At 41.5% G+C, this 72089-nt stretch overlaps 1 pseudogene; it reads left to right on the plus strand.

Moving 5' to 3' along the window:
• The first annotated feature begins 8364 nt into the window (after positions 1 to 8364).
• On the plus strand, positions 8365 to 45896 carry LOC137498946 (craniofacial development protein 2-like; annotated as a pseudogene).
• The last annotated feature ends 26193 nt before the right edge of the window (positions 45897 to 72089 follow it).

Genomic DNA, 72089 nt, shown 5'->3' on the forward strand with positions numbered 1-72089 from the left:
GGAGTGCAGGCCTCCTTCAACCAATCGACGGGAAATTGTTCTGGTCGATATTGGAACAGCCAGGGTGTCTTGAACATGCTGAAGAATGGCGGTTGACGTGGCGTGCGGGGCTGCCACCGCTTGGCGGCGGATGCGCCGATCCTCGCGTGCTGACGTCACTCGGGCTGCGCCTGGACCCCTCGCACGTGCCACATGTCCCTGCGCCAACCATCTTCGCCACAGGCGCTGCACCGTGGACACATCCCTATGGGTATCGGCTGCGATTTGACGAAGCGACCAACCTGCCCTTCTCAGCCCGATCACCATACCCCTCGTAAAGTCGTCTGTCTGCTGGAAATGCCTCCGTTGACGGCGGCCTGGCATTCTTAGCTATACACGTGTCCTGGCACACGACAACACGTTCTACAATGACTGTCGGCTGAGAAATCACGGTACGAAGTGGGCCATTCGCCAACGCCGTGTCCCATTTATCGTTCGCTACGTGCGCAGCACAGCGGCGCATTTCACATCATGAGCATACCTCAGTGACGTCAGTCTACCCTGCAATTGGCATAAAGTTCTGACCACTCCTTGGTGTTGCATTTGCTCTGTCAGTCAGTGTATTACTATAATGAATACAAAGTAATACGAAAAGGTGTGGAAATGTTTATTGTTATCACTGTTGGGACTGCGTGGCCTCTTCGAAAAATGGTGCCTCAATAATGACGTGGGCCTGCCGTATAGACTCGCACAAACATATACGACAAATCGACCGTCGGATGCCATGGACTCGCGCAAAATTAGGCCTGGCCCTATATTTTTAATGCAGCTATTGCTTTGTCATATATATATATACAATCTTGATTATCCATACTAATATTATAAAGTGGAAAAGTTTGTATATTTGTTTGTAACGGATAAACTCAGAAACTACTGAACCGATTTTAAAAAATTACTTCACCTATAGAAAGCTACATTGCCAGTGAGTAACATGGGCTGTATTTTATTTTCAAAACAATTCGAGGTGGGGGCAACGGGGGGTGATATAAAAATATAAAAATAATAGGCTAATATAGGCGAAATCGAATTTGCCGTACAAGGACGGGACAAAGCTCATTTTAAGCCCCTTGATGCAAAGAACAAAACTCGGTAAGCCATTCGGGCCCGAAAACCACGTTTTAAAGCCCTAAAACCAACCGTTATGGAGATTTTGGCACCACACTACCCCTGCTCTAAGAATTGGATAAAGAAATGAACTGCCGTAACCATAGCAACGTCAGTTCCAGTATTCTTCCAGCAGCAAGATTATCTACAATATATCACCAAAACCTAAGATGTTACAGACATTAAAATGGGTGTTTGGAATCTCCTTTAAAAATAAAAGAACACGAATTTTTGTTTTCAGAAAATCCACTTAAGGGATGAGGGGGTATGAGGGTGAAAAGAAGTGAGGAAGGAGTTGAATTATTTATATTTGGATACATATATCTCAGAAACAGAAGATGTTACAGACGTAAAAACTGGTACTTAGAATCTCTTTTAAAAATAAATGAACACTATTTTTTGGAAAATTCACTTACGCGGTGAAATAATAAAAACGCGGGTGAATATTAAAAATGATTACCTTCTTCTGCCGCTTTTCCCAAACCTGTGCGGTTGCGGGTGCGAACTGCGTCGCACATGTGGATTTGACCCTGTTTTACGGTTGGATGACCTCCTGACGCCAACCCCGTGTGTTGGGATGTAATTACTAATGTATATTCCTGTTGTGATTGGCAATGTGGTGTGTTCAGTGAATATGAAGAGAAGAATGTTGGGACAAAAAAAACAACCTGTCCCCGAGCCAGGTGAATTATTCACAACGCGATTAAAATCCCCGACCCAGTCCGGAATCGAACCCAAGCCTCAACGCTGTCCACTCAGCCAAAGAGTGGGGCAGTTCTTAAAATGAGTATATCTACAGTGTATCTCATAACTTAACAGTTACAGACGTGAAAATTCGTATTTGTAATCCCCTCTAAAAACGTCAACGGCCGTAGCCGTGTTGAAACACCGGATCCCGTGATATCTCCGAAGTTAAGCAACATTGGGCGTGGTCAAGATTTGGGCGGGTTTCCACACGCCGTTGGGGGGTGGGGAGGTAAGAGAATGGAGGAGCGGAAAGGAACTGGCCACCCTACCGTACGTAAACTGCGGCTCAGGCACACCCTTGCGGAGATTCGGACCTGCCTTCGGGCAGAATACACCGTTACCTTACCTTACCTTAGCTTACCTTTAAAAACAAAGAAACACGTACTTTTTTCGGATAATCAACTTAGCTGGAGATCGAAAATAAGTGAAGAAGGAGTTGAATTCTCTTCATGAGGGTACTTGTATCTCAAAAACTAAGATTTACAGACGTGAACATAGGTTGTTGTCCAGAAAGGGTATCCACCGTAAAACTGGTGTTAAATTTATATCAGATTGGGGGTGCTAGAATAACACGCACGGTATCACCCGCCTGTCGTAAGAGGCGACTAGAGGGGGCCCCAGGGGCTCTGAACTTGGGAGCGTGGGTTGGCGAACACAAGCCCCTTAGCTGAATCCTGGTATTGCTTCCACTTACTTGTGCTAGGCTCCTCACTTTCATTTAACCTATCCGACCTTCCTTGGTCAACTCTTGTTCTTTTTCGACCCCGACGGTATTAGAGCACTCGAGCCTAGGGAGTCTTTCATTTTCATTCCCTTCGTGGCCTTTGTCTTCCATTTGCCGATACCTTCGTTTTTCGAAGTGTCGGATCCCTTTCATTTTTTCTCTCTGATTAGTGTTATATAGAGGATGGCTGCCTTGTTGTACTTCCTCTTAAAATAATCACCACCATCACCATCACTAATAAATGTGGAACAAGACCAAGAAGACATTAGATGCGCGACTAACGACAGTACACACATACATACATCGATGCCCTGGTCTAAATTCACACCAGTTGACGGACACAAGTGTAGTTTCAAGGCAAACACCTTAGCACCAGAGCTACGTCCGCCAGTCTGAACAAGCTTCTTTAAATACGTGACAGATTACCAGGTTAACAGTTTATTGATGTCTTTTCTCAGTACGTCCAGCCTTAGAGAAACGGGAATGGTCACAGCACTGAATGCTTGAGCTAGCGAGTTCCAGCTGAGTTATTGCACTCATTTGTATAATAGCTCGGAACAAAGAAGTCCTTTTTACGGTACGACATGCTGCTTAATTTACAATTGTGAGTCAGTAAACAAACATGACGCTGTTTTAATGAAGAGCGTTCATCGCACCAAGGACAAGCTCGTGGAAACAACCACTTTACCTTTGAGCCGCCCATGTTTCACAGCTGCTAACTTACCATTTCAAGTTGGGACTTAATAGAAAGAGTTACTGACTGTTTATGACCCGACTCTAAGGCTCATTCTACACGAGCTGTTCAAACGCCGCAGTGTGACCGCCCTTTAAATTTGCAAACTACACGTGTCCATCGAAACGTGGCTGTTAAAGAACGATCAAAATGCTCGGCTATCGTCAAGAACAATTAACATTGTTATTCAGCAAGTTACTTTCGAAATGGACTCTGCACATATCGGATGTATTGCAGGACTTATTTTGGTTGAAGGAAGAAATTCGTAAAGAAGTATTTCGTGAAAAGAGACTTTGGCAGACTCACCGCATACTATCTAAAAGCCTTTCAACAGGCAGCTTCACGTCTAGTTCGGTAAATATAGGATGTATCCAGACAAGTTCTTTCAGTTCTATAAAATGTAAGTTTCTTCATTCGATGAACTACATGGTTTGGTGTAAATTGCAAAACATCGTAAATCCTATTGAGAAAAATATTATTTCAGAAGGAAGACTTGTGGTAAGCAGAAAATATTTATTAACACGCAGAACGCAATTTGTTAATGACTAGCAAGGTACCCGTGCTTTGCTACGATATTATACTGAAATTTATAATTGAATGCTTAACATTTTATATATAATCTGCCAAAATTCACGATCTGACGGCAAAGTTCCTCCCATTTTTCAATCCTTCTTTCCAGCAATCGATTTCGTACTTCCCGGGCTAGTTCCAAGGTATACCGCCCGGTCAGTTGGGTCGCTAAATCTTTGTAATCTTTTTCTACAAGCATTTTTAATATGGATCAAATCCCTGAGGAGATCCGGCGTGGTGTCGTCTTGGGTGCCTTGGCGGTACTAAACCCGCGGTTGGACTGCATTCATAGTCATTACCCGGCCAGGACCCGTTTCCAGCGTGGTCCGCACATTTTGACGACGGTCCAGAACATTATTATTATTATTATTATTATTATTATTATTATTATTATTATTATTATTATTATTATTATTATTATTATTATTATTATTATTATTATTATTGATGTTCTGGATCCCGCAGCAGGATGCAAGACCGCTACTTGGCGGTAAATTACACCTGTTGCCATTGTCATTGCTGACAATGTGACCAACACCATTGTCGCGCGTAGGCAAGTGCGAGGGATTTCTGGCAATACGAATGATATACTTTCATAGATAATTGACCTTATTATAGAGGTGAACAATTGCACGGTCAATGTCATTCCTATCGTTTATTCCAAATGTGTTTAAATTTTTATTTACATGCCAGAAGAATCTACTGTAATCTAACTTTAAGTTCTCCAAAGGAAAAGCTGCTTCTTGAAAACGAACCCAGGAAAGATTAAAAATGATCGGTTTATGATCAGAATCAAATACATTATGAACAGTAAAATCAATTGGTCTCAAATTCTTTTACACCCCACCGCCGTTGATTTAATTCCCCCCCCCCCAAAAAAAATAGGCGTGTTTATTTATGTTTAAAGGATCTTCTAAATACCAATTATCACGACTGTAACATCTTCTGTTTTTGAGATACGTGTCCTCATAAAAATAATTCAACTACTTTCCACCCCCCCCCCCCAAGATGATTTTCCCCCTTTTCTTTGTTTGTAAAGCATATCCAAATACCAATTTTCACGTCTGTAACAACTTTAGTTTTTATTAGATGTAAGTATCCTCATACAATTAATTCAATTAATTTTTCAATTCTTTCACCCCCTCACCTTCATTGGGTTTTCCGAAATCAAAGTAATACATGTTTCTTTACTTTTAAAGCAGATTCCAAATACCAATTTTCACGTCTGTTTTTGAGATATCAGTATCCTAATAAAAAGAATTCAACCCAATTTTCAGTCATTTTACCCCCACCCAAGTGGATTTTCCGAAAAAAAAAACATGTTTCTTTATTTTTAATAGAGATTTAAAAAAACCCGTTTTACTTCTGTAATATGCTAAGTTTTTGAGATATACTATAGACATGCTTATTTTAAAATTTCACCCCATTTTTAGTTCCCCTTAAGTGCAGTTTCCGAAAACAAATCACTTATGTTTCTTTACTTTCACAGGACATTTCAAATACCAATTTTTACGTCTGTAATATTTTACGTTTCTGAGATTTACTATAGATATAGTATTTCGGAAAATTCACCCCATTCGTCACTCCTGTTTAACCCCCATTAATTGGATTTTTCTAAAACAAAAAATACGTGTTTCTTTTTGAAAGAGATTCGAAATACCAATCTTAATGTCTGTAATATCTTCAGTTTCTGAGAAATAAGTATCCTCATTATAGGCATTCAACCACATTTTCACCCTTGTTTCACCCCTCTTAATGGAATTTTCAGAAACAAAAAATACTTGTTTCTTTATTTTTAAAGGAAATTCAAAATACCAATTTTTACATCTGTAATATTTTAAGGTTTTGAGATATAGATACACTCATTTTAAAAATTCAGCCCTCTTGTACACCAATGTGCCATCATTTCTTTTTATTTCCGTACTGGTCCTGTTTTCCTCCCTTCAAATACCAGTTCTGAAGCTAATTTATACATCATTTTATATTTCCCTTCCTTTTCTAATTTCTCGATTTCCTCACATCTTTCATCCAAGTCTTCCTTGCTTGATCTGTTTCTCTCCTTTATTCGTTGTTCAGTTTTCTGTTCATTCGTTTCCCTTTCTCTGATCCTACATTCTTCCATTTCCTTCTTTCCCCCATCTTGCTGAGCATTGCATTTGTGACCCATTCCTTCCTTATTCTTGCAGATGTCCTTTTCCCAACTACTTTTTCTGCAGAATATGTGACTTTTTCTCTCATCCTCTTCCATGTCTCATTTGCACGTCTTTATTAGAACCTGTATTCCATTTTGACAAAAATGTGTCTTCCAGCTCCTTGTCTTCACCTTTTTTCATTAGAATTTCTAATCCAAAATTTTCTCTTGGTTTACCCTTTCTCACTTTTTTCAACCGCACTTGCAAATCTCCCACCAGCAAGTTGTGGTCTGAATCTATATCTGCTCCGGGGTATGCTTTTGCATTCTTTAGACAGTTTCTGTACCTGTTCTGTATCATGATAAAATCAATTTGATGCCTCTCACTATTCAACCTGGATGTCCATGTGTAACGCCGTCTCTTGTGATGTTCGAACAAAGTGTTCCCAATCACAAGTGAATTTTCTTTGCAGAAATTAACTAACATTTCACTCCTGCTGTTTCTTGTACCCAGTACGAATTTTCCAACTACTTCTTATTTTCTTCCTTCACCAACCACTGCATTAAAATCCCCCATTGCAATAATGCAGGCACTTCTCTTCTCCTTTACCATAAGATCTTCAATCTCTTCATAGTACACTTCTACTTCCTCATCCTTGTGTTGGCTTGTTGGCATGTGAACTTCTATTATAACAACATCCTTTCTTGTCACCCTTTATTCTAATCATCATCAATCTATCATCTATATAGTCCACCTTCAATAGTTTGTTCTTCAGCCGTTTTCCTATCATAATTGCCACACCATTACTACCACCAGTTTCGTTTCCTGAATAACACAACGTGTACTCTCCACTTTCTACCTGAGCACAGCTTCTCCATTTTATTTCACACATATCTAAAGCATCCAGTCGATTTTTCTTCATCTCCTGTTTCGCATTTTCCAGCTTGCCACCTTGTAGCAGTGTTAGAATATTCCATGTTCTAATCTCTATCTTCTCTTCCTTCTTCCTAACCTGCCTTGACCTTCCTTTCTCATCTTCCTTCAAATTATCTTCGGTTTGTCTCATTGTTATCTTCTCCGGGAGATCCGATTGAGGGGAAGTTTTACTTCTGGAATCATTTACACAAAGAGCCATACCATGTGTTTCCTGGGAAATATAATGTTGTAGTATCCCGTTACATTCCTCATAGGCAAGAAGCTGCCCAACGTAATGGGTGATTATCCGAAGATCTTCACGGTTTTGGGTTGTCATTTACTCCAAACCCATCTAACTGTAGTTTACAGGCCAATATTCGGGTGGCTGACTGCAGTGGTTTCCCACTGACCGATGGGGTCGCCACATCCCTACGCCACATCCTGTAGATAATAAATAATTTAATTGTGTTCCGTCCTAAGCCTCGCAGATGTAACGCAATAGGGATTGAAAAATACACGTGTTGACCGACGACTGTCAGAAAAGGAATGAGAAAATGAAAAACCTGGCCGAAGTAAGAGTAAGTATTTCCAGACTCAGCTGAAAACCAAGCGAGTAGACTACACCGTAAGTGATGCATAGCTGTAAGGCAAGGGTAATTCGAACAACTGTTCGCAAACTAAAAGATGTTTTTTGTGGTTTCCCATTTAAATCCACGGCCGCTACCTTTCCATTCCTAGTCATTCCTTTATTCTGTTGAGGAATCTGCTGCCTATTAGCATTTCAGGAGTTTCTTTCTCTTAAAAGCTATAATCCTATCGTATAAAGTCTATCCCTGAGACTACCCTACATTCACTTTAGGATGTCCTTCAGATGACAAACTGAATATCAAATATCAGTTTCTTCTTTCTGATAATTCTCTTAACAGCATGAACCTAGTAGGCAAGCTGTCCGAGCTTAAAATACGTTATCAGGAAACAAAATTATCAGCAAAGAGAAAACTCCCAACGCTATCACGCTGGACGGAATCACCGTTGAAGTAGTGACACATTTCAAGTTCCTCCGGTGTCATCTAACTCAAAAATATGAGAAAACTAAGACCAGAATCGGCATTTCAAGAAGTGTATTCCTTACATTTCCTCCGATTCAAAACACTCCCGTGCGTCGTGAAGTGTTATATGTGACATCAGTGCTACTTTACGATGCCGAAGAATGCACTCTAACAGCTTTCTTAGTGAACTGACCGCATGCTTTTAAAATAATGGCACACCACTTCGTGTAGAGAAATCATGCGAAGTCTTAACCCTCGTAAAATGAAACATCAGCTTATTTCGGTCACATATTTAAAATAAAAATGACAGGCTGATACAACTAATCGTAGAAGGCGGTATAGAAGGGAAACATGGACGCTGGCAAAGAAGGTTATCCCGAACGTGTAGCCTCCGACGGTGGTTCGACATCAACCATCCACGACATTGCATCCCTGATACGGGAAGGTCAGAAGAGCGAAAACTACTTCATGTTGGTCACCAATCTGTCTCAGACGGTACTAGAATAAGAATCAGTTTCCTCTCCGGTCCGATATTCAACATTTGTGCCAAGTATGGTACAAGTTCTACTCTGCAGGGTGAGTGGTCATCTATATTGTACCGGGAGGTACACCTCTACGCCGCACCTTTAAATCTTGCGCCTTAAAGAATTCCTCTTCTGGAGAAATAGTGAACTTGAAACTACACCTACTTCAACCATTACTCAGAAGATGTCACTACTGTAATTGGACGTAATTTTCTTATTTTGAAGTTTCATGTGCTGTATGCAGTTCTACGTGTTTTGTTTACCAGTCATCAAGAAGTTTGGACTTTCTTCAACAGATGTCTCTGCTGAAAAACTATTATCATGCACTCTGGTGCGAAGTGAAAGAACTTTTTTGAAGAAGTTTTGTATTCATAAGTTTTTTTTTTACTAAATTTCGTTCATTAATTTTTGGGTTGGCAATATTTATCCTTTCTTTCCGCCAGTTTTGAATTTAGCAAATCACGAATTTCTGTAATTAATTTTTCGCCTATCACAGGCTTCTTCTTCGATTTTGTGTGTAACTTTAAGGTAACCAATAAAGTGAGACGGTGTGGCTTGATTATTCATGAAAGGTCTCGAACTTTCTCCGAGGGTTTATAAACTGCGGATTTCCACGTCTCTTGGCCAATTGATCGTCATCGAACTTAGTGTGTGTGTCAAGCAGGAGGCGGGAGGTGCCTCTTTCATCAGGCAGCAGTACTCCGACAAGGTATGGCCACTTAACATCTTTATTTCTTGCTATCTCTGCAGTTTAACCCGAGAGAGAGGTCCGAAACCTTAACTATGTGACCTAACTTTCTGAAAATGTAACTTCTGCGGGCTTATGTAACAACTTCATAAAATCTTTGACTGTAAATCGGGGATAGAGAGTGAGGTACCCTCTCGAGCTCCCCTTCATATTGGTTTGAGGTGACTACGTTTTGTAACTGGTTTTCTTCCTTTCCGTAATGTCTTAAACTCATTCTTATACGAGTCACCTCCATAGTTTGGGAATAGCCCCTGTCTCATCGGCCTAGTGCCCTTTAGGTTTTAGAATTCACATCTAGGAGTGCAAGTATTCGCCTCCTTTCATTTTGTGTTCGGGCCATTTATTTAACTGTTATTTCTTTTACACGAAGGCCCTATAAGTTGGGTACGAGATACCCCTGTTTCAGTTTGTAAGCTGGGCCATGGAAGGCCAGAAAGCTGTAAGATATTTTTCGTGTTGCCTTGAATTGGCTTGAAAACTGAGAGCCTGTTAGCTCTTTTTCAAAGTAAGATTTCTGAATGCCTTTTGAAGGTTTGATATTGTGAGTTGGGAGCCAGCGCTCCATGTATTAGGGGATTTCTGCCCTTGTGTAAAATTGTACTCGTTTGTAAAGTTGAGCTGAGAGCTCAAGAAATGTAAAGCGAGGGGCTGAAAGCCCTGTTTATCAAACTGTCACTAAAGTTTGGGTTTTTTTGTTTTGTCTAAACTTTGTCATGGTACCTGATACATCATTGTTATCTCACTAAGTGAGAATTTTGTTAACTTGTTGCTTTTTGAAAATATAACCTTCCATTTCAGTTTGAATTCTTTCTTGACATAGTAGTTAGACCCATTCACGCCGGCACCTTCTTTCACCTCTGCTGGTCAACGGGTATCCCCGTAACATATATAATGACCTCATTCTATACTTCAGTACAGAACAAGTCATCGTCTGTACATGTTGACACTTGCCGTCGGGATTATGGTGCTTCCGTCAAACAGACAATAGCGTGTAGAACTTGATCTGTACCAGCCACTCTCTCAATTACAATATCTTTGAATATCGAACAAGGATGTTATCAGATATCTTCTTGGTGTAAACGACTCGCATTAACATGAGGAGGTCAGGGCGACTATTACACTTAGATGATCGATAAGAGAAAACATAATTCAGCAGCAATAATCACGCAAACTGTTCATTAATTGCCTTGTTTTTTGCTGAGTTGAGTCAGAGAATTGTCACAGGTGATAAACACACCGTTGTAGTCATATTCAAAGGCTGTTCTGTTGAGCAAACCCTTGATGTTTCTCGTAATACTTTAAATTACCATAAAAATTTATTTATTATTATTATTAATCAACAAACAGTCATATCAGCGGGTGCATGCCATTTGCGCAAAACTGGCCGTGGGATACCGTGATATAACCGCAAAAATGTAGGTTACACTACCGCAAATGAATGTGACAAATTAATCACACAGTGAAAGTAAATGAAACGAAATGGTGTATGGCCTCCGGAGAGGCCTGGTGCAGGTCTTTTGATTAGACACCCGTAGGTGACCTGCGCGTCATGATGAGGACGAAATGATGGTGAAGATGGCATATACACTCAGTCCCAGTGCCAGGGAAATTAAATAATCACCGTTAAAATTCCCAGCCCTGCTGGGAATCGAACCTGGGACCCCTGTGACAAAAGGCCAGCACGCTAACCACTGACGCTAACCATGGTTTCGGACACAGTGAAAGTGGCTGCATGGCTCTAAGCTCTAACTATGGCATATAAATCCTTCGTAAAAAGGAAGATTGAGTCTATCGTAAATTTATCAAGCCGTCTTATTACTGAATGTATGAACGCGCCCATATGGGACAGGGATGACAGCACTGATTAACAGCATTACGAACACAGCCTATATGGTGCTGGTGTGGAAATACTGCTGAACAGTAGATATTGCTGGCATGGGACTTGTGAAAACAGTGACCAACCGTGGAGTGCAATGCGTAGTCTGGGATAATTTTAGCTATTTTTTGCCTTTTGTTTTACGTCGCACCGACGATGGTTTAGGAAAGGCCTAGGAATGGGAAGGAAGCGGCCGTGGCCTTAATTAAGGTATAGCCCCAGCATTTGTCTGGTGTGAAAGTGGGAAACCACAGAAAACCATCTTCAGGGATGCCGACAGTGAGATTCGAACCCACTATCTCTCGGAAGCATGCTCACAGCTGGGATAATTTTAAATACCGTAAACAACGTTTAATGAGTACTGGAAATATATCGTGGCGGCGCATTGTTAAAAACTGTGTAGCTACATTATAGACTAGAAGTTGTGTTTACAAGAGGTGAACGTACGCATGAAAGTGAAAGCGAACAGTGTATAGAAAATCAAATAATTAGAAATAGTTGTAAACGCATAGCTGCAGAGGACCTGACTACACAATAACGTACAATTATTCGTAAGGGAATTTGTCAAATGCAAATCATATTCACGAAGGAAACATTAGCAGTATTCGTATATTAATGTACAGAGAAAGAAGAAAATTACTACTAATTTTACCTCGCTCTGCTGACGAGGCATTAGTACAATAACATGAATTTTTAATGACCGAGCTCGATAGCTGCGGTCGCTTAAGTGCGGCCAGTATCCAGTATTCGGGAGATAGTTGGCAGCCCTGAAGATGGTTTTCCGTGGTTTCCCCATTTTCACACCAGACGAATGCTGCGGTTGTACATTAACTAAGGCCACGGCCGCTCCTTCCAAATCCTAACCCTTTCCTATGCCATCGTCGCCATAAGACCTACCTGTGTCGGTGCGACGTAAAGCCAATAGCAAAAAATATTTTAATTAACGGACATGGAGGCGCGCGGCTGTGAGCTTGCATCCGGGAGATAGTAGGTTCGAATCCCACTATCGGCAGCCCTGAAGATGGTTTTCCGTGGTTTCCCATTTTCACACCAGGCAAATGCTGGGGCTGTACCTTAATTAAGGCCACGGCCGCTTCCTTCCAACTCCTAGGCCTTTCCCATCCCATCGTCGCCATAAGACCTATCTGTGTCGGTGCGACGTAAAGCCCCTAGCAAAAAAAAAATTAGCGGACATGAGAAATTTTGTTACGTAGGCCTAGATCTTACGTTTGAAACAAATTTAACTTTTCATGCAATAATTCTGATACCATATTAACAGATGGCAGATTTTATGTGACCCCAAAGCATTTTTATCAGATGTATACCATTCACTCATATACAAATGCCGGACACATTCAACTTATATTTTGCTTACTTTTATCCAAAACTGTTTAAACGTATGAAAACATGTGGGACGGTATTTGCCAGTTATGTAAAAACAATTTTAACCCTGAATGTATAATGTTAGACTTTGAATTAGCAGCTCTAACTGCTGTAAGAAATGTGTTTCCGAACGCGCGTCTTAATTGTTGCAGCTTTCATTTCGGACAGGCCTGGCCCCGGAAAATTGTAAACATCGGGCTGAAACGTGAAAATATGAATAAAAGCTCAGAATTAAGACAACGTCTAAAATGTTTCTTTGGTTTGCAGTATTCCCCAAATGAATTCTTTCGTCGAGTATGTATTCGAAAACTAAATAAATGATGACGCCAAATTTCTACTTGTTCTTTAAGCGATTCCTGAACGACAAATGGGGCTGAGTCTTTCCGTAGACATTTTAATAAACAACTTCATGAATCACATCCATCTGTTCGTGTGCTGACTGCAGTGCTTAATGAATTCCAGAGCAAAATATAACCTCTATCACTTCTTTGCAGAAGAAAAAATTTAGGGAACATATCATACAGAAACACACATACAACATGGATCTCTGGAAAAGTTTTTCACCTGGTACAATACCATTAATACAGTCTACCAAAAACTTTGGGACACCGTTACCAGCCACATCGGACGATCAGTCATAGCAGTCCGATCTTCGCAATATTTCTTCAATGGTGACATGATCATGGTACGAGACATCAAGAATTCTCTGAGGGCAATATATATTCAAGTGTTTATTCACATTGTTTATAAATATTCGTGAACCGCAGGCGTACATTGCAGTAGGTAGGAAAATGCTCTTGGATATTTTTATCATTGTAACGGTACTACTGGCTGTCATTGACCAAACTGTGTGGTCTTAAACACGGCTGAAGCCAGTCTTATCGGATAACTGATATCCTTGTCTGTACCTCTAATGGTGGCAATAATACTACCAATATAAAACAACTATTCATCTTGTTCTGGAGCATGGCTATGGACTTCGTGAACCGCAGGCGTACATTGCAGTAGGTAGGTGGGTCAGTGAGCCAACAGGAGTGGAGGACAGTGGAAGGCAACGGGAAACCACCACTGTAATTTTCCCAAGAAAACCCCATGGCTTTGCTCAATTCAAAATATTCCGGAGTTTCAAGTTCCCCAATCGGATCTTCTTATCTTGGGTTCCACCAACCTCCATTAAGTTGGTATTTCTGTACTTAAGGCCGATCTTTCTGCCTTTAGTATCTAAGTAGGTTGTCATTTCTTGCAAGCACCTGCATGCACCAGTGCTGGTGATATTCGTTGTTTTAAGTGAAAGTAAAATGCAACATTAACATTAATCATTGGGAAAATGGAAGGGTTCGGGCATTTCGAAAATGAAGGTATCGGCCAAGGAGACAAGGACCAGAAGGGAATTAAAATTAAGGACTACCTCGAATGCTCTAATATCGTCGGAGTAGGAAAAAAAGAAAATAATCGGACGGAGAGGCTAATAACTTACCGCTCCCATCTTCATTCGGCTGACCTCCCCTCAATAGAAAACATTGTCAAAAGAACCGACTTGATCTTCCTCCGAAAATCTCTCGTCGGCTCCATTAACCCTGACCCGTCTCGCCGCTTTTCCTTATCCTTTTCTTCTGTCCGCACAAGCGTTAATCTTGTCCCTCCATTTGCTCGTACCACCTCCTACCAATCCGGTTACTGCGCCGCTCCACACGTCTCTGGAATGAGCTACCGCCTAAAATATAAGCTTTGCCTCTAACGCAGTTTACAAACCATGTAAAAAGATGTAAATCTCTGTGAGTACATGGACGGGACCGAAAGGGAGTGTAAGTGTTGTAGAGTGAATGGATTACTGTACGAGAGTAAAGATGTGAATAATGTAATTCTTACTGTACATATTAGCTTTGTTGGTCTGTGAGCAACTAATGTACATGGGGCTTGACCTTTTTCATTAGACCATCCATAAAATATGTATGATTTGTGGTAAATAAATTATTATTATTATTATTATTAATAATAATAATAATAATAATAATAATAATAATAATAATAAAAAGGGCCCAGGAAACGACCTGGGGGAGTCTCTACGAACATCTTGAGACTCTGGCTAGAAACGGGGCTGTGATGCGAATATATGAACTCACCAAGAGAGTTCACTTAGCCTCTCACACCTCAATTCTCCAAATCCTACCTACGCGTGGTGCCCCTGTTAAGCTGAGCAACCCAGTGGAAGGTTGGCTTTACAACCCCAGCGGGAAACTGGGTCAGTGAGCCAACAGGAGTGGAGGACAGTGGAAGGCAACGGGAAACCACCACTGTAATTTTCCCAAGAAAACCCTATGGCTTTGCTCAATTCAAAATATTCCGGAGTTTCAAGTTCCCCAGTCGGATCTCCGGGGAGAACTACGTTGAGAGAAGCCTCAAGAAATGTGCGATGCTGCAAGGAACAGTACTGTTTAGGAACTTGGAATGTAAGATCCATGTATCAAGGAAAGCTGGATATAGTCAAACGAGAAATGAAGAGACTGGACATCGATATACTGGGAATAAGGGAAGTGAGATGGATTGGTATTGGTGAATTTGCTACAGATGAGTACATGGTCTACTATTCTGGACATGAAAACCAAAGGAAAAATGGAGTTGCCCTCATAGTTAGTAACAGGGTACGTAACACAATAATGGGGTGCAATTTTGAAACTGACAGAATGATGTCTGTGCGTTTTCAAGGCCAACCTTTTAACATCACAGTCATACAAATTTACGCACCAACCACAGGAGCTGAAGAGGAAGATATTGACCAGTTCTATGAAGACTTACGAGAATTGCTACAGTTAACACCAAAGAAGGATGTCGTCTTCATTATTGGCGACGGGAATGCCAAAGTAGGAAATTAAACTGTAGATGGAGTAACGGGAAAATTTGGCCTTGGCACAACAAATGAAGCTGGACAGAGACTCCTAGAATTCTGTCAAGACAACTCACTGATCATTACCAACACACTGTTTCAATTGCCCAAACGACGCCTATACATCTGGACCTCGCCAGATGGTAAATGTCGGAATCAGATCGACTACATACTCTGTAGTCAGAGGTGGAGGAGCGCTGTACAGTCATCCAAAACAAGGCCTGGGGATGATTGTGGATCAGATCACGAGCTCTTAATTTCCAAATGCCGGTTCAAATTAAAAAGGATTGACAGAGCCAAACCATCAAGCAGATATGACCTAAATGGTATACCTCTTGAATATACAGTAGAGGTTAGAAACAGATTTAATGGATTAGATTTAAGAGATAGAGTTCCAGAAGAGCTATGGTCAGAAGTACGCTGTGTTGTTAAGGAGACAGCGGAAAAGCATATTCCCAAGAAAAAGAACAAGAAGAAGGCCAAATGGTTATCGGCTGAAGCGCTACAAATAGCAGAAGAAAGAAGGAATGCAAAAAATCAAAGGGGAAAGATCGAAGATGTCTAAATTAAATGCAGAGTTTCAGAAACTAGCTAGAAGACATAATAATGCCTTTTTGAATGAACAGTGCAAGGAAGTTGAGGAAAATAACAGACTGGGTAAGACAAGAGATCTTTACATAAGAACTGGAGACATCAGGGGGAAATTCCAGGCAAAGATTGGAATGATAAAAGATAAAAATGGAAAAGATCTTACTAAAGCAGAAGAGATTAAAGAAAGGTGGAGGGAATATGTAGGCAATTTGTATAGGAAAGATCGGAATACTCCTGAGGATGAAGTTACTCTGTTGTCAGAGCCAGAACCAGATATCCTAGAAAGTGAGGTCAAGTGGGCCCTAGAAAGTATTGCAAACAATAAGGCAAGTGGTTATGATGGAATCCCAGCAGAACTGTTCAAAATCCTAGGAGAGGATGCTGTGAAAGCGCTACATTCAATATGTCAGCAAATATGGAAAACCCAGCAGTGGCCAAAAGATTGGAAAAACTCAGTGTTCATCCCAATTCCAAAGAAGGGCAGCGGTAAAGAATGTTCAAACTACCGAACAATCGCACTTATACCGCATGCTAGTAAGGTTATGCTCAAGATCCTGCAAAATAGGCTTCGGCAGTATGTAGATCTAGAACTACCTGAAGAACAAGCCGGTTTTCGTAAAGGCAGAGGAACCAGAGATCAAACTGCTAATATTCTCTGGATTATGGAGAAAGCAAGAGAATTCCAGAAAGACCTATACTTATGCTTTATTGACTATGCTCAAGCCTTTTTACTGTGTTGATCACAATAAATTGTGACAAGTACTCAAGACTATGGGAGTACCAGATCATCTTATTTGCCTTATGAGAAATCTCTACTCTGATCAGGAAGCTATGGTGAGAACCCTAAATGGAACAACTGAATGGGTCAAGATTGAGAAAGGTGTACGTCAAGGCTGCATATTGTCACCTTACTTATTCAACTTATATGCAGAGTTGGTGATGAGGAATGCCAAATTAGATGAAACAGAAACTGGATATAAAATTGGTGGGATAAATATAAATAACCTTAGATATGCTGATGACACCACCCTGTTGGCAGAAAGTGAAGAACAACTTAAGTATCTACTAATGAAGGTGAAAGAAGAAAGTGCAAAAGCTGGACTGAGGTTGAATGTCAAGAAAACAAAGATCATGGCAACTAAACCTATCACCTCCTGGCATATAAATGGTGAAACAATGGAGGTTGTTCCTAGTTTCATCTACTTGGGCTCCAAAATAACTGCTGACTGCGATTGCAGCCATGAAATTAAGAGACGCTTGCTCCTTGGGAGGAAGGCAATGGCCAATCTTGATAACATTTTCAAGAGTAGAGACGTAACTTAAAGAACGAAGATTCGTATAGTGAAGGCTATGGTCTTCCCAGTAGCAATGTACGGAAGCGAAACCTGGACAGTAAGAAAGGCTGAGAGTCGAAGAATAGACGTATTTGAACTATGGTGTTTGAGAAAACTCCTTAGAGTTCCGTGGACTGCGAAGAGATCTAATAAGTCCATATTACAGGAAATCAACCCAGGCTGTTCACTGGAAGGTCAAATACTCAGACAAAAACTAAAGTACTTCGGTCATATTATGAGAAAACATGATTCACTGGAAAAGACCTTAATGCTGGGGAAGACTGATGGTAACAGGAGAAGAGGGCGACAACGAATGAGGTGGATTGATGGCATCAATTTAGAAAGACTACGGAAAATAGTATACGACAGGGAGAAATGGCGCACTTTGGTCTATGGGGTCACGGAGAGTTGAAAGCGACTAAACGACTAACAACAACAACAATAATAATAAAAAAGTAATGAAATGGACCAATGTCATGAACGAAGATATTATGCGCATCTACTACAAAGTTGCGAATTTTGGAGTAAATGTAACTGGATACAGGCAGAAACGTTACAGAGAATTCACCCAAATATCCTGACATCTTAGTGAAAGAACAGCGAGTAGCTAACCAATACAGAGTGATCTTAAAAAACAATCTGATCCCTCAGACCAGACTCAAAATGGTTGTTCGAGAAACAAAGCAGGAAATGAAACCTGAATCGACTGATGATAATTCAGCCACAAGTATTAAAGAGACAAATTTGATCACCTTTTCTTACACTCGTGAACTAATGGAGGACAACAGACAACAGCCAAATGGTTAGAATGGTCAAAGGTAAATTGTATGAAGAAGATTATTTTGAGCTGAGAGATGGGCGATCAATTGTAACGATGATTTCGAACGATCCTTACAAGTACTTGGGTATCAAGCAAACATGGCCCCCTCGTGTGTGCTGCTACAATTGTAGGGGACTAACCTTGGTTACCCTCTTCAATTGAAGATCCTCTTCGTGGTGAGGGGGACTAGTAGCTCCTTTCTTGCGATGCCGAATGGAGCCCTATTGGGTAACCGTTGGCATACAAGGAGGAGGAAGCTAAAGCACCGCCCAACCCTAAGGTGTAATGCGACCCGTGCCGATGGGGTGCATGGCACATGGGAGATGTGTCTTGAACGGAGCCTTCAAGATACTTGGCGCCCTCTCGAAGTAAGTAGCCTTACCCGGGTATGCGGGGCTCTGCCTGGGCGGACATATATTTCCCTAGCTACTCGTGGGACTTGAATGAATACGGTAGCCATCCATAAACCGGATAGCTCTTCTGGGGCCTCCGAGAGAAACACTACAACAACAACCGAAGGGGACTCTTCGGAGATACCCTCGGATAGTTCATCTTCGACAGTTAGAGGGCTCACTCAAGAGGTGGGCAATCTACAGGTCCAGAAGAATAAAAAGGAACAGCGCTCTGGCGCTGAAAAGAGGAGATACAAGAAGGCCTTAAAGGCCCGGGAGCAGGCCAAAGAGGGCCTAACTCCTGGGGCTGAGGGGACTTCTACTACCACAACAGCGACAACAGTGGAGGGATCCAATGGGCACAAGAGGCGGGACCCTGAAAAGGATTCTGCTTCTAGGGCACAGAGGACCCCACCCACTAAGATGCCAGCGGGGAAACGACTTCTGTCGAGGGCAACCCCAGAAGAAGATCGGCAGACCCGCAAGAGACCCAAGGTGGAGTACGCCAGGATAGCCAATGCTGGGATCAGGATGGCCATAGTACCTGTGGGATATCCTGACCAGCAGCTATCCGAGAAACAGGTGGAAGCTGTGGAAGAGGCTATCACCAATCTGATAGACGAGCTTCCGGAGCAGGGGCCAATTAAGCCTCAGTTCCTGGACTGCTATCTGTCAAGGGGTGCGGCCGTGCGAACAATTGTGGGCATGGACAAACTCCTTTCCTACAAGAGAGTCATGGTCTGGATACCAGGACAACCAAAGGACAATAGTGTCCTTTTGGGAAGAATGGCACGCCAGAACCATGGCTTAAATCCCACCAGCTGGAGGGTCTACGACCGCAAGGAGGAGAAGAGAGGTGTCCGTCTTGTGGTCAGCATGGACTCCAGGGCTGTGGAGAAAGTGGTGGGGAAGAAGATCTTCTGCGGTGTGCATGTGGCTACCTTCACCTTGGTGGAAGGCAAACGTGCCAAGCAGAGGACCAACCCCACCACAGATAAAACCGAGACCAGCAGGGGCAAAGAGCTGGAGCCCCGACAGGAACCGGGGCCAGCCAAGCCCCAGGATCCATCGAGGGAGACGGAGCTGCAAGTTCCGGAGACCGCATAAGGTAAAGTATTCTATGAAAGTAAAGAATGATTACTTTCATACAAGCAAATATACAACATTGTATAGCGGTCTCTAGGGTACTTAATAGAAGTATCCAGAAAGGCGGGTTTTCGGTCGCCCTGATACAGGAACCCTGGCTTAGACAGGGGCATATCATGGGACTAAAATGTGCAGGTTTCACTCTATTCAGTGGAATAGCAGAGGAGAAGCCTAGAGCATGTATACTAATTAAGGATCATAACGCTTGGGCTACACCGGGTTTCATTACTAGAGACTTGGTAGCAGTCCTAATGAGATATGAAGAGGGCGGACAGCCAAGAGACTTAGTTGTCTGTTCTGCATATTTCCCAGGAGACTCTGAATCTCCACCCCCGCCGGAGGAGTTCAAGAGACTGGTGATATACTGTAGGAAACAAGGATTTAACCTCGTAGTAGGATGTGATGCCAATGGTCATCATAGCATTTGGGGAAGTAAAAATACAAACCGAAGGGGAGAGCACCTCATAGAATTTCTATGTACAACTGATCTTGAGATCATGAATATTGGTGATACCCCTACCTTCATTAATAATAGGAGCGAAGGGATCATAGATCTTACCCTGGGTTCCATGGGAATCATGCAGGAATTTAAAGACTGGAAGGTCTCTTTGGAGCCTTCCTTGTCAGATCATAGACACATTGTGTTTTATATAGAGGGCTCCATCGTGATCCCGTCTTACAGAAACCCTAGACGAACCGATTGGATATATTTTAGGGAGGACGTGAGGAGGGGACTGGAGGGAGGACCCTCAAACATAATTAAAAACAAGAGCTGGAGCTCAGTGTGAGTTTTCTCACACGGACGCTGGTTACCTCTTATGAATTAAACTGCCCTATTGTTAAGGCAAAAAGAGTAACAGGAAGCTTCAAGTGGAATAGTTATCTTGAACACCTGAAGAGAAATACACGAAGGCTCTGGAATAAATACAGGGAACTTCAGGATCAAGAAAGCCTAGATTCTTACAAAGAATCACAAAGAAGGTACAAGTCAGAAGTCAAAAAAGCTTCTAGGAAATCTTGGAGACAATTTTGTGACTCCATTGAAAGTCAACATGAAGCGGCAAGGCTTCATAAAATTTTAACCTTGGATAGAAGGGCAAGGCTGGGCTCACTGGAGACTCCTTCTGGTGGATACACATCCACAGAGGGGGAGACCCTGAGCTTATTGCTTGATGCCCACTTTCCAGGTTCGGTAATCACGAATAGTGAGGTAGAATCGAGCGGATCCTTCAGACCCGATAAAAGTGGCTGGAGGGAAGCCGCAGAGATTGTCATCCCAAGAAGGGTTAATTGGGCATTAGAATCCTTTGCCCCTTAGAAAAGCCCAGGTGTGGATGGGATCTTCCCGGCGCTTCTTCAGGAGGCGGGGGGGGGGTCCTTATACCATACCTGGTTAGAATCTTTAGAGCCTGTCTCACTATGGGGTACGTATACTCCTTGTGGCGTCAGGCGAAGGTGGTATTTATACCTAAACACGGAAGGTCTTCATATACTAGACCTAAGGATTATAGACCCATTAGTCTAACGTCTTTTCTACTTAAGACCTTGGAAAGACTGGTGGATAGACATACCAGGGAGAAAGTATTGAACCCTTTAATTTGCGACCTTTTCCGATCCCTCTGTCTTATGTTGTTGCGCCACGTCGGGCGAACAAATTTTACTGCACCCTACGGGTCAGGGTAACCACAGTAATTCCCAACTAGCCAGTTAAATATATCTCAGGGTATCCATGCCTCCAGAAAAATGGTTAATTTTTCTATGTCTAGTTTAACGTGTGTTCGAAGAGAAATAACGGTATCATACGCGGTTCGGAATTACATAACCCAACGCTCAGTAGTAGTTTTTGTGAACGTAAACTTCAGTCAACCTTAAAAAATAATATATGTTCGCACAACGAGAACCTTACTCACTAAGTACAACTATTGATTACCAGTATAAATGAAAACTCATTTCATTATATAAAAAACTAATCAAGAAACACATTTATTAAATTGTCAAGATTCGCAAAAGAAATGGTTACTATCAAGTATGGCTCGTAAGCTTTCAATTATCAATCTAATAAATAAATATTTTAATAACTGAGTCAAATATTTAAGGTCAGCGCTGCCTAATTCCTAAACTAAGTTTACATCTTAATATTCTAGGTCACGTATTCCTGAAATGAATTATCTTCCCATTAAAATTACATTTTGCCACTTAAGTATATTACATCACAGTCTTCAGACCACGGTCAAAGTTCGGTATATTAATAAATTATTTCATCACTCCCGGTGTTAATTATATACCTTCATCGAAAAATACAACCATAACATTGTTCAAGTTTCCGCAGAAATGACCTGAATTTGAATAATGTATCCTGAATATAAATATCAGTGACCTAAGTTACATTGAAAATGATTTGAGTTCGTTGGTGCAGACTACAACGTAGAAAATGAAATATTGAATGACGCACTAAGTTTCTCGGTCCGATTTCCACTTAAATTACGGCTCCTAACTAAGTATTCGCTCTAATAATATTTTAAATTAACAAAACATCGATGATATCCTACGTAAATGTCAAATGATTTCCCTATTCTAGCTAAATAATTTCTTATGTATCGTATTCCAGCTCGATATACATGCAGCCAATAAGCATTTATCATATATAGGTGTGCTAATGCCTATACAAGGATATTTCAACACTACATTATCATACTACTTGCATACAAGCTTGTTCTTCCATGCAATATCCATTCATTCAGAATATGATATAATCATGTATTCATTTACCCATCACCGGTTGTTATTATTGTCAAACCACTTTCACACTTCATTAAAATATACGTATTATTATTGTCCATACCTTGCTATGGTTCCTCCCTGGGGCATACTTATATTCTGTAATCGCATTACATGTGCTCCAACATCGCACATAAAATATATCATATACGCTTTACTTCCTGTTAATCTGCGCAATATATCAATTAAAATACTATACACTCTTCCATTATCTCACTATTAACCTTCAATTCAACCCATATTTAATTCTTTTAACATTCACAATTACCGCGTTTAACCTCCAATATTAATTAAACACAACGATATGTATATCGTCAATAGCGCAGAATTCGTTCCTCAAAACGCATTTTATCATACAATTCCGTATATAACTCCAAATTCAGTGTCTTTTCTTTCAATAAAGTCACACAGCAAAGAGTATGGTATCTTAATTTAACCAATTCAACATGTGTCCCTCTGTGACGTAACTGGGTTTGACTAGTACTACATCACTCATGGATCTTTCTAACTAACCGGGATTCTTTGAAAACAGCTGTTACACTATGTCGTATTTTTAAATCGTATTCCTTCATCCTTGGATAAAATAATGTAGTAAACAGGTTATCAATCCGTAACAAGATTTCATCTTAAGTATTTCACACTGCACTTTTTTTTATATTCACAGCACACTTAATTATCTCACGCTTAGGCTATTCAGATCTATTGTATATACTGGTAATACTCTACATAAGAAATTATACTACTTAATACTATTACTTAGCTCACCATTCAATATCTCGGGCCTTAGTTGCTCCTCGGTGTGGTCGTAGTCCTTGGATCGGGAACTGGTCAGGATGTCCACCACTGGTATTTCAGGTAGTGTGACCTCCTCCACACGGGTCGGGTTGTTTTAACGGCCAGGATGACATCTCCCTCCAGGTTGGTCTATGCCGATTTAGCAAGCCATCATCTGTTCAGCAACACAGTAGACAATATACGTTGATTTTGAAAAATATAAATTCGTCATGGTTCTGCGTAGAATATATATTTTATGGTGATTGCTTATTATTTTAGGTTGTCCTTGTGACTATTTTTACTAAATGTGGCTCAATCTCGAGCTCTCACGTCTCAATCAAGTTCTGGTTTTCAAACGACTTTGCGTCTAAGTATCTCGACGTATTTTTCAAAGCTTCAGGATTTTATTCCTTTTTTATAGTATTTCGACGTTTATCTATTCGATTCGCTCAATATTTCCTTCTTCTCAGCTTAATACTTCACGCTAAATATTGCCAATCTCGCTTATTTCTGAGAGTAATGTTCGGAACGTCTTGTCTTCACCACGTCAATTTTTTAAGTCAGTTTTTATAATAATCTGTTTTATCCTTCTTATTTTTTTAAAAACAATTCTATCGATTCTACACCATTGTACACCGCCTTCATAGTGGTAGGTTTAAGTTAGTCATGGCCTCCTAGCATACATCAATATCGATATCCGACTATAGATTTCTTTGCCTTGGCTGGCCTCTACCTTCCGTAGGCGCCATTTTTAATACGTCCAAGTAAATGCATCGGGTACAGTATTAAGAGACTTTCCCCTCCATTCTTATCAACATGCATATCAACCAGGGAAGTCGGTTGAGACGGCACTACACCAGCTGGTTTCTAGGCTGGAGAGTGCCTTGGATCAGCAACAACTTGCTATGGTTGTATTCCTAGATATAGAAGGGGCCTTTAACTATACATCTTTGGGCTCCATAGAACGTAGTCTAGAGAGAAGAGGAGTGAGCAGTATGCTCATAAAATGGATTATGGCCTCACTGCAGGGCCGTCAAGTTCTGTTTACCCTCAACGCTGTAATGTTGAGAGCTAATATAGACAGGGGGTGTCCACAGGGAGGAGTATTACCACCAACATTATGGTGTCTGGTAGTGGATGAACTACTTACCAGGTTAAATGTTGGAGGAATATACGCCCAAGGCTATGCAGACGACATAAGCCTGATGGCGGTAGGAAATTTCCCCAGTACGGTTTCCGAACTCGTACAGAGCTCTCTACGTAGGGTGGAAAGATGGTGCCACGAGACAGACTTGTCGGTTAATCCCGATAAGACGGAGCTCGTGGTATTTACCAAGAGGAGGAGGCTAGACGGACTGTCAGAGCCTTTCCTATTTGGGAAAAAATTAGTTAAGACAACCTCGGTTAAGTACCTAGGGGTAATCCTTGAGGCAAGACTGAGTTGGAAGAAACATATAGATCATAAGGTGGATAAGGCTCGCAAGATTATGTGGGCCTGTCGCAGGGCCGTCGGGAAGACTTGGGGCCTAAGACCTAAGGTGGTCCAGTGGCTCTATATCTCCATTGTACGGCCCACGATCACCTATGCATCTATAGTCTGGTGACCAGGCTCAGAGAGTAAAACTGTGAGCACCAAGTTAAACAGTGTCCGAAGACTTGCATGTCTATGAATAACAGGGGCACTGGATGCTACACCATTACGTGCAATGGAGGCCATCCTAGGTTCCCCCCCCCCCTTACATTTATATGTTAAGGTAATAGCGGGAATGAGTGCCTATCGCCTTTGGTCACTCGGAGGATGGTCCTTCAAAAACCCGAATAGAGGTCATGCCTCTATTCTTACAAGGCTTCACCAGACTTGCCCTATGACAATGATGATCGGGGATCTGATGAAGCCTAGCTTTAATTTGAATTATAAATTTACAGTGGTGATACCCACAAGGGAGGAGTGGGCCGCGGACGCTGGGGCCCGTCTTAAGTCTGGGGGCTGTACATGGTACACAGATAGCTCGCGGACGGAGACGGGCACAGGCGCCGGGGTCTGGGGGCCTAAGACAAGGCTCTCACTTCCTATGGGTAAATATGCTACTGTTTTTCAGGCTGAAGTATACGCAATACTAGCCTGTGCTGTAAATATATGGAATATGCCTGTACACAGAAGACACATCACTATTTGTAGTGATAGCCAGGGAGCGCTAAAAGCACTATGTGCAGTTAAAACAACATCAAAACTGGTATGGGAATGCCAAAGGATGTTAGATCAGCTGTGTGAGCTTAGCTCAGTTACCCTATTATGGGTTCCTGGGCACACAGGTACCAGTAGAAATGAAGAAGCTGACAAACTAGCGAAACAGGGCTCAATGGGTTCCTTCACAGGACCAGAGCCCTTCCTGGGAGTGTCACTCCGAAGTGTGAGACTGACAATATCCCAATGGATAAACCAGTCTCACCTAGATATTTGGAAGAGGTTAACCATAGCAAGACAGGCACGTGAACTTATCAAAGGGCCTAGTCAAAGCTATAAAAAGGTCCTAATGAATTTGAATAGGACCAGAATGAGAATGGTAGTTGGACTGTTAACAGGCCACAATACCTTACAGAGCCACCAACACATAATGAAAATCACCCAGGATCCGATGTGTAGAAGATGCGGTAAGGAGGAGGAGACCTCCGCGCATGTGTTATGTCAGTGCGAGGCTTTTGCAAGCACTAGACATCGATACCTGAGCTCACATTTTGTGAGCCTGGAGGACATCAGGAATGCCAAAATCCGGACACTGGTATCCTTTATAGGAGCACTAGGGCTGGACTAGGCAAACCCGTTCAAGGGGCACAAAGGGTCTTCATAGACCTACGTGTGGAGCTCTGCGAAAACAGGGCTCACCCATTTCTTATCTATCTATCTATCTAGCTAAGCAAACATAGCGCACAGAACACACAGTGATGGTGATGATGTTTGTTGTTTAAAGGGGCGTAACAGCTAGGTCATCGGTCCCCTGAGAACACACAGTGGTTAAGTATGAGTTGGTTGAGGAATTTGTTAGACGGACCCGGGTAATCCTAAAATCAGGCCTGAACAGCAAAAATATGATTAAAGCATTCAACACCTATGCGATACCAGTTCTTAGCTACTCCTTCGGAGTTATCAAGTGGAGTTAATCAACACCTGTGCGATACCTGTTCTTAGCTACTCCTTCGGAGTTATCAAGTGGAGTTAATCAACACCTATGCGATACCAGTTCTTAGCTACTCCTTCGGAGTTATCAAGTGGAGTTAATCAACACCTATGCGATACCAGTTCTTAGCTACTCCTTCGGAGTTACCAAGTGGAGTTAACACCTATGCGATACCAGTTCTTAGCTACTCCTTCGGAGTTACCAAGTGGAGTTAACACCTATGCGATACCAGTTCTTAGCTACTCCTTCGGAGTTATCAAGTGGAACAAGACTGACGTCTAAAATTTTGAAAAGAAACTGCGTTGCCTGAATGAAAACACTACCGAAAGTCAGCAGTTGGTTGCCAAACGCAGGAAACAGTCCACCATGGTACTTCCGGATGCTCACACTTCTCAGGAGGGGTGTATAAGGAACTTCACGACTCGGTTGCTAAGACCTTGCACCAAGAATTTGCTATTAAATACAGACTGGTTGATGAAAATGTTCCTATTTTAAGTACAGCCCTCAAATTGTACTCGAAAATGACGAGATTAAAATGTACTGGGGCTGAACAGTTATCATGAGTAGGACGACCATCCACAACAGGCCGGTTATAATAGTGAAGAGAAGGGAATAAAACGTGCCGTTCTGATGGACATAGCTGTCCCGAACACTGGGAACCTCCATGAAAAGTATACCGATAAAATCAACATGTATACACCACTGAAAGAACATATTCAGATTATGGCACTATGAAGATGTAATCATTGTACCAATCACCTCTTCGAGTACAGCTGCTATACCTAAAACTCTGGTAGAAGGACAGAAGAAGTTGGATGTCAACACCAACATCTACAAGACCATCCAGAAGAAGGTGGGCATTGCCACGACTGGAAATGTTCGTAAATTTATGGGTTCAAATTCTGCGTAGGAATTTAGTGTACCTTAAGGTTTATTGTGCTTTGATTTCCTAAAATCTGCACAATTGCTTGAATATCATCGCCACGAAAGTGTGGAAAATAAATAAATAAATAAATAAATAAATAAATAAATAAATAAATAAATAAATAAATAAATAAATAAATAAATAAATAAATAAATAAATGAGGCCGGATAGGATAGACGAAACTGAGGAGTCTGCCACAAGTAGAAACAATGCCAAGACTCAGTTAGGGGCATCATGGTCAACAATCCAGGCTCCAAGGTTAACATCCCTTGGGGCCACTATTAGTAGCCTCTTACGACAGGCAGGGGATATCCTGGGCGTTATTCTACCGCCCCCACCCACAGGGGGACGCATTGATATAATAAACTGAAAATACGTTTGGATATTTGTGGAACTACAGTATCACGTCTGTATGTCTCGATGCATGTGGATTAAATTTCACTCACAATTGGAGTATGACCTGGAATAACATAAAAGCTACTTAATTTCGCGTTGTCCTTTAAGGCTAGATGCAGCTAAAGAAAATGCTAACCAAGGCAGAGGAAAATCTACGCCTCAGACCGATAAACGTGAATATCCTGTCTCATTGGCAAGTCCTAGTAAAAATTAGGCCTATGAAGTTTTGTTAAAATTCAGTGTCCTTCAAATATCTTAACGTGCATTTAGGGTTTCCAGAGACGGGATTGTTGTGAATGTTAGGTTCGTTAAAGATGTCTCGTCTGAATTATTAATATCCTGAACGGTAGTGGCGATTGGGAATTAGAAGTGTGTGTGTTGGGAGGGGGGGGGAGCAAAACATGTACAGACAACAAAATATACCCGGGTTTGTGATATATGGTGGGGAGAGGTGTGTGTGTGTGTGTGTATACGTCAAAACAAAAAAATAAGCTACAAAAAGGTAGGTTTTAAAATCTTTTCTGAGCGAATTTTTACGGAGCGGTAAAGGCTGACAGTTTACCAACTTAAGTGCGGTAATAATAGTTTTTGATATTTTGATTCAATACTATACAATAAAACATTCACCAAAGCAACAATAATTACACATATATTACAATTAGAAGTACGGCGTGATTGTCTGTTTGTTAGGTCATCAGCCCAGAGGCTGGTTGGATCCTCAGATAGCCCCACCAAAGGCTATGCAGTTATAGGAAAACCACAAAAACCGATGGCAGAGGCCAAATGAGGCGTACTAGGCAAGATGAGGAGTGAGGCAGTTTGCCATTGCTTTCCTCACTGGACCAGAAGGTGCAACTGCAACACGACTGATCCTATGAGCAACACCTTTCATAACACTTGGACACTATTTGTGCTCCAAATGTCATTACTCAGCACCACTCATACCCCAGCAGCTTCCATATTGTCACAGCCATTGATGAGACTGGGACTTCGGTGGAAGCTACACTTTGCTCTGGCCTGTGCCAAGAGACGGATACAAAAATACTGCATCCATCAAGAAATGGCAACAGGCTAACGGCGTGATTATACAATTAAAAATAATTTAGTGTTTGACTGCGCACTAAGAAACTTAACAGATACTAGAGACTGTCAGACTGATGAACGCGCGCGGCAAGCTAGCGAATAATTAATGAAAACAAAGAAAATAATTAGCTGATAAGACAACAGGGCTTGTAGAAATGGCTTGTTTTAATAATAATAATAATAATAATAATAATAATAATAATAATAATAATAATTCAACCGGCTAAATTGGAATAAAAGTGGAATGGTTTCTTCACAAAGTTGGGGGGGGGGGCAATATCCTCCTCGCCGTTACTGATCCTGAAAAAGTCCTGAATTTTTGGAATTACAGGGAGAAAATGATCCCCCTCTGTGCATATAATTTGGTGGATTCAACTTCATCATAATGTTGTTTATTAATTAATTCTCTCCGACAAAGAGCTGGTGAGAAAGACCTCGTTATCAGAGAGAGCACAGAGTTTGCGATCTGCTTCCAAAGTTGCTCGAAGCTCGATTCTTCCTTTGTGTCTGTTTGATTCTGAATCGATGGATATCAATAGACGCCGCCAGTAAATTTAAACCTTACCATTCTTCGTTTTATCTCTGCTGTTTGAGCGTGTTTTCTCTTCTTTGTGCTTGTTAATCTGTTCTGTAAGTAAATATGGATATTTGCTGAATCAGGTGGATCATTTAAAGAAGATATTAAGTAATGGCGCGAAAAATACGATCAAATCTTAACGCTAATTGGACGAATGTATTTCTAACTAGTTCCGAAAATAGTAACAAAAATGTAAACGATGTGTAATTGTACGAAATAATTGTTATTGGTCAGCTAGGTGGGATGAGAATGAAACTGGGAATTATGAGACCGAAGTCTTATTTAAAGGAATAGTTGACAGAAGAACTGAAACACGTTCAAAGCAAAGCAGGACGATTTGTTCTGGATGGTTTCCGACCAACGAGTAGTGTTGCAAAAATGTTCGACTGGGAATATTTGGAAGTAAGGAAATGAAGAGCTCGACTAAGCCGAATGTTTCAAGCTGTCAGTAAAGAGATGGTGTGTTATGATATTAGCAGACGTATGAGCTTCAGTGGGGATTTTAAAAGCAGTGATGATCATAAAAAAGATAAAGCAGGAATTCAGGAGGGAAGATTGGGGCAAATATTCACTTATAGGAATTAGTGACTGGAATTATTTATTACAGGAGATTTTTGATAAATTTCCAAGTACTTTGATATAATTTAAGAAAAGACTAGGTAAACAACTGATAGTTAATCTGCCACCTGAGCGATTGTTCAAAATGTATATCAATGGTGATTGGCTGAAAGTATATCCTGGTGTGAACATGAGAAATCGCGGAAAACCATCGTTAGGCCTTCCGACAGAGCAAGCTAATCGCTACACGGACCGACCGGGTTGCGTTATGGGCATACTAGACTTCCACGCTAATAGCCTGCATTGCCATCTCCATTTCAATTTTGTCTTTCATCTTTGGATATATCATTCCTCCATTTACCAATACCATTCTCCTTATTCTTTGTTCCTTATTTACATGTGTGGTAGCTCTCGTAGTTGATTTTTATAAATTCGTTTTTGGACAGGTGCAGGAGTAATTTTATGTAGGTACTCTCAACCGGACAAGAATTGGTCATCGCAGAAGACTTTTTTCAAAATCCCTTGTTTGAAGCAAGATGAACATAGTGTGCAGGTGGTATGAGTTCATGTATAATCTCTTAAGCCACCGTCCATTCACACTTTACGAATATCTTCGCGTTTCGAGAATCTATAAAGTTTACCGGAAATTTTTAACGTAGACTTACCTTCCTCGACAACGGGTAGGCCTACATGGAAAGAACATTTTTAAAAGACGCCTTTAGTGTTTGGGTAGAACGCGTATATCGCCGGGAGTATTTAAATTACGATAATGTTGAATGTCTCAATTGACAGATGAAAGAGGAGGGAACCTGTTGCAAAAAAATAAAAAGTAATTAAAAAAATAATAATGAAATATTTTGAAACGTAATGTTCATGAAGCCCGCCTCTGTGGTGTAGTGGTCAGTGTGATTAGCTGCCACCTACGGAGGCCCGAGTTCGATTCCCGGCTCAGCCACGAGGGCTGGAACGGGGTCCACTCAGCCTTCGGAGGTCAAACGAGTAGAGTTGGTTTCGATTCCCACCTCAGCCATCCTGAAAGTGGTTTTCCGTGCTTTCCCCACTTTTCCTACAGGCAAATGTTGGGATGGTACCTAACATAAGGCCGCGGCCGCTTCCTTCCCTCTTCCTTGTCTATCCCTTCCAATCTTCCCATCCCCCGACAAGGCTCCTGTTCAGCATAGCAGGTGAGGCCGCCTGAGCGAGGCACTGTTCATCCTCCCCAGTTGTATCCCCCGACCCAGAGTCTGAAGCTCCAGGACACTGCCCTTGAGGCGGTAGGAGTGGGATCCTTCGCTGAGTCCAAGGGAAAAACCGAACCCTGAGGGTAAATAGGTGAAAAGGGATGAAAAAGAAAATATCCATAGCCATATCCATTCAGGAAATGGCGTTTCCAGGTAAGGTAAAATTTGTGCTAAATATGTGACGTCATACGCATACTCTGTTATAAGAAGGCGCTGTGTGTACTCACACCCTCAGCTGGAGGTTAGCTGTCGTTGTGAATACATCGTGTTCAGTTGTATAGAATAAAAAAAAAATATTGTGAACAAAAGGTTTGATTAAGATTCGGCGAAAACATGCAAAGAAAGAGTTGAAACGAGAAAATTGAATGTTGAAGGAATAAAAGAGCGTAAAGGCGTCACTATGGGAAATTGAACAGCGACAATCCAAAGAAAAGCAGCTCGATTTGTTCTGGGTGATTTCCGACAAAAGAGTAGCGTTACAAAAATGTTGCAACGTTTGGACTGAGCTGACTTGGTAGAAAGAAGACGAGCTGCTCGATCAAAGTGGTGTGTTCCGAGCTATCAGCGGAGAAATGGTGTGGAATGACATCAGTAGCCGAATAAGTTTCAGTGGCGTCTTTAAAAGTAGGAAAGATCAGAATATGAAGATAAAGTTAGAACTGAAGAGGGCAAACTGGGGCAAATATTCGTTTTTAGGAAGGGGAGTTAGGGATTGGAATAACTTACCAAGGAAGATGTTCAATAAATTTCCAATATCTTTGAAATCATTTAAGAAAAGGCTAGGAAAATAACAGATAGGGAGTCTGCCACCTGGGCGACTGCCCTAAATGCAGATCAGTAGTGATTGATTGAATTTACAAGTAACTACGTTGAAGTAAATGAAGCCTGAAGATGCATCTACTGTGTTAAAAGACATGAAGTGTGAACCATTGGATATTAAAATTTCACAACTGGGTGTGATTTGTCTTTGATTTCTAATAAAAGTCTACGAAACCCTAAAAAAACTATGGCCGTTACAAGAGTGACAGCCTACCGTCAATTTTTCTTTTCTACAGAGTGTACCTACTGCAAAGTCATTAATCGTTTCTACCGTTCTCGTACGTGATTTTACGATCATTTATACATATTCGAAACGTTTAGTGGGATTTCACAAGACTGCCGTACTCATTTTCAAAGTACATCCGTATGTATGCTGTTTAGAATTAAGTGTAGAATGATGTTTAGATTAAGAACAAGAAGTATTTTCAGAACGCAGCCAGTAAGAGAGCAGAGAACGAGAGAGGCGGTTTAGTGAGTGCTATTTAGTGGAGGTGCTTGCGAGATAGGGGTTGCCTGGCCGAGGTGGTAAAGGCGTGCTCGGTTCGCCCGGAAGGGCATGGATTCGAATCCCCGTCAGGAAGTCGTAAAATTTAAGAAACGAGACTTCCACTTCCGAAGATGCATAAGGTCCTGAGGTTCACTCAGCCTACACCAAAAATGAGTACCAGGTTAATTCCTGGAGGCAAAGGCGGCCGGGCGTAGAGCTAACCACTCTAACCCATCACGTGCCCAGGTTAACAATGGTGGAAGCCTTTACCTTCCACTCCTCCAAGGACCTTCGTGAGCTGTACGGAGGTGACTTTGCATTGCTTTTTGCTTGCGAGGTAGTTTGATAGTAATTCGACAACTGTATGGACGGTGGATGCAGAGTGGGTCTCGGCCCGTAAGTGGCCGCAGCTGGTCCGTAGTCCAACAGCTCTGCACTCCGACCGACCAACCGAACAGAGGAGGGGTGGCCACGGCTCTACCAGCCTCTGAATTCGGGAGACGGGAGAGGGCTGGATCTCACGGCGTGCCCCAACCGTCGGCTGTCCTGAGAATGATTTTCCGTGGTTTTTCATTCTCCTGTCGGGACAGCTCCTAGTATAGGCCACGTCTGCCAAATCCCTCACCTTCTCCGAGCATCTCCTTCACGGTAACAAATCTCCTGGCCTGAGGGACGGCGTTACGATCTAAAAGGCCCGCCTGCCTTTTCAGAGGATGAATGAAAACATTTTAATAATAGTAGTAGTACACTGTATGCATGCACATTCATTTCCTTTGCATTTACAAGTGATCAGTGTGAAGGAAGACTTATGGAATTGAGGCAGAATGTTCCAGCCAGAGAGTGCTTTAAGGTCAGTGAGTACCGATGTAAACTGGGCTCATGAATTACCCACCTCAACTGTAAATTGTTGTGAGAAAAACCCGTAGCTGTAATATGGTAGTTTAATTTTGAACACATTACGTACCATCGTTCAATGTTGGGTTTGGAATAGGATAGTGCATCCTTCAAATTGATTATCCCGTGCTAGGAACTAATATTTTATCACTTGAGATGACAGCTTTTACACTATTATTTCTGAATTCGGTATGCCATAGCAAGTCTTCTACACATTGTATTATTCTGTTGGATGTATGACGAAACGCTTGTTCTGTTCTTTGTGATCCTGACGCTGTGACATAATCTCATTATTTATACTGTCACATATTTATGATCTGTTTCCTTGTCAGCTCACTCTAGAAGGAAATACATTAATACAAACCAACCATAAGATTCTAAGTATAATGTCATTCTTGCGGCCTTCCCCTTTTCTTGGTACTGTTTAGCTGGATGAATTAACATCCGGCCTTGCAACATCTTGGGCACAGTGTTCTTCCCATTAGCAGAGAATAACAAGATTGTATTCCTTCCGACACTAGCTCAGAAATAAAAATAGGAACAAGTGACATCATAAATAGAGAAATCAATATACAGCGTGGTCGGAAACAACGTGGACAGGGTATATAAGGGTTAGAGGGTTGGTCATGCTGATAAATAATTTGAAAGAAATAATTCGATATATTTCAACGTTGTCAGTTTATCAGCTGCTGAAGTTAGCCAATCAGAGCACTCCGTGGGCGAATTCAGATAGGCTTGCGAAGCGGTATTGTTTAATCTGCACCTGACGCTTGACTGGCATGAGCGCACCAGTCAAAGAATAGAACTTACCAGGGGAGAGATTTGAATACAGACTTCTGAGCTGACAGCATCGAGCCAAAGCATGCGCTAAAGTGACACCGGCTGGAACTAACGGTATGTTTGTGTATGATACTGATTTCTCGGCATGGCACTCAAGCCGTTCTTAAGTCACGCAGAGATTTAAAAACACCGCCGGGCAAAGCCCATTTGAATTCGCCCGCGAAGCGATCTGATTGGCTGACTTCAGCAGCTGATATCGAATTATTTCTTTCAAATTGTTCATCAGCATTACGAACCCTGTAACGCTACAAAACCGGTGCGCGTTGTTTCCGAGCACCCTGTACATACGAAATACTTGTGAGTGAGAGTATTTTTTGTAAAGTTGGAAACGATTCCCTTGACTTTGCCTTGAATGGCGTTCAATAGCTCTGATCCCAGAGGGCAAAACCTCCTGTGGGTGGTAAGGTAAGGGAGTATTCTGCCCGAAGGCAGGTCCGAACCTCCTCAGAGGTGTTCCTGAGCCGGAGCTTACGTGCGGTAGGGTGGCCAGTTCCTTTCCGCACCTCCATTCCCTTACCCCCCAACCAACAGCGCGTGGCAACCCATCCAACTCCAGACCACGCTTGACTTCGGAGATCTCACGGGATCCGGTGTTTCAACACGGCTACGGCCGTTGGCTTCTGTGGGTGGGGGTAGTGGAATACATCCACGGCGTCCCCTGCTTGTCGTAAGAGGTGACTGAAATTCGGAACGTGGGCTAGCGACCACGGTTCCTCTAGATGAGTCTGTCATTGCTTCTACTTACTTCACCTTTCCTATCTGACCTCCCTTGGTCAACTCTTATTCTCTTCCGAACGTAACGGTATTCGGTCTTGGAGTCTTTCATTTTCACGCCCTTTGGGGGACCCTCCCTTTCTTTTGCCGATATCTTCATTCATCGAAGTGTCGGACCTCTTTCATTTCCCTTCTGATTAGTGGTGGCGGTGGCGGTGATTATTATTGTGAGAGTTAGTACAACTGAGCAACCATACTCTTTTAACACTAATTAGAGGGGAAATAATGGAAGTGGTCCGATACTTCGAAAAATGAAGGTATCGGCCAAAGAGCGACAAGAGCAAAGAAAGGGCGTGAAAATGAAAATTTTCCTTGGCTTCGACACCTAATACCGCCAAGGTCGGAAAAGAACGAAAGTTGACCAAGGGAGGTAGAATAGGAAAGATGAAAGTGAGGAGTTTCGCACACGTAAGAGGAAGCAATGCCAAGACTCAGCTAAGGGATCTATGGTTCCCAAATGGAGTTCGCATGTTAAGAATCCCTGGGACCCTTTCAGTCGCCTATTACAAGAGGGGGTATAACATGTATGTTATTCTGTCATCTTCACTCGCATAGAATCACAACCAGGGGGCAAATACTGGAGGGTCCGTCTCCGTATCTTGCTTCTGTCTCTCCAACATGTCTCTTCTCGTTGTTATTTTTTTTTTTTGATAGTGGCTTTACGTCGCACCGACACACATAAGTCTTATGGAGATGACGGGATAGCAAGGGCCTAGGAGTTGGAAGGAAGTGGCCGTGGCCTTAATTAAGTTACAGCCCCAGCATTTACCTGGTGTGAAAATGGGAAACCATGGAAAACCATCTTCAGGGCTGCCGACAGTGGGATTTGAACCCACTATCTTCCCGATGCAAGCTCACAGCCGCGCGCCCCTAGCCGCACGGCCATCTCGCCCGGTCTCTTCTCGTTGTGTCTCCGAAGGTGTATACAGTGTTCTGAAGCACAAGCTCAATTCTTAAAAACAAAATAATTGTTGTTTTAAAATACGTAGAAAGTTATGAAAGCTGATAATTAACCAACCATTAATCATGTTACCACTGATGCTTCACGGCCCGTAATTGTAGACATGATATAGGATTTTCGGCTTAAACCGTGTCAAGAAAATAAATTTAAATTCTTTACGTTTCGCACAGAACTTTGTTCCCCGTCTTCAGAAGAAAATCTCGACTGTTCACGAGGAAGACTTGAATTTGAATTTAGCCTTTAGTAATAGAAAGTGGTACGTTCATTCATCACCAGATGGTTCACCGTACGCTGGCACAACACTAGCATTCCAAGTGGCAGTTGGCGGCACCATCTAGAGTCGGTCTTGCGGGTGGGGGGGGGGGAGGGGGGCATAACAATTGTGCGCACGTTATGAAACTATGACGTTAGCACAAGCCTGGAATGGAACATCTGGTGATGAGGAACGCACGAATTTGGAAAACACGGAAACGAAATAACAATAGTGAAAGGACAGGGAAGATAACTACCTGCGTAAATCCTTAATGGCTGGCAACCACGTATTACATAGTTGATAGCCAGTGTCCCAGCCGTGAAACGAAGCCGGGATCCCTCCGAACCGAAGGCCCGAACGCCGACCATCAGCCAAGGAAACGGATTTGAAAATAACACCACACACGGTAAAAAGTAAGGAAATTTGCACGGTGATTTGTAATAATAAAGTGAGATTATATCGATGTCAATAGCAAAGTGTTGGTTATCAGTACTGCCCGGATTTTGATGCATTAATAGGTTAGAATGCAAACTTACTGAAGCGTGTAGCAAGTATAGTTTACCTTCACAACGAAGCTATGGGGATTGCATGAACATTAGGGGTACGGCCTATCATGACCCCTAAAATTTATGTTACTCTTGCTACATTATAGAAGAGCGGGTGGCTGAAACTTTCTACTAACCAAATTAGTTTGCAATCTAACCCGTTACTGCATAAAAATCCGGGCTGTAGTTATCCGGTAATAATCAAGAGGGAATCAGAGAGTCCAGAAGTTAAAAAAATTGCTAAACATTTAAGGTTCAGTTAAACAGAAAGCGAACTATCCGCGCGATCAGATTGTACTGCGTACCGTGGGCGTTGCCTCCTGCAATATTGCATCATTCTGGTCAAACAGAACGCGGTGCGATCGAGACCGCGGAGGGCAGTCTTCCGCTTGTAATTTTCTACAGAGTTCACGTGCACAAAAGTGAAAACACAAAGCATAAACATGGATTCCGTGCACTCTGTACAATATCACCAAAGGTCTTCTTCAGAAATTTCACTGGAGAAACGTAATTGGACTTCGCGTGCATTTTTATTCATTTACGAAATTTTTTATTGTTTTTAAAAGTAGGCTACGATTTTTGAAACATATGGAATAAAAATATTTACAAATTAAACATGTTCCTTACTTATCGCATGCCTTTCCTTCCTTCCTTACGATGGGTTCCTTCCAGTTAGTGGTCTGTTTTGATATTTTAGATTCTAGGAGAGCATGTAAGTTATCGAATTGTTCTTTAGACATTCGAAAATCAATGAATAACTGGTCTTCAGATGAAACCAATTCACGGCACAGTTGATGAAACTATCCGAGCTTCCTCGTTTTTATTTATTTCATGCAACCATTTTCTAATTCATTTTGTTTTACTCAAATCGAACAGAAGAAGGAATTCATCGTCGGAGGAACTGCTGGACATTTGATTAAAACTCGAAAGGAAAACACGGTTTCAAGGAAGAAAATATTGACTGAAGTCTGTACGCACTTTGTTTGCGACACCTTTCACACTTGTTCGCCCTGACTTGCCCGCATTCTGTTGGACTATCGCAGTCCGCCACGGTCTGCGGTCATTTCGTCCGTGCGGTCAGCTGGCTTTCTGTTTGACTGAACCTTTAGTGACAGGTGTTTGTAGTCAAGCACCTTTTTGGTTTCACATGGCTGTTGATATCGTGATAATAGCCATAGGATCTCTACTTTTACGTGGAACCCGAGCCACGAGGATGTGACTGTTCATTTTAAAAATTTAGAAACATTCATTTTGATTCGAACCGCAGCCACTTTGGTGAAGACAATATCCTCTCAGTCTGATCCGAAGGCGAGGCGTCCTCCGTTTCATCCTTGTTCTCAGGAATGAACATTTTTACAACACATGTTTTGCATTAATTGAAATCTCCATGGTCACTATCTTAGTTATGAGTTGTGCTAAACTGCATGGTATAGGTCTCACTGCAGATCGATGCGCATTCATAAGCAGCCAACTCAAAGCGGCAGAGCTATAAACATAATGTTCCCAGAAGTACTGGCTGTCGTTCAAGTATCACGCACGCGGAATGGAACAACGATAAAATTATTAAAGGATATACTGTTCTGTCTAGATCACCTGAACTTTCCATACTAACGCAAATTCGATTTTCTTCTTGAAATTGGGACACGATACAAGTATGCATATTGGTGAAGATTAAAAAGCTACATTGTTTGGAAAGTGAAATGTCTTTTTTAGTTAAAGCAAGTACTTAGAGTTTCTGCCCTACATTGATCGGTCGCGGCTGGAAAATGGGTGCACTTGACGCAAGTACAGAGAGATTTTAAACTACCTCGACCGGTCACTGGTGAGAACTGCGTGCAGCTTAAGCAAGTACAGAGAGGTTCTGCACTACCTTGACCGGTCACTGGTGAGAACTGCGTGCAGCTGAAGCAAGTACAGAGAGGTTCTGCACTACCTTGACCGGTCATTGGTGAGAACTGCGTGCAGCTGAAGCAAGTACAGAGAGGTTCTGCACTACCTTGACCGGTCATTGGTGAGAACTTCGTGCAGCTGAAGCAAGTACAGAGAGGTTCTGCACTACCTTGACCGGTCACTGGTGAGAACTGCGTGCAGCTGAAGCAAGTACAGAGAGGTTCTGCACTACCTTGACCGGTCATTGGTGAGAACTGCGTGCAGCTGAAGCAAGTACAGAGAGGTTCTGCACTACCTTGACCGGTCACTGGTGAGAACTGCGTGCAGCTGAAGCAAGTACAGAGAGGTTCTGCACTACCTTGACCGGTCATTGGTGAGAACTGCGTGCAGCTGAAGCAAGTACAGAGAGGTTCTGGATAACCTTGATCACTCACTGGGTTGGACTTTGTGCAGATGAGTTAAGTGCAGATATGTTCTGGACAACCTTGATCACTCACTGGTCAGAACTGTGTGTAGTTGAAGTATGTACAGAGAGATTCTGTCCTAACTTGATCACTCGCTGGTGGGAACTGTGTGCAGTCGAAGTACGTAAAAAGGGATTCTCGACTGCGTTGACCGCTCACTAGGGATAAGTTTGTGCAGTGGAAACTACAGAGAGACTGCGTAGCCGTGGTCGCTCACTCGTGGGAATTGTGTGGGACTCGATTGCTACCAGCACATCCGTAATATAATTTTATCTGGTTTTATTTTCAATTGTGGTGATGTTATTTGATTAAAATCACCAGTTTTGTTCTGTTACTAATTTTCCCACGACTTAAAGTCCACCGTTAATTGATGCTGTATACTAGGGCATGCTGCACACGTCAAGAATATATGAAAGCATTCGTGTGATCAGGTGCAGAGTTACTCATGAGGATCTGATGGTATGAAATATCTATCCCCATTAAAAATCATGGGGAATAATAATAATAATAATAATAATAATAATAATCGTATGGCCTCAGCTACCGTGTGCAGGCATTTCAATTTGACGCCATCTGACTGACTGCTCGTCAATTTCGACGTTCCGTTTTACTCTAGGCCCCCACTAGGTGGCAGACCGAGTAAACCGACACTCTCCTGGGCGTCTATGGCTGAGATTTAATGAATTTTGTCGGGTAAACACCAAATGTGTCACCAGAGATCTTTTACATGCCGACATCGTACGGCATGGAGTGTCGAATGGACTTTTTTCCGCCCTTCAAAAATCCGACTACTTCTGCTGGGTTTGAACCCGCTATCTTGGGATCCGGAGGCCGACACTCTACCGCTGATCCACAGAGGCAGCTAATCATGGGGAAATCTGATGGGACAGCAGGTAAAGGCTTCCACTATTCGTATACTCAAAGAATTAAGCATCGTTTATTTTTTGAAGAACTTACATTACTGAATCTTTAAGCAATGAAGTACTGCTGTAAAACTGTAATAATATGAATGACCAGAATTCTATACCATATATTGATCATTTAAGTATGATAATTAAGTATAATTTAAATGATTTTGTGCAAAATGGTAGAAGGACTAAATCACTGATGAAATGGACAGTTTCAACAATTTAATTCATTCCTTTCAAGGCGTTCGCATTGGCGTATTGTATACGTACTCATGGCAGAACTGTTTTATCAGTTGTGAAAAGTGCAGAAACTGCTTGTGTTGTGCTGAAAAATGGAGTCCGTGAGTTCTCTTATGGTGAACAACGCTGAGTAAAGTCATCACTTGTAAAAAATCCTCAAAGTGCTGGCTATTTGAGGAGGTGAAGATACCAGGCCACCTGACTGTAAGCAGACTCCTGTATAACATGTCCATTCGATAACCCATTGGCTTAGCTTGACGTACACTAGATAAGTAAGCTACGAAGTATGTCGGAGGAAGATATCTCAAACTAATATATTGAAGACCTTTGGAAAGTTTGCTAGTCTGCACGAAGGTATACTTTGTTGTGCTCAAGGAAGTACCAAGGCTGTATTATGCAAGTGCCATAAGGGCACACACACATAAAGTAAGTTCTCGCAAATTGGTCTAATATTGTTCGTGTCACTTTCCTCCCACATTAATTATCTGTTAGTTCCAGTAAACAAACATGATGGGAGTTGCGGATGGAGGTCGCGTAGATACCAGCTCGTAGAGTTTACCAGGCAACACCACGTAATGGGGTAAGTTCAGTATATATCAGTACACATACATGCACCAAGCAGTGTTGCTTATTCATTTCATTATGTCGTTACGCTTGAAGAGTACCTACTCATGTGAATAATAATAATAATAATAATAATAATAATAATAATAATAATAATAATAATAATAATAATAATAATAATAATAATAATAATAATAATAATAATAATAATAGTCCGCCTCTGTGGTGTAGTGGTTAGCGTGATTAGCTGCCACCCCCGGAGGCCCGGGTTCGATTCCCGGCTCTGCCACGAAATTTGAAAAGTGGTATGAGGGCTGGAACGGGGTCCACTCAGCCTCGGGAGGTCAACTGAGTAGAGGTGGGTTCGATTCCCACCTCAGCCATCCTGGAAGTGGTTTTCCGTGGTTTCCCACTTCTCCTCCAGGCGAATGCCGGGATGGTACCTAACATAAGGCCACGGCCGCTTCCTTCCCTCTTCCTTGCCTATCCCTTCCAATCTTCCCATCCCTCCACAAGGCCCCTGTTCAGCATAGCAGGTGAGGCCGCCTGGGCGAGGTACTGGTCATTCTCCCCAGTTGTATCCCCGACCAAGAGTCTGAAGCTCCAGGACACTGCCCTTGAGGCGGTAGAGGTGGGATCCCTCGCTGAGTCCGAGGGAACAACCGAACCTGGAGGGTAAACAGATGATGATGATGATGATGATAATAATAATAATAATAATAATAATAATAATAATAATAATAATAATAATTGTTATAGCAGTGAAAGAGAGGGTGGGGTTTAGGTAATCGGCAGAGCCTCAGGCCTGGGCAAACTTTTATGAGAAGAGCCAAAATCCTTCAAATTCCACTGCACTGTATATTTATTAGTATTTGAACTCTTTTTTTAATTCAATAGCAATTGTACACGAATATTAAACCAATAGCTAAAGTGAGTTAAAGTATATTTTATCAATAATAAATCATGAAAGGAACTAACAATAGTAAAATGGTTCGAAAACTAGTTTGAGGAATAGGATTCGAACTTTATAACAATCATTCAAAGAAATGCAAGAGAAAAATCGTTTCCGGAGGGAGTGTACACAGAGTGACCTGTCAACACCCACTGTTCTGGGTAGACTTGATGTATAATAAGGTTTGAGTGACAAAACTCAGCAGCGTCTAAAGGGATCTATGAAACCATTTCCAGCACAAATGAATCTAATGGATATATTACACCCATTAAATAAAGGAGTTAAGCTTAACCTACGTAATGGGTAACCAAGAAAGTCAGTTTTGGAAAAGGTCCAAAACAGCAAAAGATAGAATTTCACATGATGAAGTAACAAAATGAGGTTACCTAATGGGCCACAAGTGGCCAATAAATCAAGGGATAATCTCAACTTTCGCTGCAACGAGGGGGTATGTTGGACGCAAAAGTCTAAACAGTTAGTGAAGATCGAGTTTAGAAAACACCCAGTCGCAATAAATAAAGGAGATGAAGATAAAACGGTAAATCACTCGAATCTCCAATTTAGTTCCTAACACCTACATCTAAGGCCACTTCCTTCATAATTTTGATTTAAAGACTTGATGGTCCTTCCCTCACTTTTACATGATCTTTTACACTTTAGTTTAAAAGCATATACAATATCTCCCTGTTCCAGGAGCAGAGTGGCGTCGAACGTACGTGTCTTTCATATTTTGAAGTTTTCCCTTACTTTGCCAGCAGCTAATCACACGACGTTCATAAGTTCTGTTTTACACGAAGAAGAGATTGAGAAGACGAACACAGAGTTACTGGATGGTCGTTTATACAGGCGACATGCTGGCAGCTGATTGGTCACAGTTTGTGCCAACTTAACCGTCCGGGAAGAGGACATACCAACCCCAAAAATTCAGTTTCTCACTGAAAGAAGTCCTAAGAGGCAGGGCAAGATAGCACACAGTCTTGCGTATAAAGAGTTGACTAACTGTAAGGAGGGCCGTATTACGTATCATAATGCCTTCAGCACCAGTTTCTTGAGGTAATAGGTAGATGGTGCGCTGAATAAAAGGGTGGTCTAAATGCAAGAGAGGCCATATTTGAAAGTCACAATAATAATAATAATAATAATAATAATAATAATAATAATAATAATAATAATAATAATAATAATAATAATAATAATAATACTATAGTACTTCTCACGATTAAATGGATTCGCTGGAGAAACTAAGCTCAATTTAGGCCTCCTCTCCTTCAGGAGAGGAATGAAAGCATTTTATTATTAGTATTTCGTTGGGGGACGTAAGGTTTGTCGTCCTTCACCATGAACTAGTCCTGGCCTTTTTTCCCAAATCCTGGGGTGGGCACTTTCTGTGGATTTAACCCTCAATTTCACGGCTGGATGGCTCTACTGACGCCAACCCTACGTGGAGGAATGTATTCACTATTGCATGTTTGTGGTGGTTTGTAATGTGATGATGTGACATATGCAAATTGTACCGTACCACATCTGCATGGCATTGTCATTTAATGAATACCTCATACATATATTAAAACTAGCGCGGTGATGTAAACGAAGGAAAGTGTGCAAGATGGAGCCGAGCGACAACACCTTCATAAGATAAGTCTGAACAGGTATAAGCATGAGGTAGAATAGCTAGGATCATGAATTTCAAATGTAGATAAATCATTAATCTGCCTGGGGCAAACTATATGTTGGTTTAGTTATGTTCAGGACCTATGCATGTTATGTTTTATGTGTGTTTAGCTTTGTCAGCATAGATTAGATGGTATTAGGGAAATGAACAGAGTAGTTGATTTACTGGGAGATATGTATAATTATTATGTTCGCGTCTCACTGTGAGATATAAATATTTGAGTGATAGAATCAGCAAAAGATTAAAAGGACGATGAGGCCTTGTTTGAATCGAACGGGGAAAGATTAGAAGTAGGGCCAGACATCCTAATTATAAGTTCATTATTTATTAGTATTTGTATGCTTGCCTTTACAGGGAATCGGAGAGAGAGGAACCAAGATCAACCGACGTTGGTGAATTAAAGTTTTCAGTGAAATACCGACAGGTGATGGACACAGAAACGTTAGAGTAACTAACCAAGGCCTTTTAGATGCGAGTTATTGAGAGATGTGAATAATGAAAAAGTGCAGATTACCCGTCGGGAGATAAGACCACGAGGCGTACTTATTGTTATTCCTTGATCTGGGAAAAATGTACTAGATCATGTAATGAAATATTGAGCGTTATGAGATAGGCTGTGAATGCCAAGAGATACTGATGCTTTAGGTTCAGGGAAAGGAGCAAAATTTGTTGAGTCTTGAGTTTTCCCCAGAATGGAATGGCCACTGAGATAAGATGAAGGTCGCTGTGTGAAGTCTCGCCGTGTTAGGAAGGGGGAGTCATTTATGTTTCATTTAAGGAGCCAGGATAGCAATGAACGAGCTCGGTGACGGCCTTGCCTCTGTGTTCTTGCTGGACGCCAATGACCGCATTCCAAAGGGATGGCTTAATGACCCAGATATTACCAACTTCCTCAAGACAAATGCATTTTCCTTCATGTGTATTTACAGGTGCAGTTTTTAACGTGTATACAGTATTTCTTTGGTGTATTTTGTTTTGATAATTGTTGTCATATTAGTGTCTTTGTTATAAGGGAAATACGCCCGTATGCTTACAGAAGTGATGCAAGTTTCTGAACTGATTCATTTCCATATTGGAAATCGTGCCAATAGTAGAGTCCATGAGTATTTTGGGGGATACATTTTAAGGTCCTGGACAAGGTTTTATGTATTTGCGTCCCTAATACTAAGGAAAGTTTGTAGCGCAAACCTTGCTAGTCTTTGCCCATGTTTAATGAACGCTTAGGAACGAAGGTTTTCATATCTGTTCAGCCCAGGAAGTTCATAATACCCCACTATCTAACGTTACCGAAAAGCTTGTATTGAGCTATATTTTGTGTGGGAAACAGACCCATCATTTGATAAATTTTTGCAGTGATCATTTTGGTATCATGTTTATGATTCTTAAAGGGGATTTCTATGTTATATCGTAATAAATTTGTCCAACTGTAAGATGTAGACTTACTTCACAAATTGGTATCTTAGTTCCTGTCCTGCTTTTATTTCATTAGAATAGTTATTTGAGTTTTTATTTGACCCACTAGAGAACCGAAGGCGAATTTCTGCCGATGAGCAGCCGGATGAAGAACGCAGGGAGGCAGCAATGTAAATATATGGGGCCCAACGTGGGGTTTCATCTCTATTTTACGGGTCGTTTCCTACATTGGAACAACAGGGTTGATTTCCAACTTGGTAAGCAGAAAAGAGTGATTTTGTTGAAAATTTAGATAAATGTGAATGATAAATAAACAGGACCAGTGAATGGAAATAACCTATCTGATCTCTCTACGGACATGCTAAACACTTAGATTGCTGGGAATGTCTTTCAAAAGTTATGAGGCACAGTGTGTATGACTGTCCTTCAGAGAACCATCACCGCAGACATGATAAACATTAGTAACCGTGGAAACGAGGCAGCCTCAGTCTCATGTTTGGAAGTGACATATATTACGTCAATGTCAACGGCTCAGGGCCTTGTGAGCCAGTGTTTCGGAACACATTCGCCTCAAATTAAAGGTAGTGACGGGATGTTTTGTATGTACGGTGTGTTTTACATTAAATTCCAAGCCCAAGTGTAGGAGAGAGATCCAGCCAGTTTATTAATTTGATGTGCTAGGGACAAATTAATATAAAATTATTCAAAATGTACAGGTATTTCTGTTGTTATGAGCATTAATCAAACATAGATAGAGGATCGAATAGACAGCTTCCGAATGGATGTTTTGTGGTTCTAGTTTATTTTGTGAATCTTAGACTAAAGTAGGAGAAGCCGAGGAAAATAAAGTAATGTTTGAGGGGAGTCGGAACGTGAGATATCTTAACAGATTGCCGCGGAGCTTCATCCGCAGGATCGTTTTCTCAATAAAAGAAGTTCATGATGGTGGAGACACTAGAAGACTTGCTAGCATGGATATACGAGGCCGCAACAGACAGTAAAGGACAATTATCAGAGTTAGCGTAGGGCGTTAAAGATCACGTGGAAAAGGCCAATCGCGAAGAAAGAGTTGTTACAGTTAGAATCAAGTACCAATACATGGTTAGATGCAATAATGGAGGACACTAAGACCACAAAACAATCACTAACAGAGTTAGACATGAAATTCGAGCTAATTAGGATATGCTATGAAGAGAGCGCTAAGGCGCTAGAAAAAGAAACTTGAGGCTGTGCAAATCGGAGCGCAGAAAAAAAGATAGAGGCACTTGCGAAATCTCTCGAGACGTGAGACAGGGTAACGTAACGGAGAATGCCAATAGTGCGGAGACAAATTAATCGCATTTAGTAAAGACCTCCTAGGAAATAAAGAAGAAATGAGCCAAAATGTTCGTCGGGTCGCCTATCATTTACAATTACACTGTATTTACTAAAATATTTTTCAGCACCTACAATCTTAGCAAGACCCCAAGTATACTACAAAGTTGCTTGGGCAAACTCTGGATATCTGAGATTAACAGCCAAAAGTATTTGGAGGTAGTCCAAAGATGCACCAACTCCCGGGTTTGAGTTTCCATAAACCGAGCTCGATAGCTGCAGTCGCTTAAGTGCGGCCAGTACCCAGTATTCGGGAAATAGTGGGTTCGAACCCCACTGTCGGCAGCCCTGAATATGGTTTTCCGTGGTCTCCCATTTTCACACCAGGCAAATGCTGGGGCTGTACCTTAATTAAGGCCACGGCCGCTTCCTTCCCAGTCCTAGCCCTTTCCTGTCCTATCGTCGCCATAAGACATATCTGTGTGGGTGCGACGTGAAGCCAATAGCAAAAAAACGAGTTTCCATAAGAAAAAAGAAAAACCTCTAATTGAAGTTTTGTTTGAAAAAATCGCACGTTTCGCATTTATATAACATTTTTATGAACACTTTGCGTTTTAAAAAAATCGCATTTTTTATCACGTTTTCAAAACACATTAAACTTGTTTTTCAGGTCGTGAAAAGTGAAAATACTGAAGTACAAGCCGTTTATAAGCATTCCAATAATATCGCTAATGCAAAAAATCACCACCCCGGGATATAATTGGTAATAATAAACATATAAAGCAATGGAATCCAGGAAAACCAAACTTGTACTGGCCTTCTAACTAACATAAGTTACATACAACAAGAAATTCCTTGCATGGGGGTCCAAAGTTAAACATTATAAAACAGTGATTAACCCAGAAGCATTATACGCAGCAGAAATACCAGACATGAATTTCAAGGGCCAGACGGATAAACTCGAACTGAAAGAAAATAAAATTTTAAGAATGAACTTCTTCTTCTTCTTAATCTGTTTACATTTCAGGGTTGGTTTTTCCCTTGGCCTCATCGAGGGAACCCACCTGTACCTCCTCAAGGGCAGTGTCCTGGAGCTTCAGACATTGGGCCTGGGATAAAACTGGTGAGGAGGACCGGTACCTCTCCCAGGCAGCCGTGGCCTTAAGTTAGGTACCATCCCGGCAATTGCCTGGAGGAGAAGTGGGAAGCCGCGGAAAACCACTTCGAGGATGGCTGAGGAGGGAATCGAACCCCCTCTACTCCGTTGACCTCCCGAGGCTGAGTGGACCCCGTTCCAGCCCTCGTACGACTTTTCAAATTTCGTGGCAGAGCCCGGAATCGAACGCGGGCCTCCGCGGGGTGGCAGCTAATCACGCTAACCACTACACCACAGAGGCGGACTAAGAAACATCAGAGGACCAAAATTTCAGGATAGTAAGATAATATACATCGACAATGAAACACTACAAGAAAATTGAAAAACTCTCAGATACTGTACGAAGAAGATGGATAAATATTTACGGTCATCTTGTCAGAATGAACTCTAATAGATTAACCAAACAAATCTTTGACTTCTTCCGTAACCGCAAAACAAAACCAAATGGTGTAAAGAAACTGAAACAGGTCTAGTGGAATTAAATATTACAAAAAAATCACTATTCGATCGAACAACTAAAGTATTAACTAAAGACGAAAATATCAGGTTCCATGAAAAATCTACGTTAAAAGCCAAACCTATCAGCTCCCAAATGAAGATCAGAAAGAATGAAGAAATACTGGGCAGTAAGGAAAATACAACACACAGATAAATGATTGATTCAACGTACCCCAAGGAGGGTGAAACGGTAGAAGAGGAAAAACATTTATCGTTGAAAATTTCTTCTTAGAAATTGCGATTTCTACGTGCAGAGAAGCACATGAGGGTTGCGTGTCTCTCCTCTGTTGCTTTGTCTGGAGGGCTGCCTCCTAGTTTAAGAATCTGGTTGTTTCTCGTGGTTAAAGCCTTTAGCGTCTCCAGCGCTGCGGAGAGCGAGTAATGGAGTGTGAACTCCCTTGTCGCACACATAAAGAGGACCCAGAGCGCTACTTGCTGCACACAGGCTTTAATTCGTCAGACATTTTACAGTACACTAGCCACACATAAGAGGTGCCATGTCTAACACGGCTCTGATTTGTTTTTAGTTCTCTCTTCGCCTAATATGGATTACAATGAGGAAGATTGCTCTCCTGAGTATTAAAGAGAGAGGGTTTAGTGAGATGTAGTTTTCAAAGGCGAAATATTCGTTGTCGTTGTTTAATTTATATACAAAAAGGAGCGTTATATGTGAAGTGTATCTTGATAATCTATCTGGAGGTGGCGATTATACTGCTGTCTTTAATTACTTGAGGTTAGGATTGAGAAGAAAGCAGCCGGAGCGTAATGCTAGGCCCCATCTCTGCATTCTCTTGAAGATAACATTAGAATAATCGCTATTCTGTTATGTTTTCTGCAGTCGAGTGTATCCTGTTCTATTTCTGCTAGTCAATCCGCCCCAATCCCCATGACACTACAGCCCTTGAAGGGCCTTGGCTTACCAAGCGACCGCTGCTCAGCCCGAAGGCCTGCAGATTACGAGGTGTCATATGGTCAGCAGATGAATCCTCTCGGCCGTTATTTTTGGCATTCTAGACTGGGGCCACTATCTCACCGTAAGATAGCCCCTCAATTCTAATCACGTAGGCTGAGTGGATCTCGAACCAGCCCTCAGGTCTAGGTAAAAATCCCTGACCTGGCCGGAAATCGAACCCGGGCCCTCCGGGTAAGAGGCAGGCACGCTACCCCTACACCACGGGGCCGATTTAGATTCATTTCGTAAGAAGTAGTGAAGAAGTTACGTTACTTATCTTCTTACGAAGCTAAATGCATATTAACCAGCATATCATTTCCAGTAAGTAAGTAAGTAAATAAAATGAAATGTCGTATGGCTTTTAGTGCCGGGATATCCCAGGACGGGTTCGGCTCGTCAGGTGCAGGTCTCTCTATTTGACTCCCGTAGGCGACCTGCGCGTCGTGATGAGGATGAAATGATGATGAAGACAACACATACACCCAGCCCCCGTTCCATTGGAATTAACCAATTAAGGTTAAAATCCCCGACCCGGCCGGGAATCGAACCCGAGACCCTCTGGACCGAAGGCCAGTACGCTAACCGTTCAGCCAACGAGTCGGAGAGTAAGTAAATAAGTAACTAAGTTAAGTAAGTGAAAATTCACAGCCTGTTTCCAGTCATTTGACCGGGTTAGGAATGGAATGAATGTAGCCCCATCTATCGGCGAGGACAGGAAATGTGCCGGCTGCCGAAGCCAGTCGCACTCCTCTGGGGTGATGATTAATGAATGATAGATGAAATGAAATTATCTTGGAGAGTGTTGCTGGAATGAAACATGACAGGGAAAACCGGACTACCCGGAGAAAAACCTGTCATGCCTCCGCTTTCTCCAGCACAAATCTCTCATGGAGTGACCGGGATCTGAACCACGGAACCCAGTGGTGAGTGGCCGGCGCGCTGCCGCCTGAGCCACGGAGGACTCTAAGTTAAGTAAGTAAATATTAATAATAACCAAGCAAACCCCATGGCACAACAGCCCCGAAGGGCCATTGCCTACCAAGCTTCCACTGCTCAGCCCGAAAACCTGCTGATTACGAGATGTCATGTGGTCAGCACGACGAATCCTCACGGCTGTTATTCTTGGCTCTCTAAACCAGGGATTGCCATCTCACCATCATATAGCTCCTCACTTGTAATCACGTAGGCTGAGTGGACCTCGTACCAACCCTCAGGTCCAGGTAAAAATCCCTGACCTGGCCGGGAATCGAATCCGGGGCCTCCAGATAAGAGGCAGGAGGCACGCTACCCCTACACCACGGGGCTGCCCAATAATAATAATAATAATAATAATAATAATAATAATAATAATAATAATAATAATAATAATAATAATAATAATAATAATAATAATAATAATAAGGCCTTGCATAACAGCCTCAGCTATAGGATCTTTAAAAAGCATTCATATTAGCCATCTGTCATATCGTCCGGAAGTTTTTGAAGATGGAACATCCACTGCATGACCCACCGTACGAATGACGAGTAGTTTTTTGAAAATAGTTTGTATGTAAATATGTGTTGTGCTGCAGTAGATTTCAACTCGTCTTCCACTACCAGCACGTTGCTGAAATGTTTTCCCTCGAAGGGGTGTAACATTGTGCATCGAAAACAGACCTCTGTATAACAGCCAAATGCTCCGTGGCTATAACCGCAAAGCAATATATGTTCTCTACTCTCCTTGACTCGACGTCTCACTCAAAATTGAAAAGTAGAAAGTGAAAACAAGACAATGAAAACAAATAGTGAAGTGTGAAAAGTTCAAATATGAAGGGAAAATTTTTCACGATCTCAAAGAGTATCTCAAAGACAAAAAGATGGCGTGGAAGAATGAAACCGAAGAAGAAAGAGGAGCAAGTCTAGCATTCTTCCCCTTCTTTTTCTACCGCTTTTCCCACACCTGTGGGGTCGCGGGTGAGAACTGCGTCACACACATATATATATATATATATGTATGTATGTGTGTATGTATGCATGCATGCTGCATGCATGCGGATTTGGCCTTGTTTTACGGCCTGATTCCCTTCCTGACGCCAACCTATATGGAAGGATGTAATCACCATTACGTGTTTCTTTGGTGGTCGGTAGTGCAGTGTGTTGTGTGAATATGAAGAGGAAAGTTTTGGGATGGACACAAACACCCAGTCCCCGAGCCAGAAGAATTAATCAGATGTGATTAAAATCCTCGACCCGGCCGGGAATAGAACCCGGCGCCCTCTGTACCGAAAGCCAGTACGCTGACCATTCATTCAACGAGTCGGACAGAAGCAAGTCTAGCATTACTACAAGAAAATTCTCAACGGAACAGAAAGGAACAACGTGAAAATGCTAGGATATAAGGAAACGAATGCGTCCAAAAAAGAAAGCAGATGCACAAGCGGATGAAAGAAATGAACAGATTAGAGAGAGAATGAGAAAAGGGGCCGACGACCTTAGATGTTAGGCCCCTTTAAACAACAAACATCATCATTATCATCATCATCATCATCATCAGAATGAGGAACCTTCGCTTAGGGGAGCAGGTCGAAGCGCAATTATTGGAAACAACTGTACATGCTGTGCGCGAAAGGAGGCGAGGAAGTTGCAGTCTCATTTTGACCAAACTAGACATTATAATGAATATCCAAGCGTAGTAATTGGGAGAATGGTAAAAATATGTAATTTTTGTAAAGAAGAAAATCACAGGAGAAACGCCAAGTGTGATGATGATGATGATGATGATGATGCTTGTTGTTTGAAGGGGCCTAACATCTAGGTCATCGGCCCAACGCCAAGTGTATACTGCTCAAATGGTAAAATTAGATTGCCAGCAATAAGTTTGCCGCCGCCTGAATTCTTTGAATAAATGATGGGCGAACACGAAAATCGGAAGACTTCTGTAAAAAATGAAACGTTCCAACGCATACTTCCACTACTTCCATGACATCATTTGGAGCAACAGCAATATCCGAACAGGAAGGAATTAATCCTGTGTTTAGAGTCCAAGGACAAGTGTATCATACAATTGGGTCATTATTATCACTTCCAAATAAAGCGCCGAAGTTTTTACAAGTTTACTTCATAGGAAACGAAGAAGATGAAGTAGACCAATGTTCGGCGAATATCGCAGGATTGCATCGATATATAATTCATCTACAGTTTATTCTACATAGAAATGTTCAAGAATGTAATGGAGATAACAGTCGCCGTTCTACGGGAGATTCTCGTAGTTTCAACTTCCAGATCATTCTGGCCGCATTTTTCCTTGTTAACCAACGCACAGCTTCTTTTAAAGAGTTTCCTTAATGTGAACCTCAACAATTCACCAGTGTTATTGTTTCGCTCGCTGCTGGTCTGGTAGACATTGCACGCCTTCGCCAGCCCCCACCCCCAAACCTCCACTCCTGGATTTGGCATTGCAGCATCTCATCTGCCGGCTACACGTACTCTCGGCTTTCGACTTTCATTGGCACGATATATATCTACTGTAATAAAAAAGCTATCATAATGAGAACAATATATTTTAAAATGTGCCTTAAAATATAAAACGGTTCAATTACAATAAAATTTAATATAAAAAGACAGTATATTATAGCATAACAGAGGAATATAGACAACAAATAATAAAAAATTAAATTGGAAAAGATAATATCAATCCACTATCTCTCGTAAAACGGACTGTGAGTCTCATCGACTGCCAGTCATTATAAACAACGTTCGACTCGTTGGTTGATTGGTCAGCATACTGGCCTTCGGTTCAGAGGGTCCCGGGTTCAATTCCCGGCCGAGTCGGGGATTTTAACCTGCATTGGTTAATTCCAATGGCCCGGGGGCTGGGTGTTTGTGCTGTTCCCAACATCCCTGCAACTCACACACCACACATAACAGTATCCTCCATCACAATAACACGCAGTTACCTACACATGGCAGATGCCGCCCACCCTCATCGGAGGGTCTTGCACTCGGCTAGAAATAGCCACACGAAATTTTTATTATTATAAACAATGGATATCGTGTTAGACTGTTTCAGGTTTCGTCGGAGATTGGCTACGTCCAAGGAATCTGAGAGGGGTGATTCTTATTTTAAGCATTACAACTTCTCCGGACATGTCTCTTCATTTTCAGGTAAACATCCAAATTGTAACAAATACACATATCTGTCCACATACTATAATCAAAGATTATTCAGACAGACTCAACACATTCTATGCTCACAGTATTAATGATCTCGATAGTGCAAGACTCCTACATTATCACTACGCTCCTCCTCCTCTTTTTCCTCATTATCATCAACAGCAATGTGGAACCACATTCTTATACAACTTCACTGCAAGTCTTTGACCAAAAGGTGTAAGAAAAGAACCTACTTCAAAAAGATAACAAATTCTCCGAGTAGGCAATGGAGACAGTCCGCCTCTGTGGTGTAGTGGTTAGTGTGATTAGCTGCCACCTCCGATTCGATTCCCGGCTCTTCCACGAAATTTGAAAAGTGGTACGATGGCTAGAACGGGGTCCACTCAGCCTCGGGAGGTCAACTGAGTAGAGGGGTGTTCGATTCCCTCCTCAGCCATCCTCGAAGTGGTTTTCCGTGGTTTCCCACTTCTCCTCCAGGAAAATGCCGGGATGGTACCTAACTTAAGACCACGGCCGATTTCTTCCTTCTTCCTTGTCTATCCCTCCCAATCTTCCCATCCCCCGACAAGGCTCCTGTTCAGCATAGCAGGTGAGGCCGCTTGGGCCTCATTCTCCCCAGTTATATCCTCAGACCCAGAGTCTGAAGCTCCAGGACACTGCCCTTGAGGTGGTAGAGGTGGGATCCCTTGATGAGGCCGAGGGAAGAACCAACTCTGGAGGGTAAGCAGATTAAGAACGAAAGAAAAGGTAATGGAGACCCCCTGGAGGAGGGCATTCTTCCACTATCAGTAACTTTGGCATTATGTAGAACAGGACACTTGCTGGGCCATGTTTACCTTCAGATATTGACCTTGTACACATTTCTGTTGAAGACTGAGTGAACCGTAGGGCCTCGTGTATCTCCAGAAGTAGAACTATAGTTCGTAGATTTCTCGGCTTCCTGGATCCACGTTTTTACAGGTAAACCGAGCACGTCTTTAACGCGCGTGATAGACCGCTCTCTCTTTAATAAGTACAGTGGCCATAACTGATCCTTAGTTGTAATTAGAAACAGTACTTAAAATGTGTTGATTTCCTCAAGTCGCGTACTTGAAGTAAACCTTATACACCTTTACCACCTAGGCTACGGTACCTTCTTTTAATAGGTACGCCTACAATGGCTATAATAATTAATCCTTAGCTGAAAGCTGAAGTTTTCAACTTTCTGAACTTGTGTCCTTCCAATGAACCTAAGCCACTCTCTTCTAAAGGATACTACGGCTATAATAATTGATACTTTGCCGTAATTTGAAGGTCTAACAGAAAGAATGGTGGAGAAGTTGAGGCGGTGCTACAACAAAGTTTGAAAGTCCTTTGGTCTCCCGATCTCGAAACTGTGGTCAGGGAGGAGAAACACAAGTGTAGACAACCACAACCTGAGGTGCAGTCACTGGACCACAGCTTCCTGACCCGCTAACTTGTGGTCTCTTCTCCTCTCTTTATTTATTGCCCCTCGCGACACCAACTAGCAGTTCAGCTTCCGTAATAAACTGCTCTATATACTCAGTGACTCATTGCCGAGTTCTAGAAATCCACCAACGTAATGACTGCACAGAACTTTAGGAGCTGCATTCAGTTCATTTAGGGAGGAACAGAGGCAATAGAGTTGAGCGGTAAACAGATGATGAAAAGAGAGATTAATAGACGTAGGATGAATAGTGATATTGAAATAGAACCTAGGCTTGAAATACACTGGCAACATTTCGTAGTCGAAATGGACAGCAGAACGTACAGTTCTTTACACTTCTTTTTGACTACAGACTACAGTCCATCTCGACTGCATTTGCAGTTCTGTCCACTGCATCGTGTTGTCCATCTCAACTGCAGAAATCAGTCGATTGTTTGAATGGTCAGCTTAGTGGCATTCGGTTCGGAGGTCTGCGAGTTCGATTCTCAGCAGGGCTGGGGATTTTAGCTGCGTTTAGAAAATTCGTCTCGTTCGAGTACTGTGTGTTTTTGATCGTCTTAACACACTTCGCTTCATCTGAATGTAACACGCCACTCTATCAAACACGACAGGCACACGCACAAGTGAATATATCCCTGCGCATTGGGTTGGCGTCAGGAAGAGTAACCGGCCGTAAAACTGGGATTCATCCATATAAGTATCTACTCAAGATAATCGAGAGAAAGGGTAGTGCTGAAAAATGATGATTCAGACGTGGAAGGTTAGTGGCTCTAAAGGAATGCGAAGGATCACTGTAACTTCTTAAATTTGAAGAAGTGTGTAGAGAAATTGTTGTTGCTCCTTCATTTGAGAAGGAAGAGGCGTAGCAAAATTAGAAAATTCTGAGTACATCCAATTTTTCAAAACAGAAGTCAAAATGGTAATCTTTGAACTGCGGTAACAGGAAGACATTTTAAAATTATTTTAGGTTGTTGATGCTCTCTCTAATACTTTGAGAGACAAAATTCAATGCCAGTATACACAATTGAGATGCACTGCTACTGAAGAACGTCTTACTATTACTTTACGGTATGTGATTATTACAATAATAGAGCTTGCATTCTGGAGTTGGTGGGTTCAAACCGCACCATCGACAGCCCTCAAAACCATTTTCTGCGTTTTCAAGTTTGAAACGAGATAAATTCTGAAATTTTACCTTAATTGAGGGCATACGTGCATCCTTCCCATCCTAGTCTTTTATTGTCCTATCGTAGTCGAAAATCTATCAGACTTAATGTGACAGCCACAAAGAAATACCGAGCGAGTGGCTGCATGGTTTGGGTTACGTAGCTGTCAGCTTGCATTCAGGAGATAGTGAAGGTGGTACTCCGTGGTTTACCATTTTCACACCAGGCACATGCTGGGGCCGTATATTAATTAAGGCCACGATCGATTCCTTCTCGATCCTATCCCTTCGTTGCCATAAGACCTATCTGTATAGTTGCCACGTAAAGCGAATTGTAACAGCAACACAGAGAAATAAAACTTGTTGTAGGCCATATAATACTTAACAAACCAAACCGTATGGTGCTACAGCCCGAATGGTTTTGGTCTACCAAGCGACCACTGCTCATTACGAGGCGAGGCGTGGACACAGCGTCCAGTCCTCTCGGCTCTTATTCTTGGCTTTCTAGATCGGAGCCGCTATCCCACCGTCAGCTAGTTTCTTAGTTGTAATCACGTAAGCTGAGTGGACCTCGAACCAACCTTCAGGTCCAGGCAAAAGTCCCTGACCTGCTCAAGAATTGAACCTGTGGCTTCCGGGTAAGAGACAGCTCACTACTCCCAGACTGTGGGGCTGGCGATATGATAATAGTATACATTAATTATAGAAATAGTTCTTGGAGTACAGAAGAAATATAGCTTTTAGCAGTATTTCCATAGAAAAGATACCAGGGTTGGTTTCTAGACCTAGCTTATGAGCAATGTCACTCTTGATACTAGATTAAAGTGTAATTACAGGTTGGCTAGAAGCGAGGAGATTAAGTCTCTGTTTGGTGAATTAATTCAGCCGTGCTGCACGAGAAATAGGACAAATATATTCCAGCAGAAAACGAACCAGTCCAATGCGTTCCCAACAGTGCTATATTTCATAGTCTGTTTAAAGTTGGATCATTTTTAAGACTTTGAACTGCCTTAGTACCACAGAATTAATATTGTTAGTAGTTAACTGACGCGCTCCCTGTATCCTTTGCTACTACTCATCTCCGCTAGAAGGTATTACTGCTATTTTAATAAATAAAAACTAGTTCAAAATAAAATAATTAAAAATCGCAGCGGTAGAGTGCGCGGCTCCATGGTTAAATGGTTATCGTGCTGGTCTTTGATCCAAGGGGTCCCGAGTTCGACTCCCGGCCGGGTCGGGGATTTTAACCTGCATTCGTTAATTCCGATGGTTCGGGAGCTGGTTGTATGTGCCGTCTGCAGCGTTAGGATTCATCATAGGTAGGACCCCATTTTCAGAGACGTGGAGGTCGCCTATCAGGCGTCAGTTCGTAAGACCTGCACCAGGCCTCTCCTGAGGAAACACGCCATCATTATAGCGGTAGACCGCCAGCCTCTGGAACCCAAGATCTCAGGTTCAAACCCGGAAGAGACAGTCGGAGCAGAAAAGATTCAATTCGGCACTCCATATCGTATTATGTCACCATGCAAAAGATTTCTGATGAGATATTTGGTGTTCAACCGAAAAAAATAATTTAATACCCTATCATGGATCGCGTGACAGAGATCACTTTTTGGCCACCTGGTAGAGTAAAACAGAACGTCAAAATTGACACCAAATGGCGTAAATTCAAAATGCCTGCACACAGTACCTTAAGATGATGACGATAATTATGTTAATGATGATATTTATTATTAGACTATCATTCTTATTCTCCTTATCAATATTAGAAGCTGAATGTGGGTTCGAATCCCACTATCGGCAGCCCTGAATATGGTTTTCCGTGGTTTCCCATTTTAACACCAGGCAAATATTGGGGCTGTACCTTAATTGAGTCCACGACCGCTCCCTTCCCACTCCTAGGCCTCTCCTTTCCCATCGTCGCCACAAGACCTATCTGTGTCGGTGCGCCGTGAAGCAAATAATAATAATAATAATAATAATAATAATAATAATAATAATAATAATAATAATAATAATAATCTTATTTTTCCAATAGGCTTTCATTCGTTCCGAGAAGGCTTGTTTACATTCTGACGACCACGTTGGTCTGTACTGCTTTTGTTGTGGTTGTTCTGATGGAGCTTTCCAATTGTTTACTTTGTGGCTAAACATGTCTCTTTCTAGGATGTCTATTGAACTGATGTTTGCGTTTTTGAGGTCCTTTCGAAGTCAGGGTGTTGAGTTCTTAAGCGAGGTTAAATAATCTATTTGGTTCGAATCGCACTGTGGGCAGCCCTGAAGATGGTTTCCGTGGTTTCCCATTTTCACACCAGGCAAATTAATTAAGGCCACGGCCGCTTCCTTCCTATTCCTAGTCCATTCCTGTCCCATCGTCGCCATTAGAGCTATCTGTGTCGGTGCGATGTAAAGCAAATAGCAAGAAAAAATCTATTATTCTTTTTGTCAGTCGATTTCCTGGTAATCTAGTCAGATGGGCGAAGAATTTAATTCATTTTTTCCTAATGTCAATTTGACGTTTGAGAACTTTTCTGTTGTTTTGATTGATTCTTGATTGTAACCTGTAACCGTCTTGGGTGTATCTTGCTCCGAAGATTTTCCTAATGATCTTCTTCTCTTCTTTTTTGATTTCTTCAAGTTCTTGCTTTCTGTCGAGTGTTAATGTTTCACTTGCGTGAAGGACTATTGGTTTTATGACTGTGTTGTACTGCCGATTTTGTGTACGCCTTGGCATGTTTTTTTGTTGTTGTTGTAGATGTTTTGGACTAACCCTAAAATTCTCTTTTAATTTGTGGAGACGAGTTTGTTGTGAGATATTTTCAAGACCTGTCAGATCGATAAATTCTCCGAGGTAGAAAGGGACTCTGTCAATTGTTCCATATTTTGTTCTCAGGCTCCTGATATCTGTCTTTGAACATAAGAATTTAGTTTTCTCGAACGATATCTATAGTCCCACCTTTTCTGCATTTTCCTTAAGTATCTCGAGCTGTTTATCGGCAGTCTCCTCATCCTCTGTTAGTATCGCCAGATCATCTGCAAATGCGAGGTATGGCATTTAGAGGTTATCTTTGGATTGACTTCCAGAACTCGCATTTCTCCAATTCTTTCTCCCATTCTTCCATAACCTTGTCTAGGACGACGCTGAACAGAATAGGAGAGAGTCCATCACCATGTCTCACGCCTGTTTGAATGTCGAAGGGTTCTAAGATTTCCCCATAAATTTCACTTTAGATTTCGTGCCAGTAAGTGTTTGTTTTATAAGTTCTCAAGTTTTGGGATCTACTCCCCTCCCTTCTAGAATTTGGAACAGTAAGAGCCTGTCGATCGAATCGTAAGCCTTTCTGAAATCTATAAATGTGCATACGAGGGTTTTCTTTTGTCTGAGAGCTTGAATTTTGAGTATGGTTTTGTGGTTAAATATTTGTTTGGGACATGAAATATTTGGTCTGAATTCTGCTCGATATTCTTCCTTTCTCCGGTAGGATGTTCTAGGGAACACGTGGCAATTTCAATGGGTCATTCTTTTTTCATCTTCTTCTTCCAATACTCCTTCATCTGCTCACTCTGCCTTCTTTTTCTCTCCTCGGACCATTTTGAGCCTGTTTTCCTTCCCTCCTGATCTTGGAAACCTTCCATTTTTAACACATTCTTCCTAAACCATCTCTCTCTCTCTGTTGCTTCTTCTTCTTCTTCTCTTATATTGTTTATTTCCAAATATTTCTTGACTTCATGAATCCGGGTTGTTGTTGACTTCTTGTTCTAAAGATATTATTTTAATTAACCCATTCTTTATAAAAGTCCAAAAAATATCAATCGCCCCTTCCTTATTGTATCTGTTATGTTTTCTACGTTCCAGTATATTTCATCACTACTTCTTGATTTCCAGAGTCCTGTAGGCCTAGTTCTTGGTGGACTGAGTATTTTCCGTATAATTTTTTTTCAGTACTTCTAATTTATTCAGGTTGTAATTCAGTAGTAGACATTCACTCTCCTATAGGCACTCCGGTTAGACTACTAATAATAATAATGTTATTTGTTTTACGTCCCACTAACTACTTTTACGGTCTTCGGAGACGCCGAGGTGCCGGAATTTAGTCCCGCAGGAGTTCTTTTATGTGCCAGTAAATCTACCGACACGAGGCTGTCGTATTTGAGCACCTTCAAATACCACCGGACTGAGCCAGGATCGAACCTGCCAAGTTGGGGTTAGAAGGCCAGCGCCTTAACCGTCTGAGCCACTCAGCCCGGCGGTTAGACTACTATGTTGTAGTGTTGTATTTTGAGGTGGTTAGACAAACATTTTTGTTGTAGATTCATTATTATTATTATTATTATTATTATTATTATTATTATTATTATTATTATTATTATTATTATTATTATTATTGTTAGAGTTACATAAAAATGATCGTGATATAGAAATGTTAGTAGGTTACACTTCGAATATTTCCTTGACGTAGTGCTCTAGTGTTGGTGAATGACATCAAATCACTGTATCAACACCTAGAACTGGGTAGGCCCTAACAACAGATGGGGTGCTCGAGGAATGCCAGCAAGAGCGGTTCCAAGGACGGAGTGTCTGGACCAGCCTCAACACAGCCCAGCCCCTTTCACAGTACAAAGGAAACGTCAACTCACCAGGAATGTACAGTCAGATACATCATTTCACACGCGACCCTCACAAATCATCGGCACACTCCTTAGGGGGATTGACAAGGAATTAACAGGGAATGGGCATGTGTTTCTTGGAGTACAAAACACCAATGACTGCACAAGATCGAAGTTGAACACAAAAGTACTGAGAAATTAAACATCATCATTTCCGTAAGCTCTGGCTTGGAATAGGTAGAACGCTGGTATATTTCACATTCAGGTGTTTTTGTTTGAAAGTGAAATGTTAGATTGTCATACATGACAGTAGCTGCTTTGGTGGATTAGTAGTTGTGTCTGACTTATGATCCCAAGTTCATAACTTCGATTCCGGCGGAGGTAGTCGATTTTTGATGGGTTGTCAAAGAGTCTTGGCACTTAATTGCCATTTTCGGTATGTTAAAGATGTTTGGTGGCACTCTCAGTGACACCCGACAGAATCAAACTAACTCAACCATAGTGTCCCGTCGGGAGAATTTCCTATTTCATTGGCTGACAGCAACATAATCGTAATGTAACAAATTTTAGGGAAGGCTGTCTAGATGGCATATCAGGAAGTCTGCAGCTTGATACCTGAGGTCACAGACAGATTATTATTATTATTATTATTATTATTATTATTATTATTATTATTATTATTATTATTATACACAACATAGTTTTTAAATAGTTCCTTGCATCATTTCAATGCCTATTAATTATTCTGGTCAATAATGTCCTCTACAGAGTTGACCAGATTTTTTTTTTAAACAATTTTGCTTTACGTCGCATCAACACAGATAGGTCTTATGGCGACGATGGGATGGGGAAGGCCTAGGAGTTGGAAGGAAGCGGCCGTGGCCTTAATTAATTAATTAATTAAGGTACAGTCCTAGCATTTGCCTGGTGTTGGTGTGAATCTCCCGAATGCAAGTTCACAGCTGCGCTCTCCTAACTGAACGACCATCTCGCTCAGTAAACACTTCAGAGGAATCAAAGCTAGAATTCAGATGCAGAATAGTTATTATCCCATACATTTACTTTTTCAAACCTCATAGAGTATTTTGTGTCACGTGCTTTCGTTATCTATATACTATACAGAATCGTCTTTCTTTCTAAACAGTTTGAATATCAACCTGATACTACTTGGTTTCTACACCAGATAGGACAAATAATGGTCTATGACGGGTTCAGTTTGTTTGCTTGTTTGTCAGTTACAGCATCACTGAAAAACGGATGAGTGGATTTTCATGAAACTTGGTATTCAAATTTAGCATAAGGGCGAGTAGGACCTCAGCTATAGTAATCGCCACGTAAGGCAATACCCCAGAAAGTAAATATCGCCGCCCGATGCTCTTCTTTTCTCTTTTTTTGTAATGGCTGATCACTGCTGCCAACCTGCCTGGTTACATATTAAAATCACCAGACATAACCATAACAAACTAACCTCAATGTAAACACCGATAATGAATGTTTCCCTACCCTAGTAAATGATACAAGTTAAGATAAAATATATCAAGATATTCATAATTAAGTCGATTTCCACGCTCAATGAGGAATTAAGGAAATAAACACACTTTCACACTCAAATTAATGTTACATATTATGACCTTCCAATGACGTGTAATTACATGTCAGGGAGTCATTGAAGGTCATAATTATGATAAATGCATATAGACGGCATAGATGTAAGATAAATTGTTGATGCACGGCGAATTTATATATATTCGTAATATATGAGCTGACACAACTCGCGAATTGATGGTAGATACTATGGAAGAGAATCGGTAGATCAAGTTCAGAACCCCATGGTATACATCGGACCCCATGAAAACAGTGTAGTTGCAAGCGGGTATCAATAAATATTTGCAGTAACAGCTGAGAAGAAGAAGAAAGGCCAGACATTACATCTAGTATTACAGACGTCAAGGAGGCCATGGATTGAACTGGAATTACATACAGTTAATCATCTAACAGGCGTGTGGTATGACGTACTTCAAGTGGAGAAGAACCGTTGCCTACGTTATAATACATAGCGTAGGCAACGAGAAGAACAAACAATAGTAGCGTGTGTTCCTTTGTGAATCTCCGTGATAACGTTTCCTCAAATGTCAAAATCATATGTAAAGAAGTCAGGATCATAGTTATGTGGTTCATGGAAAGCAGCCTCATTATTATTATTGTAAATAATGAAGTTAGAATTTGTTTCAATGTTAATTCTTGAGTAGCAGAAAAGATCGGAAAGCAAATAGCGAGCACAGCTCTTGTATGCGAGTTAAAGTCTTTAAAATTTAAGAAATTGAGGCCTAAATAACGTTTGATAAACTAAATATAGCATTGAGTGACACTAATTTATACAGGCCAGTATTAATCGATAACAGTGGACTTGTCAATCTGTATGAATTCGCTCTAATTATTTTGTTCGAGTTTCAGATTGAACCCAAGATGTTGCCTATATTTGTGAATAAGAAAGTCCATATAGAGGAGATGTTCAAGTAAACCAGTAGGATCCTGGTGGATCCGCACCCTGCCGAGATGAATCAGATGGCTGAAAAAATAACCTGACGACCAATACCTGTGGAGAAGCGAGGAAGTCAGATGAGTAGTCGAACCTTGCCCTTCTTGTTTACTTGTAGATGCTTATAGTAGAAGTAGATCTTTTTAAATGTCACACAGGTGATATAAAGTGAAATAACTTGAATGTTCTAACGTGCTAACGGTGTTGGTTTAACGTCATATAATGCTACTGCGTATATTAGAATAATGTTTTCCGTTGGTGAATATTAGGGTTAGGCGATCTTTCCTGCGTTGTTTTCCGTGTTAGTGGAACAGCTGTGAAGCGAGTGTGATCTTGAATGCTACAGGTAAGTTTGAAGTACCGATGTGTGAGAAATTTGATGTGGTGATCTTATAATATGAATAATTCCGCGGAGTGTTGTGATATGTTTTGTGGATCGATTCAGTGATGGTTGTATGAATAATAGTGAAGCTCTTCAAAGATATTTTAGCTCATTTATGTAGGAAATGATGAGTATTTTCGTTATGTGGTGGACATTGTGTGGCGTAAAATATGTAGGGTCATCTAAAGGTATAGTGACGGTATAATTAGAGAATGATTTATTGAGTGGTGAATTGCGGTAGTAATTTAATTCTTTGAGATGGCCAATGGTTAGGATAGTGTTATTGAGAAGTATTTCCGCCGCGTATGTTTGAGTTTATTAGATGAGCGAGTTCCGTAGCGTTGATTGAATGCTTTTCGAAGAGATTGGTTAGGCGTACGAGCTGACTTGAGTTTAATTTGGTATCACATGGATAGTGGAATGTATTTTACGAACACACGAGTAGGATCTTCGACAAGCTACTCGAACGATAATTAGATTGTGGGAGTATTGTCACCTGTACTGTAGATCAACTTGTAGCATTGCTAGATGTAGTAAGTTGGTGCTGTAGAAGCATTTTCCAGCAGGATGGAGTGGAGCCGATGCAACGCAGATCGTCTGGCATTTGATCGTTCACTTATTTATAACAGTATTTAGTACTTTATTTCAGGTGCAGCCATATGATGCCATTGGTTGGATGGAGACATGCAGTTATTTATTTATGGAGCAATGATACTATTATTATGTATTTGAAGGATTTTTTTTGTGTTTATCATGCGCCGTTAGAAAATTCAAGTTATTATTCAGTTAGTTAGAAGGTTATAATGAAGTAATAGGAAAAGTAGAGCAGGAAGGACAGGTTCGTCTATGCGTCAGCGAATGAACAAACAAGATGAATGAATAGAAACTGAAAATGCTGATTTTCCATTATATTAAGTGAATCAGTGTTGTGTAATGATGAGATTTTAATTTAATGACTGACAATTTATTTTTCAAGATGGACTTGATTCTTTTAATGCGGTGCGATAAGAGATGCACAAGGATAATTTATTTTATGTTGCATATTCAGTTGTTCAATTGTAGTCAGTTAATTTCGTTTTATTAAAATTATTATATTTCCAATTTCTCATTGCAACTTTCATTTATGCCTAATTTAAGTGAACTCATTATTTCGAGAATGATGTTGGATCATTACCAGGTTCATTATTGATAGGATGTGACCGCTTTCTTTCCGAAGGGCCATGCCGTAAGTGGAGGATCATGTAAACCACTGAATTCTAGTCGAGCGTATTATGAAATTTATTATCATCTTCGAACTAGGCGTCCCACGAACGGTCACAATATATCTGTCTTTATTTTGATATACAGTAGGCGTACTTTAACCATATTATTGAAAAGAGGGGCGTGTTAAACGATGCAATTTATTTAATCTTTGCAGTGTGATTTTCGAAAGTTCCAGACATCCAATGACTTACCTTTCTTTTGCGCGAACATTTCCTTCTCTCTTCAATACCGGTAACCAGTAAGGAGAGAGATTATTGGGCATATTTTCAGCCTGCAGGCTGGTTATATCTTCAAGCTTATCAGGAAACATATAGGAATCCTAACGTGCCAACTCCGTAAACGGAAATTAGGTCAGCTTTCAAGTTCACTGCGGATTTGAGAATAATAATGTTATAAGTTCTACTGCCAAAATTTCGTCCCGCAAGAGTTACTCGTATTTCATGTACCGGTATATATAGACATGAGACTGGCGTATTTGAGCACTTTCATCATTTCACGCAAACTATGTTATTAAATGCATTATCCGAACATACCACAATTCTACTTACCTGGTATTAGCCACATAGATTTACAATTCCACAGAAAAGGAAAATATGCTTTAAATATTCTCGCAAATTTATCACTAGTGACTTTAACGGTAATGCTGTGGCAACACGCAATTCACGCTAGAACAGTGATTGAACGTTGCCAACGTGCCAGATTAACGGTAAATGTAAGACGTCGTATCGGCAAGTAGGGTCCCTAAACTGTATGGTTACCGACACTGAAAAAGACCCAACAGCAAGAAAAGTAACTATAAATCAATACCTTAATATTACAGGGGAGAAAGGGTAAGGTTGCACCCTTAGGGTACGCCCTTACACGGAGAGGACTATACTGTAGATGTTGTTAACAGGGAGTCTGACATTGAGACATAAAACTCGGTGTCTCTCTATTGAGGTTGGTTTTACAAGAAAATGGCTCATAATTTTTTGATTTAGAATATTATTTATAAACTTATTTGCTGTCTACTTTTTTCGATACGGTGAAAAATAACGAACATCTCAGTGGCAGTCATGTGAAAGTTTGTTCAAGAACCGATAACTAACTAAAGGAGAGTTGCTACGGATATCATGCCGGTAACGTTTTAAATGCTTTGTACATCTCTCTGAAATGTTAGCCTTACACTTTATATTTATACCAGAAGGAAGAAATCAGTCACAAAAAAGGACGAAATTTCAGAGGGCCAGAGAAAGCCAGGGAACGAATACGTCACGACAGGCTACTGATAGGGGGAGGATATCCACATACCTGATTGGGTAGGTCAGCAACGACATGAGGGGTTCTCAGAAATCGTATTATGCACATGCTATGTGTACGTCAACGATTACAACAGTTAGTATACATAATAAAACAGCTTTCCTCGCGGTGTAGGGGTAGCGCGCCTGCCTCTTACCCGGAGGCCTCGGGTTCGATTTCCGGTCAGGTCAAGGATCTTTACCTGTGTGTGAGGCTTGGTTCGAGGTCCACTCATCCTACGTGATTACAATTGAGGAGCTATTTTACGGTGAGATTGCGGACCCTGTTTAGAAAGCCAACAATAATGAGGACTCGCCGTGCTGACCACGCGACACCTCGTAATCGGCAGGCCTTCGTTGCTAAGCAGCCGTCGCTTGGTAGGCCATGGTCCTTCGGGGTGGTGGTGGTGGTGACTATTGTTTTAAAAGGAAGTACAACTAGGCAACCATCCTCTATATAACACTAATAAGTGAGAAAAAATGGAAGGGGTCCGACTCTTCGAAAAATGAAGATATCGGCCAAAGAAAAACAAGGGCCACGAAGGGAGTGAAAATGAAAGACTCCCTAGCCCTCGCAAACCTAATAGCGTCGGGGTCGGAAAAGAACAAGAGTTGACCAAGGGAGGTCGGATAGGATAGATAAAAGTGAGGTGCCTGGCACAAGTAAGTGGAAGCAATGCCAGGACTCAGCTGAAGGCCCCGTGGTCGCTAACCCACGCTCCAAAGTTCAGAGTCCTTGGGGCCCCTTTTAGTAGCGTCTTACGACAGACAGGGGATGCCGTGGGTGTTATTCTACCGCCCCCACCCACTGGGGGATGGTCCTTTTGGGCTGTTGCGCCATGAGGCTTTGGTTTGGTACACTACCTAATGTTAAGTATTGAATGTCCCTTCAACAACTACCGGTGGCTCCATGGCTAAATTGTTAGCGTGCTGGCCTTTGGGCACAGGGTTTCCGGGTTCGATTCCCAGCAGGGTCAGGAATTTTAACCATCATTGGTTCATTTCGCTGGCACGGGGGCTGGGTGTGTGTGGTGTCTTCATCATCATTTCCTCCTCATCACGACGCGCAGGTCGCCTACGGGAATCAAATCGAAAGACCTGCACCTGGCGACCCGAACATGCCTTCGGACACTCCCGGCCCTAAAAGTCATACGCCATTTCATTTTCTTTCATTAAGTGACGTCAGAATATAGCATTTTAATAGGTTCCTTGACGCACCAGTAAGTCTTCTGAATGAAAACAGATTGTCTGGAATCTTTATATACATGAAAATGAAAACCTACAACCTGTTTTCCAGTCTTTGACCGGGTCAGGGATGTAATGAATGAATCAGATATAGGCTGTTATTACGATCGGGTCGCCACTCCCAAAGATTTATATATTAATGAGTGATAGATGCTATAAAATTAGAATGGAGAGTGTTGCTGGAATGAAAGATGACAGGGAAAACCGGAGTACCCGGAGAAAAACCTGTCCCGCCTCCGCTTTGTTCAGCACAAATCTCACATGGAGTGACCGGGATTTGAATCACGGAACCCAGCCGTGAGAGGCCGACGCGCTGCCATCTGAGCCACGGTGGCTCGCTCTTTATATACATATTAATCGTTATATAAAGTATGTGTATTTGCTATAAGCCACCCCGTGGGGTAGAAGTAGCGTCTATGTCTTATTCCCGGATGTTGTGGTTCGATTTCAGACTCGCATCTTAATACAGCTCTGAGGACTGAACGTGGTTTACTCACTCATTCGCCCATGTGAAGTTCAGGAATCATGCGACGCTTAAGATCCTAATATCCCAGCCATGTGTGTATCTGGGATTTTTGAATTAATAATAATGTTATTTGCTTTACGTCCCACTAACTACTCATTTACGGTTTTCGGAGACGCCGAGGTGCCGGAATTTAGTCCCGCAGGAGTTCTTTTACGTACCAGTAAATCTACAGACACGAGGCTGATGTATTTGAGCAGCTTCAAATACCACCGGACTGAGCCAGGATCGAACCTCTCAAGTTCGGGTCAGAAGGCCAGCGCCTCAACCGTCTGAGCCACTCAGCCCGGCGATTTTTCGAATTGATAAGTCACATCCTTGTGTTTCGAAACCCACTTAAACCTGGCATCCTATGGCTATGACTACATAATTAGGGATAGTGATTTTCGCTACAGTGATATTACGCGTATGCTTTAAAGGCTTGTACTTTCGTATTTTTATTTTACACGACCTGTAAACCACTTTTTGGTGTGTTTGAAAACGTGATAAAATATGATTTCTTTCCAAAACGCAGTCCTTCGTACCACCCTATCCTGTGCTAAATTTTACATTTCTGCGTAACTAATACATCCTACATCTAATCTTATCTGTTTGACATTCTCATGCCTTGGTCTACCGTTCCTACCGCCTACACTTCATCAAAAGCTAATTGAACAATTTTCGGATGTCTGAGGATGTGTCCTATTATTCCATCTCTTCTTGTGGACAACTTTCTCCAAAATAATTCTCCTCTCACCAGTTCAATCCAGTATTTGTAAAGCATTCTTATGTAACGCCACATTTTAGAAGCTTCTTTTTGAGCTTGTCATTATCTACGTTCGCTTCCATACAATGTCACCTCCTGCATGAAATTCTTAACAAACATTTTTCTAATGCGTATATATTAGTGTTGGAGGTGAGCAAATTTCTTTTCTAAGAAAGGCTTTCCTTGCTTATGCTAGTCTGCATTTTATGTCATCCTTTCTTCTGTCATCGTTAATTTCTACTACCCAGGTAATAGTATACATCTACTCCTTCAGAAATTCATTTCTTAATATATTTCCTGCATCACCTGACTTCGTTCGACTGCATTCCATTACATTTGTTTTGGATTTGTTTATTATCATTTTGTATTCTTTTTCCAACTACCTCACTCTTCATTTCCCTAGTACGCCCCTTCAGTGATGCCCAGGCCATGTATGACAGCTGATGGCAGAGCTGTTGAGGATCCAACCAGCCTTTGGGCTGAAGACTGAACATACATACATGCATTCTTTCTCCAAGAATGTGTCCATACCATTCAAAAACTTCTCCAGATCTTCTGCAGACTTAGATAAAATAACATCATCGGCAAATCTCTGAGTTTTGATTTCCTCTCCTTGGATTGTGTTTCACTTTTCAAATTCCTCCCAGTACAATACATAATCTATACTTGTTCACCTAAATGTGTTATTATTGTTCTAACTTACCAGGAAATTTAGAGCTTGGCAACACTGCTGTGTCACTTATAGAGACATCTGTTATCAGGTTGTTGGTGCAGGAAGGGAAGTTTGTTTACCTATCTACGAGCTGTTCAGTATGTTCGGGTCACGTCTGGGTGTGGTGTGCTGTGCTGCCAGTCTACGTCCTGCTGAAGTTTCCTCTGTAAGCATACATGAGTATATGTTATGTGTTCTGTCGTTATGTGTCACAATGTGATGCTTTCCTTAGGCTTCACCATACTCTACGGATTACCGAAATATTCGCTCTATTTCTTTGACTAGAGTTCGGTTCCTAACTCGTCTTGCATTGAAGGCGGTAAGGAGTGCTCGCAGAAAGAGCCTCCGTGGCTCAGGTGGCAGCGCGTCGACCTCTCACGGCTGGTTCTGTGGTTCAAATCTCAGTCACTCCATATGATATTTGTGGTGGACAAAGCGGAGGTAGGACAGGCTTTTCTCCGGGTACTCCGGTTTTCCCTGTCATATTTCATTCCAGCAACACTCTCTAATATCATTTCATTTCATTTGTCAGTGATTAATCATTGCCTTACAGGAGTGCGACAGGCAGCCGGCACAATTGCTGTGATTACTCACTGGTTTAAAATATGAAACTGAATCAAGATATTCATGAAATAAAATATTTAATCGTCGGACTATGTACTCACCCTCAGTGCTTACCTGATTACTTACACATACAATTGTTGATGGGCGCCAGCTACAAATAAATGTAAAAGTAATAAGCTTACTTTGACAGCATAACATATAGGTTCTGGGTAAAGGATTGAATTATGATTTCCCCATTAAAATTTCAGGTTATCTTATCTACCATTAAAATAAAAAACGATAAATTGTATTTGATACTAAACAGAATATATTATTTAAATTTTGACTTTAAAGGGTGGGACCTGCTGCGATAATTCAAAAGATAATATAAAACTCTGACATTATAACTGAAAGAAACTCTAGGCATTAAATTTGAAATCTTCTTGACCGGACATTTAAAAGTTGTACAAGAAATTTACTCCTCACTGGTTCACTTAACAGTACTTTCAACATTTTGAGTGTTATTACGACGTATTCCTTTGAATTTGTATCAGCTGTAGGTGTCTCAAACCTAATTTGGTGATGTATCCTTTTAGTTTCACAGACGAGATATAGCGTGGCTTGAAATTATATTCACACTTCACAATCAGCTCTACAATTAATTCACTGATAACTGTTAGTCTGCATTACGACGACTCACTATTCGGTTGTCACCGAACTGACATAAGAACCCGACCGAACAGATACACGAAACACACTCCGAACATATAATCCACTTGTTCACTGACGATTACTGCTGTATCTTCAACTGACGAACTGTGGCCTCACTCTCCATACGCCTGGCTATCTCACTGTTCACCATCCGTCTCCTTCCAATTGACTCCAATTAACTGCTATAGGATACAGCCCATTATATAGACACTAGCTGTAGTACCCGGCGTTGCCCGGATAGTTTCTGAATATTTACCTTTAAGATTTGCATTACCAGTTAGTTATGCGTGATGTGAATTTTTATAGAATTCCTTTTTGACTTGCAGATTGATATGTTATGATCTATTATGTAGTTTTAAAATTATTTAGATGTGTTCGATTTCAAGTTTTAGATTATTTAATTTTCGTAAAACTTCGTCCTTATGGAAGCTCGAATCGACTGGGAAGTATTTGATCCTGTCAAAAATTAATAAGTGATAACTATATGTATTTAGCCGTCGCACTATAGATACGATGTACAGGATTTCAACTGTCAATGAGACTGCCCCCTCCCGCCCTCCACCACTAAGAGATATAAAATCTGGATTGTCACCATTCACCTCAGTGACCCAGAAAACTGTAGATTCGGCACAGTTTTCGATTATTTTTATATCTCACTCCCCCTCACCCACACCCCAAAGGGGGCTGAACATGAATTCAAAAAAATTCGGAGTGTCACTAATTATTTCAGCTACCACGAAAACTATGGATTCGATAATATTCTAGATTATTTTTATACCACCCCCCTCGCCCCCTGCCCATAAGGGTGCTAGGGGTGTCTTACCCTCACGCGGTTTGTCTCCTGATACTAATTGATAAGTGTACCAAGTTTGGTGAAATTGCTCCAGTGGTTTAGGAGGAGATGTGTCATTTACACACCCACACCCACACACCCACGCACACACATACATCAATTTATATATAGTAAGAAGAAGATAATATTTTTATATGTAGTTTTTCGATTAATTTTATATCTCACCCCCTTCGCTCCCCACTTGGACTTGCAAAAAATCCGGAGTAATACTATTCATCTCAGAGACCCTGAAATCTATGGATTCGAAACTGTTTTTAATTATTTCTATATCTCACCCCAACCCCCTTTGCTCCCCACCTAAAAGGGGGCTGGACTTTAAAAAATTCTAGAGTATTACTTTTCAACTCAGTCACCCCGAAAACTACGAATTCGACACTATTCTCGATTATTATTGTAACTACCCCCCCTGACCCTCTCCTTCAAGGGCGCTAGGGATGGCTTACCCCCCACAGTGATCGTCTCCCGATAGTAAGTAATACGTGTACCAAGTTTGGTTGAAATTGCTCCAGTGGTTTAGGAGGAGATGTGTCATTTACACACACACTTCCATTTCTATATATAGTAAGGTTTTTATACTCGTACTTCACCCCCTTTCCATCCCCGCCCAAAGGAGTCCTATGAGTGCCTTAAACAACAGTATATTATTTCCAGATATTAAGTCTTATTTGTACCAATTTTGGTTGGCAGCTATGCCCAAACGTACATACATAATCTCACTGCTCTAGAATCCTAGAGCTGACGTTGCCATGGTTGCGGCAGTTCATTTCTTTATCCGATTCCTAGAGCAGGGGTAGTATGGTGCCAATATCTCCGTAACGGTTGGTTTTAGGGCCTTAAAACATGGTTTTCGGGCCCGTAGGGCTTACCGACTTTTGTTCTTTGCGACAAGAGGATTAAATTGAGCTTTGTCTCGTCCTTATGCGACAAATTCGATATTTTGCCTATATTAGCCTATTATTTTTATATTTTTCCTATAAAACACCTTTCTTTTCAAAGATTTTAAAATGATATGCATTTCGAAACGTTCCCCGGGGCGAGTATACTCTAAATATGAAGTTTGGTTGAGATCTATCCAGCCGTTTCGACGTGATGGTGGAACAAACAAACAG

Source organism: Anabrus simplex, chromosome 3 (assembly GCF_040414725.1).
Source record: "Anabrus simplex isolate iqAnaSimp1 chromosome 3, ASM4041472v1, whole genome shotgun sequence".
In the NCBI taxonomy this organism is placed as follows: Eukaryota; Metazoa; Arthropoda; class Insecta; order Orthoptera; family Tettigoniidae; genus Anabrus; species Anabrus simplex.